Genomic DNA, 72089 nt, shown 5'->3' on the forward strand with positions numbered 1-72089 from the left:
TGTCGGCCCACGGGCCGTCATTTCACCATATTTGGTGACCTAAGCTGGGACCATGGCAGGCTAGGGTTCAGTCCACTTCAATCTTCAGATTGTTTTAGTTAGGCCCAAGCTCAGCCCAACCCAATTTTCAACCTGCGGCCTTTCAACCGAGTACGAGGAAATGGCCTTAAGAAACGACATCTTTTTGAATCTTATACGGACGACGACATGTTTAGTGTAACCAAAACTGTATTTCAGCAAGATCTTGGAGGCTAGGGGATGGTTTCATTGGCCAGGGACACAGTACCCTCTTTCAGATATTTCATCATATTTATTTTTAACTCAACCCTTTTTTTTTAGCAATGATCACAATAATTACTGATGATCAAGCTTATCACTTAATAGACATGTTACTTCTATGCCTAATAATGAAATCAAGTAGTAGAAAAGAATCTAATCATGTGTTATACCTACTTGAATAATATATTCTCAATCAAACTAATTAGATAAAGGCTGATAATTTACGGATTAGCATCAGGGTCCTTAATAATTGGAGAATTGTGTTATTACTCCTTTCCTTTGTTATTGGGCAGGGGTTGTGGGAGGAGACTTCTTACTCGAGCAAGAGAGTCTTTATTCGGACAAATTTTCTATGTTCTTTTATTTTTTATTTTTTGACAATAAATTGTAGAGAATCTAAATTCATAATCTAATAGTTCAGCTTGATTTTGGAAAAACAATGTCCTCATGTTGTCCTCATTTAAAAAAAGAAAAGAAAAAAGCATGAGTTCATGCTTTTTACATCTACAAGCATAACCTAATCATATCAAGAGACTTTGAGAAAATGAATGAGTATTCATCTATTCGGATTCAAATAATAAGTCGTTTCAAACTAGATTAGTGTTGGGCTAAGGGAAAAGAGTTAAAAGTCGCTTTTTGGTAAACCTGCTGGTTAATATAAACAAGTAAGTATTGCCTCAAAAATTAATGGAATTGGATCTAAATAACTCCATATGGTATACTTATATAATAAATAATTCTATTCGTATAAATTTTGTGTATATTTTATTGGGAGCCATTGTGAAATTACATATTTATCCTAAAAAATTTGTGAAAAAGAAAAATGGGCTTTGGCTCGCCGAACCCCCCACCCCAAATTGGCCATTGGTTGGCTTGGGGGAAGTCGACCACCGAGTGCCAATTTTTGTGTGTGTAATTTCATAATAACCCCAACAAAAGAATGATCGATAAAAATTTATACGGAATAAGTTATTTGTCAGCTTTGAGTCATATCCTCAAATTTCATGATCAATTTTATAATTTGTCAGGAAAATAATTTTCAAAGAAAAAAAGGAAAGAAAGAATGAAAGAAATAAAAGGAATCTAATGGCTATCTATTTTCAACGTAGATGCACCTTATTCCAACTAAAATTAAGTAAAAATCAAACATCGACCATATGGAGTTGATATATTGAATACTATTGACTTGAGTGAAAAATGTAAAATTTTGAAAACTGTCGGTTAATGGCTTTGAATAAGGATTGATGTAGAAACTTAACCACACTTCAAACAAAAGAATCATTGTTAAAAAGAACTGCAGTTGAATTTTAACATACATCGATTCCCAAGATTGCCTGCCTAAGAGGCCAACAGTATGTTTCACGCGGCCGCGGCAGACCCGCCGCAACACACAAACACGGATACACGCCTCAGCTTGAATTTATTCAAAGCCCCCAATAACCATTTTTATCAACACGTGGATCCACATTTACACCAATTTGCCATCCTTACACAGAGTCATTGTGGGACTTACGTGCCCAAACAAGTGAGCGGACAACTCAAAATTTGATTAGACAGATAAAGAAAATGTTAAAATTATGAGTTGTCCCAAAAGCTTAAGCTGATAAGAAGATGTAAATTTAATTACTTAGAGCATGTTTGAGATTGTGGTTGAAAAATAGAGTTTTTAAGTCAAGAGAGTGTTTTTTGGCAAAAGTATCATTTTTAAACTTTTGTCAAAAGTGCATTTTGTCAATTTTTAAGCTTTTTGAATCCTTAAAAGCGTTTTCAAGTATTTTTACCAAACAGATACTTTTTTCTTCAAACGAACTTTTTGAGTATTAAACGAACTTTTAGGTCTCTCAAACACATACCCAAACAGACAATTAATCATTACTTTAACACTCTCCCAATCCGCACGGGTGGGCTCAAACTCGATCTATTTTAATAGGTGAGGTCTAACACGTGAAATATTTAATTTAATTAAATAGGCCCAAAATCTTTAGCTCTGATACCATATTAATCATTTAATCATTAACTTAACCGAAAATATAATATTTAGAAGGCTTGTTCCTCTGAAGGGGTTCTATTGAAGGGGCCCCTCCTGCTGAAACACTTTACGGATCAACACCTAGAGGAACTCCACATTAACGTTATCCTTTTAATGGGACCGAGCCAATGTCACTTTCAAGGCGTGACTTTTAGGTCCATGTGGGGTGGTGGGGTGCACAAGCCACAAATAACTCTCTACCGCAAAAGCAAAAACTCGGCGCTAATGGATCAAGAAAGGTGGCTCCAGATATACAGCCCATACTTAAATGTTTTATTATATATACATATGACGCTTTTTAACCAAAATTAAGGGTCCACTTCTTGGATTATAATGTTTTAATGGTTCGATATGATAACCCACTTGTCTAGGAGTACCCTAATATGTAAATTTGGGACTTTCTTTTGGGAGTTGTACGGACAAAGGACGTAATAAGTGTTAATTAATAAGTTTTTTCATACAAAGAAGTAAGTGCCTGATCACAAGTTTGAGGCTCAATAGCATTATATATATATATACACACCCATTTTTATCATGGCTTAGATTGGATGACTGGCAATTTTACATCCAACAACAACTGATCGATCATGGGCAGTTCGATCGACATGAATGTTGCAGAACCCATGAACATCACGTACCCAGACATGCAAGTAAAAAAAAAAAAAAAAAAATCAGATTTCCATGAGAATGGGTCCATTCTGATAGATATAAGAACTTCTATACGGCCCCATGTGTGTTTACATACTAAAAAAGGATTAAAAAAAAATGTCTGTTCTCTCAATCCACGATTTTGCATTTGTTTAATATATATTTTTGCTGTGCAACTTGGTTAGATGTTGGTTGCTTGCAAGTTGGGGAATTTTGCTACCATTCTTGGTCAAGGGTGTGATGATACCAATTAAGTTCATGCACTTAATAAAAGAGCTAAACCTCACAACAATGCTGCCATTAAACGTGTTTGGGAGGTCAGTGGGTAGGTACAGGATGGTGGCTTTTCAAGAAGAATTTTTGTAACATCTGCTCTAATTCCTATTTTTTAGGTTAACTTCATTCTTACTCAGAAGACAAATGCTAAAAATCACATGTCCATTTAATTGGGCTAATTTGATAGTGTTTATTAATCTTTAGTTTTATTATTATTATTATTATTATTATTATTTATTTATTTATTTTTATTTTATTTTTTTAATTTTAACAAGATTAATTTAAAAGTTGATTGACACGGTCATGTCAACCAAGTAGAATGAGGGTGAGCATACGAAGCTACATTATGACCAAGGAAAGCCATGGCCTCCCTTGGTTTTTAATTTTCTTTATATGTGTGTGTGTGAAGCTTTAAAATTAATTAAGTTTGACCCCTCCGAATGAAAATTTATGATTCCATCTTTAGGTGGAATATTGAGGGTGTGGTTTTTAGCATTACTCTACTAAAAATATTTTTGGAGTCTACTGATTGAAGCCGACTCATACGGAATCAAGATTTCTCATTGAGAATCAAATTTGGAAACCAAGGGGACCCCTTGGCCCATTTGTAGTTCCATTCAAAGAAACAAATGTTTTTACTAATTATTTTTAGGTCAAACGTTAATAGATGCAACTGTTCAATGAAAATGTGTTCCAAAAAAATTTGGTTGGATGCATTAAATAAATGAGTTATAACTTTTGACTGGATATGGTGGACCTTCAAACCCTTATTTTTTACTTCATCATGCTATGATTTACAGCATAAAACCCTAAGGGGTTAGTACTTTGAAAGTAAAAGATATAAACATTGTAAAACAAATATTCATATTGATCATGAAATTTGCAGGTGAGATGTGTGTTGGAATGTATTTCACTTCACTTGTGTTGATCATATTCCTCGATATTTTGATGAAGTCAATATGCGTAGCACTAACATGTGATCAAAATGTTATAAATTCAGCTTCAAAGATATGCATGAAATATGCAACAACATATAATTACTTGGGTATGTTACAATTAATTAATGTTTTTGAAAATCAAACATTTGGCCTGGGGTGCCAAGCCTAAGATCGTTTAACTCCATCGTTTGGCAATGGGTTGATCAGGTTGCACTACCTCTGAAGCATTTCTATTGGAATATATATATACTAGCTAGTTCACACAGAAGAAAGAACCAGAGAGTGAGAGAGATGGATGACCTAGAAGAAAGAAATAATGGGAATATGGACTTTTTTTTTTTGGGTTGGCCTAAAGCATTTAGATTCTTGATATGGAATAGCATTTAATCCTGCAAAGTGTTTATTGTCCTGAACAATGGGCAGTATGAGGCCAATTAATATTAAACTGGCTAGAATATTGAAGCAGGTTAATTTGTTGATTTCATAACTTGATGAAAAGTAATTTCATTGAAAGCTCTTGTACAACAAGAGATGTTATAATTATTTAATTAACCTGAATGGCATTATATTGGTGACGATGGCAATCTAATAATAGTGATGTCTCGTCAGTCCGTAACCATAAAACACATAATGGTTTTAGAGAAGCTAAAACCCTACTTTACATAATACAACTGTAGAGGTGATGTCGGGAAATTACGGTTTTTTATAATCGAGTGCATTTCTTTTCGGCCCCCAAAAACCTTACTGTTCTTGACGTTAATTAAGATAGTTTTTTTTGCTGCAAAAACATAGTCCAACCCAGATGTCCAACACAAAGCTGGCTTACACCCGAAACCTCTGCAAGCGCAGTTCAGCAACAACTGGTTTGCACTTTCTTCTCAGAACTCCTTGCTCTTCAACCAGATTTTGCCAAAGATTTCCATCCACCATAAATGGCTTCTCTCAGCCTCCAACGATCCAATCCCAACTTCCCGCCAATCTTCTTCATTACCCTAGTGAAAAACCATGCAGTATTATTCACAGTCCACCACAAAGACAAGTTCTAGCAGTAGCAGCAGTAGCAGCAATGCCTCTGCTACTGCTGCGGCTGCACCTGTTGCCAGGGGCCGACACCCGGTTTATCGTGGAGTGAGGCGTCGGAGCAGTGGCAAATGGGTGTCGGAGATTCGGGAGCCTAGAAAGCCTAATAGAATCTGGCTAGGCACATTCCCTTCACCGGAAATGGCTGCCGTCGCTTACGACGTGGCGGCACTTTCTCTTAAGGGTCAACAAGCTGAGCTTAATTTTCCCAACTCTGCCTCTTCTTTGCCCGTGCCCGCCTCCACTTCCCCACGTGATATCCAAGCGGCTGCAGCCTCTGCTGCCGCCGCTATGGGCGCTGCAAAGGATGCTGAGGGTAGTGGGGCACAAATCACAGAGGAGCCGGAAAGAGCTGTGGCGGCGGCTGATGAATTTGTTGATGAGGATATGATCTTTGACATGCCTAATGTTCTTATGAACATGGCTGAAGGGATGCTTCTTAGCCCTCCTCGCTTGGACATTGCTGGCGAAGATGCTGAATTCTCTGGGGATCAGAACCTTTGGAAGTTTCCTTAATCCGATATATATATCTATATATATCTTAAATAATATTGTCTACCAAAAACAAAACATCATGAGAGACTTAATTAATTAAACTCTATATATAATATATCTATATATATATATATATATGACGGCCGCAGTCTGGCAACGAAAACTCAGAATGCTGGATGACAACATCAAATGCGTCTATGAGTGGCTTGGTTGGTTTGTTTAATAATTTGTACAGGATTTTCTGTATTCCGGATTTCTCTTCTTGCACCTTTCTGTTGTTTTCTTGCTTCAGGAGTTCCACAAATTAAGCAGCTTGATCAGTTGATTTCTTCAGAGAGACCTGAAACTTCAATTCATATCCTCCAATTCTCGCAAGAGGGCAAAAGCCAAAAACTCGCTTTAATTAAATTCTTCTCTTAATACATTAAAGGCCCTCTTGATTTCAGGTTACTATGCTTTGATTGAAACTCAAGTAAAGTATGCAGCAGAAAGCTTTGGCAATAGAATTTGGTGTTCGTGAAGAAAGATTCCATTCCACCCTTAACTGCCACCAACTGAATTCGCAACTACCAACTCCCTAAAGATAAAAAGATTAATCCTCAAGAAATTTAAGGCACGAGATATATAGCTAGAACATCCTTCCAAAAACTGTACAGCGATTTGCATCATGCACCATCTGCAAGATTACTGCATAATATCACTACTCTCCATCTCTATCTCCCTCCAGAACTTTGTTGAGTAGCAAAAATCAATCCAATTAAGCACGCCATGATCATATCAGAATCTGCAATTGCATTGAAAATTAATGAAGGGAAAGATATAAAGAATTATATATTCAGATGCTCCACCTTCAATCCATCATTCAGTTCCAAATTAAGCAAATAGCATGAATGGTTAGGTGAAGAAAAGCAAGCAAGTTGGAAGCGTTAGTCAACCGAACAATCAAGAGTTACTTTAAGGGTATCATAATTATTAAATTAATTTAACTCAAATAGTACTTCATTTTAATATTTCCTTCTAGCATACTTTGTGATGGTTAGAAACGAGGTCCCCAAAAGTTTCCGGCCCACCTTACCATATTTGTTGACGTGTCATTCTCACTAGTCTGGTTCCTCTGACGTGGCATTCAAACAGCGGGCATAGATGCCATGGAATTTCGTGATGGATGGTAACCCTTCACCTAGCTTCGACCTTTCGAAAGGGTCCACAAAAGTCATGCATCGTAGGTGTAGGGGCATCCATGAAATATGGTAGTTTTCAGTTTTTACGAAGTGGGAGAGTGGGATCGAAGTGATGAGAGTGAGAGACTTAGTGGGAGGCATGAAGGGGAATGTGGTTAATTGGATACCCACCTAGCTAAACATAATTAATCTTAGCACTCAGACAATGGAACTCTGCTCAGACGGAAACTTTTTAGTAAAGCGCATAAATCTTCCTACCACCTCCTTTGGTACCAAGATTCTGATCATCTGAAATTTTATGTGAAATTCCAACCAGAAATAAAAGAAGGGTGTGTGGGACGTGGGATGTCCGAGCACGTTTTTGAGGAGCCCGGAATGAGGGGTCTACATGTATATACATATAAGCTTAATGAGTCGAATTGACATGTTCACACAAGAGGGGGAGAGAGGAGATTCGAATCAGTGACCTTCGCTTTATGAGGCGTGGTCCCCAACTGAGTGTACTGCTTTTTAGGGACGAAGAAATGCAGAAGTTGAATAGTAAGCTTATGCAAATTTTCCTTTTTTTTGGATAAATAAAATGAACATAATTGAAGCGCAATTAAAGGAATACAACTACATACGCTGAGGCATACCTCAAACATTGACAACAATTACAATGGGGAAACCCCGAAGCACTTAATAAGCAATCAAACAGCTTAAGAACTAAAAACATCGTAAGACAAACCCCATCCAAAAGAGGGTATCTTCCCAATTTAGGCAAGGGGCCTAAAATGTTAAATTTCTTCCATAAAGTTTGCCATATGCAGGCAAGAAGAAGAAAAGTTTGATCTATAAACTTCTCGACATATCAAAAACCAAAAGTGCCATCCAAAAGCACACTATGGTTTTTTAGAATGTCTACTTGTTATCATCTAGAGGATAATTAAAGACACGGTGAGGAATAACTTTCCTACTTTATTCGGATTTTACATCTTATTAGTCTAATTAATTACCATGAATTTTTGGTTTTATTTTTATAGTTGTCTCATGCTTTTTTTCCTCCCTTTTTTGCTTCAACAGATACTTTAGAATTCAAATTCCCTAAATTCTTTGCCCAAATAAGAGAGGGGGTGTTAAGCTCGAGGTGCCTAATTAGGTGGATTCCAAATTCCGAACTGTTTTAAAACTTGCTCGAACGCCTAACCACCGTACCCGGTCTGAATTTTTTGGAGATTCGGATCTAAATCCAATATTCTAAGCATTATTAAGGGGAAAAAAGAAAACTTTATCTGAAGATTCATATATAAACATTTAACAAGTGAATTTTTTATATCACAGCCGCCATTGCACGTACCAGTTCTCCACTATCATGAGTTATGACTAATTAAAGAAACCTAAAAAAGGGGGTGAAATCAACAAGTCTGACTGCATGTGTGGCCCAGCAACAGTAGGACATGTAACTTGTGAGCAGACCAAGAGCAGTACCATTTTTGTTAATTTATTTGATACTGCATCCAGGGGTTAGAGTGAATTTGGCAAAAGCGCCATTTTTGTCGTTTGGATTGACAGCAGGCAAAACTCCATCAATGGCAGAAGTCAAGAGAAGTTATGATTAGGGATTAAACGATGGCTTAAGCACCACAAAAAGGCTAATTATCACCTTTATTGACTGTGCTAATTAAGATTTTATGCTCCTCCTATTCATGCTTGCTGATCGATGACATTTGAGGCGGCCTTCTTTCTTAATTAGTGCCTATATATTACGGTTTACCCTAATGACGGGCTTCATTAGATCATTGAGACAACCATAACACAACTGTCTTGGACTCTTCATTAAGATTGCACTTGATTATGTATGCACTGTTCCGAAACTGACAAGATGGTTACAGACTCATAACATCGGCTGGTTTTGTAACTTTGAAATATTTTCCATCTTGTCAACAAGTACTTTGGCCCCAATTGGACACAAATTAAATATGAATATTATTCTGATAGGATCAGGATCAGGATCATGATCCCTTTCTCATAAAGCTAATTTATTTTCGCTTAACTAGATTGGTTGACAGGCTATCTGCAAGACAAAAAAACAGCTATCAGAGTGGTATTGAATGTGAGCTTGGAGAGCCTTCGATGATTAACTCAGTAATATACTAATATAAACAAAATAGAATAGAGAGAGTTTAGAAAGAAAATGGCTCTTAGTTTATTTGGGGTTAGTCCTCCTTTTCTATCTTAGACTACCCATTGTCTTACCACCACCACCTGGTTGGCCTATAATTGTCGAGGCTCTTAGGCTTTTTAACGTTTTTAATGAGTAAGACATTGAGTCCAAAGTGTCTATTGAGCCCAAAGTTTTGAGTAGTACTTGGCTTATTTATGGTATTACCACCTTAAAATTAGGTTGTTTGATAAATTTAAACTATGTAAAGAGGGAGGTTGTGAAGACCTTCGGGACAGGTGGGTTCAATACCTTAAGTTAATCTGAATAGATGGACCTTAAGGTATACTGCACGTATTAATATGTGGTATAAAAGTTAGCTAGATATCTATTATTTTTCAATCATATGCTAACAATATGGAATGGGCTTCTTGGGTCTGAAATTGAATTAGAAGCAAGCAACTCAGAAATGGGTACCCGGGAAAGGTACCCAATACTTTTATTTTGGTCGTAGGTACCCAAAACCTTGCGGTCTCGGATGTCCCTGAAAAGACCATGACAATGCCAGCCCATGGTCCATTGAGCGTACATTGCTATCACAATGCCTGGCCCCATTGCCCATCCAATATACATGCCCAATGAGATTAGGTCTTTATTTGTTAAAATAAAAATAAAAATGAAGAGTCAATTAAAATTGTCACATTAATATTGAAGGATAGTTGTAAAATACAAATGTGAATTTTAATATATATATATATATATATATATATATATATATATATAACAGTAACCGATTGATAATTATGTTAACAAAGTGAAATAAAAATATGATTTCTAGTCTTCTTGCTTTTAAAAGAAAAATAGTATAAATAAAAGTGTCGACTAGATACCCACTTGGAATCTATGTGGGAAACCATGTGTGCCGGTACCAGCCGAGGTTTTAAAACCAATTAAAGAAAAGGAAAGGTGAAAATCCACTTTAATTATGCAAATTTTATTGGGATAAACTTATACAGCATTGATCATTGACATAAAATTCCGTATCTTTCAAAGGGTCCAATCAATTTGATATTTCCACTGTAAACTAAACGAATATTCAAAGAAAATGAAGAAACAAGGCATATTCGTTGTCACCAACATCATAACCTGCACCAACACTTTATACCAAGAGATTGACGGGTATCGTACAAAATTATAAGTAAATTGAATCTTACATATTCGCAATCTTTGATTTCTAATCATAATTTCCATACTTTTCTTTCCCCTGGCGTGAAAGCAAGAGTAACGAATTCTTCAACTTTAAATGTCATATTGGAGCTTTAACAGTACCACCTACACAACTTGAGCACTAATTTTCCTGCTTTTTCTTGTTTCCTGAATGTATATAAGTCATACACATGCAATACACAAAAGAAAATAAAAGAAAAGAAATGGGAGATCATCACAATGTGTGTATATATATATATATATATATATACTGTCCAAATTAGATACAGTTTTATATCATATCATTGAATCATGGCGATGGGTGGTGAGTGTTGACCAAATCATGGCTGATGGGTGTTTTTCTTCCAATGGGACCTGCACTTCAGAAACGCTCTCTCTCTCTCTCTCTCTCTCACACACACACACACACACGCACATACTCACACTCTCTATTGAATAATGGATATTTGGATGGAATAGAAAATATTCTGGAAAGGGTGACAATTAACTTTCCAGGCCCATACCAGATAAGCCGTTTAAAACTAATGGGCCTAATCCCGTCAGTCCTGGCCCTAACATTGTAATGAGCTTTCTTAATAATCGGGCCTTATAACGCCTGTTGGGCAGTAGCCAATGAACACAAAGCTGTATCGTACCTCCGCCTCATTTAAAATTAAAAGTAAGAACGAAATTCAAAACATGCTATATATGATGAAGAGGATAACTTCTATAAGGAGGTGGTGTAAACCACCTCCTTTGTGCCCACCAATGAGCATTTGACAACTAAGATTATTACACCAACTAAAATAAGATACAAAACACATGATTAAAAATTATTTCTTCCAAAATCACAAAAACCCTCATTTTTCCCTCTCCCTCCCTCTCTTTCTTTCTCTCTCTCTCTCCAGCGGCAACAGAGGTCTTGCCGTTGAAGACGCTGGAGTCCAGCCTAGATTTTGTCGGAGCCCCGCCCGACGCCGGAGACTAGACGCCAGTGCCTAGATTATTTGACGGTAAAACCAGATCCAAAAAGAACGAATTTATGCACTGAAACTTACAATTTCCTGCATGATCTTAATACTGATTGTTATGGTTCTTTTCTTTTTTTTTGCCTTTTACAAAAACAAAAATTTTGCCTCGACCAAACCAGATTTTTTTTCTTCGCCGGTGAGAAGGAGAGAGAGAGATGGAGCATCGAAGAGATGGAGCACCGGAGAGAGAGAGAACTGGAGAGAGAGAAAGAGAGATTGAGAGAGCACCGGAGAAGTCTGGTCCCCGGCAACTTTGGGCTGGGCTCCGGCGTCTTCTCCGGCAGCTTTGGGCTGCACTCCGGCACCTTCAACGGCAGCTCTGGGCTAGGCTTGGCGGTGGTCGCTGCTGCTGCCAGAGAGAGAGAGAGGGAGAAAGAGAGAGCACGGAGAAGTGAGGAGAGAGAGAGAGAAAGAGAGAGAAAATGATGGGTTTGAGAAGAATTTTTATTTTTATTTTTATTTTTATTTTTTTTTAACGATGGGGGAGAATAGATTTTAATCTAGTGCTTTTCATCTCATTTGAAAGTGTGTGATTTTCCTAGTTGTCAAATGCTCATTGGTAGGTACAAAGGAAATGGTTTACACCACCTCCTTATAGAAGTTATTCTCTATGATGAATTATTTACAACTCATATAAATGGAATAACTTAAAGTGCAAATCAAACAAATATTTTCGGTAGTTAGGCTTAATTAATTTACACGAAAGGCGATAAACTGTAGTCTTGAGAAATGGGTGAGTTGGAAGATATACCATTTCTTAAGTTGTACAAAATTAAGATGTCAATATCTTATTACAGGGCACAAAAAGATGAGTTTATACCACAAATCCATAGAAGTAATTATCTTGCTAAAGACTTGGTCTTACTTTGAGTTTGAAATTACGCGTTAATGGCGTTATGGCAGATGAAAATTAAAGTGGGGTATTCATGCATGTGGACCAATTAGGCCATTAATATTGTATTGAAGTCGTCCTTGTTCGCGCAAGCAGGTGGTTGGATCGATCTCCATTGCATTCATAGATGGATAGATTCCATGTAATAGTTATGGATTAGAGGTCCTACAATTCCTCAACTCGTTGCTGTTTATGGTAAACGAATGGTTCACAAATTGCCATGTTATCACTCTAAATTAAAAAAAATATTATACGTTACACTTTTATCTCATTTGTTAATGTGACATTGCAAATCATCTTGTTAAAAAAAAATGCTTATTTCAGTGTCACATTAATATAATGAGAAAAAAAATATGATTTATTCTTCTTGTTTGATCATTAACATGTTCTACGGTTTTGACGTTATGACCATTTGGTCATTAGATTTTTTTATGGTTATAGAAAACTCACCATTACCAGCATCACGTATAGATTGATATACGTAACTTCTTTGACTCTAATACCGTATGGTGACGTTGTCAAGCAGTCTTCGTTCTACTGTGGTCAGTAGTTCCTCATCCACTTTGATAGAATGATTGCTCATTTTGCCTTTGTATTTAGAAATGTATTTTTAAGGAAGGTAAATGCTATAGTTTAATCTTGAGAGGTTGTGTGTTAAGCGACTCAATCTCGTTGAGTTGAATACTCGACGAAACACGAATTAACTTTTAAGAATAACTCATCTTGTGTGATTCTATAGTATTGTGAGAATTAACTTTTTTTGCTTTATTTTTTGAATTAATATTATTTAGTATCACAAGATATTTTGAACCATCAAAATTATTTCCAACAAGAATTATAGTATTTAATCGATAAATTTATAGTCATAATCATGCTTTTGTGAAAAAAAAAAAAAAAATGACAAATTTGAACATTTAATTGATTTTCTTAATTATTAACAACAACAACAAGATATCGCAAAGTTCTATCTTATTATTTTACCCAAATGCATGCTTTTCACCCATGTCATTTTGGATTTTTTAAATTAATAAAATTAAAAGAAAAATTGAACTCCAAAACAAGTTATTTATATATATATATATATATGAAGGCTTAGCTACATTAATTCATATAAATAGAAGAACCTGAAGTGAAAATTAAACAAATATCATCAGTAGTTGGATCTAAGTGATACACGACATTTTTTTTTCTAAGCATTTACTAGATTTTACAGATTTATTTGGTATTGGTAGTTCCTCTCAAAACTACTGTCCGTACTTTGAAACGTCCAGGCCTTCGAATTAAGGTACCAAACAATCCAGCAGAACCACCACGAGTAGTTGTGGTCGAACTAACATTCAAACGCCTTTGCTTTGAATTTGTGGTCGGAGAATTCAAACCTCTTTGCCTGCCAGCACCACCTTTCACAGACAACCCTGCGATGCCTCGGCTTAGCTCCTCAATCTCTTCTTTTGTCACTGCTATTTTGCGTGGCGTTGGAGTTGCTGGGATATTGCTGCAGAGATCCCGAAGATTTGAAAGTCTATCTCCATGCACGAAAATTTTGGGACTATTATGGTGAGAATGAAGAGTTATTGTGGATCGAGAAAATCGTTTGGGGTTTAGTTTATGAAGTTGAGGTGATGATAGTCTATTCTCTTGAGGCATGGGTGAATTGGAAGACACACCATTTGTGTATGTGGGCAAGGAGGGTTGAGGAATTTGAAGAAGCAAAGAAGAATGATCCATGGTGCACTAGTGTTTTGTTCACGAGCAGATGGAATTTGAAGGAAATGGGCACTGGATTATTAGTTGTGTGTGCGTTGAAGGAAAACTATAGCAGTTGTATGGAGTTGATTTGGTTTATATAAGAAGAAGTGGTTGACTATTATACGTACGGTTAGAAAACAAAAACGCAGATGCTAACCTTGAAGACCTGGTCTTACTTTAAGATTAAACGTACGTTAGGGTGCAAAGTATAACACACACAGATATATCCGTGTGGACCAAGTCCTACTAATTTTGCATTGACGTCGTCGTTGTTCGCGCAAGCAGGTTTGTACTCGTGGATGGATTAAGATTCCTTGTAATACGTGGTTGGTATATGGGAATATGTTTGTCTACCTTATGGCTTATACTACGCAGCAGTTGATAAGGTTCAAGATCAAGCCGTTCAAAAGTCAAACAAATTAAGCGGATAATTCTTTATTTTATTTTTTAATCAAGTTAATACGAAGGCAAAAACAAACAAGCCTTTTATCTTTTCTTGAGAATAATAATCTTTTAATTTTTTTAAGTAATAAAATGAAAAAATAATTATATAAAAATATATCTATCTTGTGAGTTGTGAGTGCTTTTTTTGTGTGGCAACATAAACGTTGGCTTAGTTCAAAGGAAGCTCACGTTAACAAAAAAAAATTGAATCATTAGCTAGCATCTTGAAAATGGTTTTTGACCAAAAAAAAAAATTGAATCAATAGCTAGCATCTTGAAAACGGTTTTTGACCAACTATCATAAACGTTATAAAATTAATGTATAATGACCAAACGGTCAAAACAAATTCAATGGTATAACATCACCAGACGATTAAACAAAATTTATAATTTTGTAAAGAAGAATGTGACAGTTCCTTTTGGTATTCTCATAATCTTACTTAGATATTGTTTTCTAAAAAACAAAGAAAAAAAATTTACCCCACTAGTCTCTCAACTCTCATATTTGGATAGACACTTGTAAGATAACTGATCTTATGGGCCTACTTGCCCATAGAAGTGTTCATACAGCCTAGGACCTACAAGAGTAGCTAAGTAACTAGGCCCTATAAGGAACCCTTTTACAATAATCAGCCCGAAAGTGTGGTAGAGCAACGAAAAATAGTTTATGCAAATGAGAAGCATATAAACTATTTTATGCTTCATAAAAGTTATTTTTCCTAGTTAACTAAAAACATTTTCAGGTTGAACAATGTTTGACACAACGCTGAACACTAAAAAATAGTAATTTTTTTTTTCATTAAATATGTTTCACCAAAACAACTAAGTGTAAGGTTGACCAACTTTTGATGAAATAAATGCAAAAACAATGTTGTTGGTAGACTAATGGTATTTGTATGATATGTTTCCTTCCAATTATCACTACAAAAAAAAGGATTTTTTATTGACATAGGTTTATTGACGTGTCAGGCTGTCTGACACGTCAGTAAACCCTCCTGACGGGGCAATCCTGACGTGTTTCAGTCGTGAAGAATGTGGGTGTCAGGAATTGGCAATTTCTGACGTGCCAAATATGGCACGTCAGAAATTCCTGACGTTCTAGATCCAACACGTCAGAAAATACTGATGTGTTGGATTTAACACGTCAGGAAAATTTTTTAATTAAAAAAAAATCCAAAAAAAATTAAAAAAAGAAAAATTAATTTTTTAATAATTTTAAATTTTTCTGGATTTTTTTTTTTCAATCAAAAATATTTTTTTTAGTTTGAAACAGTACGTTACTTCTTCCCCCCAGCTCTCTCCCTGTTGCCTTCTTCCTTCCTCCATTTGCACTCTCTCTCTCTCTCTCTCTTCTTTCCTCCATTTTCAAAAAATCTTCAAAAAATCAAAAACCCAAATAAAAATATAAACTTTATCCTTCTTCCTTCTTCTATAATCTTCTATCTTCTTCTCTTCAAATAAAAAATAAAAAATCTCTCAAATCAAATCAGAGCTTTTTCAAATCAAAAATCTCTCTTCTTCGATCCTCTTCTCTTCTCCTTTTTTTTTTTTTTTTTTTTTTTTTTTTTTTTTTTTTTCTTTCTGCTGCTTCTCTTCTGCTTCTCTTCTCTTCTCCATTTTTTTTTTCTTCTGCTTCTTCGATCTTCTGATCTTCTCTCTTTCTTTTTTTTTCTTTTTTTTTTTTTCTCTTCTTCGATCTTCTGATCTTCTCTCTTTTTTTTTTTTTCTCTTCTTCGATCTTCTGATCTTCTGATCTTTTTTTTTTTTTTTTTTTCCTTCTGCTTCTCTTCTCTTCTCCTTTTGTTTTTTTTTCTTCTTGATCTGCTGTTCTTCTAGCAGCCGTGCAGAGAGAGTGAGAGAGAAGAGGGAGATTCAGAGAGATTGAGAGAGTAGAGGGGGATTAAGAGAGAGAAAAAAAATTTGGAATTAAATAAGAACAGTAGATCTGAAGAAATAATAAATAATAAAAGAGAGAAAGAAGAGGACAAATTAAATTGAATGTTTCATATTTTTGTTTTTTGACGTGCTAGTTTTAGCACGTCAGAAATTTCTGACGTGTTAGTTTTGACACGTCACGTCAGTAAATACTGACGTGCCAAATCAACACGTCAAAAATTTATAATATATATATATATACCTGATATTTAAAAACAAAGTAAAAATAAAAATACTGACGTGCTAAGTGCTAAATTAGCACGTCAGTAATTTATAATATTATAATATTATATATATATATATATATATATATATATATATATAAACCAGATAAAAAAAAATAAATAAATAAAATAGAAGGCAAATGCGATGGGCCATGCTGCCTGCTGGCCTTCCATGGCAAGGCACGTCAGGAATATATATATATATAAAGAAAAAAAAAAAAAGATAAAAGAATTTCTGACGTGCCATATGTGGCACGTCAGAAATTCTTGACGTGCCAGATTTAGCACGTCAAGAATTCTTGACGTGCCAGATTTGGCACGTCAGGAATTCCTGACGTGCCACCTTTTATCATATATATATATATATATATATATTTTATTTTTTATAAATCATGTTTATTTTATATTATATATGTATAAACATTATATTTACTGACGTGTCATTTTGACACGTCAATAAATATTAAATTATTATGTTATTTAAATAAAAACTTTTAAAATAAAATTGAATTCAAATTTATTGACGTGTCAGATAGTGACACGTCAGTAAATCCTGACGTGTTATATTCAACACGTCAGTAAATGTTGACGTGCCACTTTTGGCACGTCAAAAAAAATTTGTTGACGTGCCAGTTTTGGCACGTCAACATTTACTGACGTGACAAAAAAATGAAACTGTTTGACACGTCACAAAATTGCCTTTTTTTTTGTAGTGTATGCGTAGCATTAGATTTGTATTTGGGTTGTCTTTAAAGTTTAAATCATAATATTACTTGCCTATTCCCAAGTAAATAGGCCTTCGTGTTGTAAATTATATACTGCAATGATGCAATACGCTTGCAAACATTAGCATCATCACAGTTGTTTGTGTTCTTGCACAAAATGGGACCCAGCTCTCGTTTTATATAGTTGCCCTGTTAATTTATTTACTGACTAATTTAATATTCAGTACCACTCCTAATATATATAAGTATAATAAGACTGGCTAGTCCTATATTGTTGGTTAGAAATCTCTAAGCATAAAAAAAAAATTTGATTAGAATACGATTTTATTCATCAACGTAGATGTTGTATTATACCCAAAAAAAAAAAAAAAAACTACATATTTAATAATTTATTTTAGTGTTACAACCAAGCTAAAAATAAGATCAAGTATTTCATTCCAACTTATTTTATTTTCAATAATAATTAATTCTTTTTTTTTTTCCATAAAAGAATATAATTCTGCTTACAAAAATATGTCTATATTTGAGGGACTACAATTCCTCAGATTGTAGTTGTAAATGAATGGTTCACAAATTGCCATGTCAGCACCGTAGATTAAAAGCCAAGCAAAAATATCTCTCTTTTTGGCCCTCCGTTCATCAGGTGCTGGTGGCTCTCCGTTCGTGAGTCATGAGTGGCACTTGAAGTCGTACGTTCTTGTCGTCGGCACTGTTCCTGGTGGTGGAGGTAAGAGAGAGAGAAAGATATTTTTTTGGTGGTGGTGATGGTGGAGCTACGGGCCTCATGGGAGAGGTGTAAATGCTCTTAATCACTTCAGAAATATATAATAAATTTATTTGTATTCCACCTTGGTAGCTCCTCCTCCCAAAACTACAGTCCGTACTTTGAAACGTTCAGGCCTCCGAATTAAGCTACCAAACAATCCAGTAGAACCGCCACGAGTTGTGGTCGAACTAACATTAAAACGCCTTTGCTTTGAATTTCTGGTCGGAGAATTCAAACCTCTTTGCCTGCCAACACGACCTTTCAAATACAACCTTGAGATGCTTCTGCTTAGCTCCTCAATCTCTTCTTCCGTCACTGCTATTTTGTTTGTCGTTGGAGTTGCTGGAAGATTGCTGCAGAGATCCCGAAGAATTGGAAGTCTGTCTCCATGCACGAAAATTTTAGGACTATTATAGTGAGAATGAAGAGTTATTGTGGATCGAGAAAATCGCTTGGGGTTTGGTTTATAAGGTTGAGGTGATAATCTGTACTCTTGAGGCATGGGTGAGTTGGAAGACACACCATTTCTGTATGTGGGCGTGGAGGGTTGAGGGATTTGAAGAAGCAACGAAGATTGATTCATGATTCACTTGCTTTGCTTACGATCAGACTCAGAGGGAATTTTGAGGAATTGGGTACTGGTTAATTAGCTGTGTGCGATGAAGGAAATTGGCAAAAATCAAAAGTATGTCATCCTTATGGGGTGGGCTTTGGTTTATATAGGAAGGGAGGCATGTGAAAAAAGACAAGTAATTGACCATTTCAAGCTACGCGTGGAAAGTCAGAGAGTCATGTGGTCCAAGTCCCTTAATTTGGCATTGACGTCGTCTAGTTCTCCCTTGCAAAGTTGCAATGCAATTGCTTGATTGCGGTCAAATAGACAATAGTGAGGGGTTTTAAGGAGGTGGGCCTCATTGAAGAGCTCTCATAATTACAAGGAATAAGCTGGAATTCGGGCTGATAATTGCAGCCCATCCTAATCCATATAACGATAGCAAAAGTTTCCCGTTGTGGCCTATTATAGACCAAAGCCTGGTTTTAGGCAGCCAGGCTAGCCCATTCCAGTTTAATTTCGAGTTTTAAGTGAGCTAAATGCTATATGGTTTAGGCCCACGACCCTAAATTGGCCATCAGAATAAAGCTTCCTCCAAAACACTTGTTTTTGTAGTCACGGAACAATCAAATGGGAAATGTTACTTCGACCAAATTATTTTTTTAAAAGGTCGGTTCTTAAATGACGTTTCAAAATAATAAATTTAATGGGATGGAGACAAACCACTTAAAAAACACATTTTGAAGAGAAAATTTGGTAAGTGTAATATTTTTCCAATCCAATTAGTCCTCTGGTTTTAAAGATGATATTTTGTCAACCTATTGTTGAATTAATTAGCTATAACAAAGGTCATTTAGTGACAGCATAGTTTAATTCTTCATCCCATTCACTAACCTTTTCAACACTTCTTGCCAACACTTCTTGCTGTACTAGTATTTCAGTGAAAAAGCATTGAAAATTAGTTGGTCTCTGACTCTCTGCTTAATTTCTTCTCCGCTTGCACCAACAAAGACGGCATATCGACTGTAGCGTAACCCCATTGAAAAATGACTTCGTTTGGTAGCATGATAGCATCGTAGGAGCCCCAAATCCTGGCCCCGTCATGCAGGATTGTTGAATAAAAAAAGAAATAAACAAGAATTTATTATGGCCACTTACTACTGTTAGGCTCTACTTTTTAGGATGTACATAAGCATAGATGGTAAAAAAGGTCTGCAAAAACGTAAGCACAAAGAGCACCAAGGCAACCAATGCTGAAATCCACAACCATGGCTTGTTAAAATACTCGCGCCTGAAGCTCGTCCAGTGCCTGTTGAGCCTATTCCGATAATACTCATTAACATTGAAAAACAAGCTCCACAAATTGAAGTAATCAATATCAAAGGTCAAGTCCTTGCCCAAAATGTTGATGAACCCTGCAGCGTCGAGGTTGGTCCCGATGTAATTGTCAATGACACGGCGGTCGCAAAGGTACTCGACATCTCCGACCGTGTTCACAAGGCAGTCCAAGAAAAGGGCGTAGACCGAGAAGTGCTTTGAACTGTTGTTGTAGGACTGCTCGAATGCGACACAGTTCACCAGTAAAGAACACATCAAGTCGTTGAGAATTATATTGGGCATTTCAATCGCACCGTTCAAGAATTCAGCCACCAAAAAGCAATCCTTACGTGGATTGACCTTAATTCCCGCACGGCGGAGCTTCGAGACACTGGGAATAGTATTGAATGGTTTGTACCAGTACTCTAGCGGGAATCCTTCATCGCGATCCTGAAGAATAGCTTCATGATCGGGTGGAATAAAAATGGACCGAACCATGTCCAGTAAATGCAAGAAACTCCCGTTGAACCGAGACTTGTCTCCGGAGTATCGGATTCCCAGTATCGCTGAAAAAACTTTTATGCCAATAAAGGAGAAGGCCCTATCTGTATTCCCCCAAGACCAAGCCATCCTGGAAAGTTGAAATAACTGTAGCAGAACAAAAGAGGGGATTTGATTCTCGAGCAGGAGCAAGTCCTTGTAGATCTTTAGTAATTTTAGCCTACCCATCCGGGCAAGAGGGTGGCTTTGCACTTCCCGTATATCTTCGATTTCCACAGAGTAAAGGAAGCGAAGTAATTCTAAAATAAAACAACCATCAAGAAGCATAATTTCGAGGAACTCACTCTTGGTGAGATTATTGATGGTTTCGGAATAACAGTTTCTAGCTCTCATTTCAAGTGGAAGTAGGTTTGCCATGTAGAGATTTAGATCGTGGGGCCTCTTGAGAAAGTAGGCGAGGCATTGCCACTTGAATTCCTCCATTATTTGGAGGTGAGGCTTGCCACGGTGGTAGGGCCCGATTGACACCATTTGTGGCTCGTAAGACTTACCGATGATGTTCTTGAATCTCTCAGGAAGCCTGAAGATGCAAGGGTTTCCGGCGACGAGGAGTTCTCTAGGTATCATTAATGGGATGGAGGAGATCCTGTTTCGCATCATCGCTAGGTGGCCCTCGTCAACTCCTTCTTGATGAAGGCTTTCAATCTCGGATTCGCTTCCTGGCCCTGAGGTGCTTCTGGGCATAAAGTGGCGGACATTGAGGTTCTCGTCGACCCCTTCTTGATGAAGGCTTTTAATCTCGGATTCGCTTCCTCGCCTTGAGGTGCGTCTGGGCATAAAGTGGTGTACATTGAGGTTCTCGTCGACCCTTTCTTGATGATGGCTTACTATCTCGGCTTCGCTTCCTGGGCTTGAGTTGCATCTGGACAAAGAGTGGTCTATATTGTTGAAGTAGTCCTCTTGGTATTCATCAAAACTCACAACGTGACTGGCTTCTCCTTGAACAAAATTGCTTCCCATAGCTGAGTTTGGTGTTTTAGACTATGGGCGTGAAATGGAAGTCTTACAATATGGGCCGAGTTGGGGGAGAGCTGCATAAATTCGGGGCGTCTATTGGGGAATTTATCGAGGTGTGTGTACTCTTGGACTTGGGGTGTGTCTATTGGAAAGCTGAATAATCTTGTAAATTACTCAGAACCTCAAAGTGAGGTTCTGAGTACTTTATTTACAGGATATTGAAATTACAAGGAGCTTTCACCCTTCCATTCAACTATTAAAGTGAGATTTCGAGTCATTTACGCGGCACTGAAATTACGAGGAGCTTCGCCCTTTGACTTGAACTTGGACAAGTATCCTTGTTTACATGCAGTGGCATTATTGGTTTGACGGTGTGAGATTAAACTTTTTGACTTTTGGTTTCACAAAAATATCCAGAACCAATTAGGCGGGGCCGCCACCGCCGAAGGAAATGCCATGTAGCCCAAAGCTTCTTTGAAGATTTAAGCAACCAGTCTCCTGTACAGCCTGACAGGTAAACATCAACTTTTGATGGGCTTAAATCAATCTGGCGTGGGCTTGCGGCCTTGTATTTGCCATGAATGAGCAAGAAGTTCCCTCCAAAACACCCGCTCCTATCATACCATTTTTAATTAGAGTGATCATACATACTACATCTTTATGGGCCTCACCTTATCTATCATTTTAGTGAATTGATGTAACATTGTTCAATGGTCCTAGATGAAGGTCGAAGCATGAAGCATAAGTTATTTGTGCAGAATCCAATTCTAAGGACGTAATTGCACGTATAAATTAGAAAAATGCATAAATTAAGTCTTTATATTTTATTCCTAGACTTTTTTCTTCATCTTTTTTATTGAACCATCCTATTTGGAAATAAAAAATGGGAGGGATGTGATTCTTTTTTGCTTTGGTAGATGGTAGCCACTAATATTGAGGAGAAAATTAAATTTAGTCCATAGGTTTTGATGCAATTTCAAATTAGTAGTGCTTAAGTTTTTAATTTCGATAATTAGATCCTTAATTTTTGTCTATTTTAAATAGATTCACCTGTCAACCTACCATTTAATTAAGGGATAAATGCATAATTAGTCCATGTGGTTGGCCTAAATTACAAAACTTCATGTTATTTTAAAATGAACTCTGAGGTCCTTGGGGTATGCCAAAAAAAGGATTTAATCTCTATAGTCAAATTACGTTAAAAAATTTAACAGATTTCTACATTAGCACCAACGAAATGGTGACATATGTTGCTCTTAATAATTTTTTTTTTTTTTTTTTAAAAAAAAAGGAAAACTTCAGAAAGCCCCATGAACTTTCAGCCGTTTTGACAAATACCTCCTGAATTTTCAAAACTCTCACTTAGGTCCCTTGAACTTTGGTTTGCTCTCACTTTGGACCCTTTTAACGTTAAAGTCAAATAATTTGACTTTTTATACCCATTTTACCCTCAACCAAAACTACATCGTTTTGGGTTTTAAAACTACATCACCACCAAACCCAAAACGACGTCGTTTTAAGCATAATATTAAAAAAAAAAAAAACGAAATCAGGGTGGCTTTAGCCACCCCCTTGGCCAAAATGGGGTGGCCGGACCACCCCATTTTTGGGCAAGGGGGTGGCTGAACCACCCCCTGGCTGGTCTAGCGGTGGCCGGACAACCCCCTTGGCCATGGGGGTGGCCGGGCCACCCCTAAAAGGCCAAAAAAATAAAAAGGATGGGGATCGGTCCCTTTTTTTTGTTTTTTGGCCAAGGGTTGGCCATGAACCACCCCCAGATCGGCAGCCACCCCTCGAATTTTTTTTTTTAATTATTTTGCTTTTCTTTAAAAAATAAAAAATTAATGCCTAAAACGACGTCGTTTTGGGTTGGGTAGGTGTTGTAGTTTTAGGATATAAAACGAAGTAGTTTTGGGGAGGGTAAAATAGGTATAAAAAATCAAATTGTTTGACTTTAACGTTAAAATGGTCCAAAGTGAGAGCAAATCAAAGTTCAGATAGCCTAAGTGAGAGTTTTGAAAATTCAGGAGGTGCTTGTCAAAACGGTTGAAAGTTCAAGGGGGCTTTCTGAAGTTTTCAAAAAAAAAAATTAAATGTATAAAATTAAAAACAATAATATATATATATATATATATATATATATATATATATATATAAAGGCAAAGGGGTGGCTGCCCAACCGCCTTTCCGCCACCCCTAGATCTGCTGGGTGACCCTAGCCTGATTTTTTCAAAACTCTGCAAGCAACAAAAAATAAAACTTCAGGTGGTGCTGAATCTGCTTTTAGGAAGGAGGAGGATGTGGTTAGCACTATGCTTGCTGAGGGCTTTATCTTAGGCAAAGATGCAGTCAATAAAGCAAAGACTTTAATGAGAAGCACCGGTTGTCTTCGACGGCCACAACTAAAGTTGCTTCCATTGACCAATAAATCGGGTTCAGTGAGAAAATAAGCGTTGGAGCTTCTGTGGTCGGTGATAAAGTAAGATAAGTGGATCAGAAATTTCAGGTTTAAGAGATTGAAAACCAAATCAGCACTTGCAGTTGCAGAGGAAAAAGTTAGTAGTGCAGGATCTACACTAATGAAGAACCGCTAGATCTGTTGGGGTGGCCAGCCTATGTGGGTGGCCGTTGGGGTGGCTCAAAAGTCAAAGGCCACCTTTTTTTTTTTTTTTTGGTTTTATATTAAATAATTTTTTTTTTTTTTTACTTTTATATATTTAATATATTTATATTTTTTTTATTAAGAGCAACATGTCTCACTATTTCATTAGTGTTGATGTGGCAACTAACGAAATCTATCAAATTTTTTAATGAAATTTGACTATAAGAACTAAATTTTTTTTTTTGGCATTATCCAAGAAACTCTGAGTTTATTTTGATATTACAGTAAGCGTTTTGTAATTTAGACCAACTATAAAAATCGATTATACATTTATCCCTTTAATTAATGGTATGCACGTCAAGCGATTCTTGTGTAACATTCATTTTCCAATTGTATGTGACATAAAGGCATAGTTACTTCAAATTATAAAAGTATTTTAAAAAATTACAAAGAAAAAATTAAAAACAGTGAACACATGACCTATCAAATAAAAGGAAAGGGATCCTCTCCGGTGCAAAGGGACCGGAGAATGTCCAGTTTATCTAAAAAATCAAAGGCTTAAAAAGAGGACACGTCAATTCTCCTTTAAAAAAAGAAAAGAAAATGGTATGCTCTGCTGTGCACGTTATCGTTAAGTCTGCACACACGTTAGTACTCCAAAAACAAAGAAATGTTAATGTTGGGAATAGGAAAAGACAAAAAAAAAAAAAAAGGAAACACAGCAGAGCAGAAGAAAAATCGTGCAAAGACAAAGTAAGAGGAAAACAATAACAAAATTTTTTTAAAAAAAAATCTTTGAAGAATAAGCAAGATCGGTTTTGTCATTCTCAACTTAAGGTACTTCTTTACATTTTTTTTTTTTTTTAACTGCTCTTAGACTTTATTTTGAGTCGTTTCATTTGTCTTTGTTTTTTCTAATTGATTCTATTTATACTAGTATAAAGATAACTATTAAGATTGCGAGTATTTTCCTATAGCTGCTAATTTAGATATTGAAAAATTCATATTATTAATATATACAAAAAGTCAAATAGCAAATAAATATATCATTTTCTATTTTTTAGTCATAACCATTGAGATGTTTGTCATATTTGTGTAAGATTTGAAAAAAAAAACAAAAATGCTTGGCTTTTAGTGGGGTTTAGCCGTTCTTGCATAACCATTTATGGGCTAAACTTTGAAACCTTTAGATTGCTTTTGATGTAATATATTATTTGAATAATTATCGTTGACTATTATTAATTTATGAACACTTTGAATTAATGTATTTGTTTGGTAATATAATTTCTTTTAGGGATAACAATATATGGATGTTTCACTTGAATATTTTGTGTCTTCAAATTTGTTTTGATGTGATTATAGTATATTATTAATTTTATTAAATGCATACAATTTTTATAGGGTATAGAAACACATGATTGCAAAACACAGATGAGCAACGAGGATATCACATATAGTCATGTTCTTAGCTTTACCCAAATATCTAGGGTAATATATTCATAAATACTATTTTTAATTTGATATTATTAATTACAAAGTTTCATACTTGACTTATTTAGTTGATTTAGTGATAAGCTTATAATAAATTCAATTATGCCTTATTTTCTTTATGAAGTTTATTTATTTATTCTCTAGATACTTGCATCTTGTAGTTTCGGCAATCAAAACTTTCTACAAGAGGAACCAATTAAATAAGTTCAAAAATGAAGGTATATTACCTTTCTAACTCCTTGTCATTTTTTTTTTAATTAAAGTTTTAAGTGAATAATTATTTGATTTTGATTTTGATTTTTGATTTTTTAATTCATCAGGAAGTGAAGGAAGCAGGATGATGTGAGAACTAAATGTTGTTGGCAAAAAAAATTCAACATGCGCTCGGAGATGGATTTTTTGTAGTTTAAAAATTTAATCATTTTGTGTTACGCTATATTTGGCTCTTAAATGTAAGATGACAGTATTTGTAATTTGTAGTGATTTTTGGATTACAATTTTTGTATAAAATTCATTTAATTTCATGGTATTAGCTTAAGATATGTACTTCGCTTCAGATTTGTAAAAAAAGGGAAAAACTTTGCTTTGGATATTGCTTCACTGTATTTGCTTAAGATATGTACTTTGCTTCATATTTGTCAAAAAAAGAAAAAAAAAGAAAAAAAACTTTGCTTTAGGTATTAATTCCCGGTATTTGCTTAAGATATTCTTGCTTTTTGAATGAACAAGTATTTTGAATTGGTTTGTAATTCCTCACCACCAATCTGTTTGGGTTTCTATTACCATAGCCACAAAAATGGCCATCGTCTGTTTGGGTTTCTATTTTTTTTTATTTTTTTTATTTTTGAGAAAAATAGACCAACTTTCATTGAGACAAAACACGGCAGAGCAAAAGAGCTCTGTGGGAAAACATCAAAACAGAGCATAGCCTCCCCTCTCTCTATAAAAGACTCCAGGAAAGGAAAGCTACAATAAAAATAGAATGATTGAATCTATTGCAAACAACTACCAAACAAAGGAACATGGCAGACAGCACAATTCTCCAATCTAAGAGAGGATTGGATCCCACACCAAATAGAGGAGAAAATAAACCAAAATCAAAACAATAATTTTGAAATGAAGAAAATTAAAACTCATGAAACTATGAAAAAAGAAAAAAACCAGAAAATTAGAATGACCCATGAATTCCAAAATTCCAAAAATGAATAACCCAGAAAAAAAATTGTGGCCACTATCTTCCTCATCTTCGTCGTCATCATCATCCTCATCGTCTACTTCACCGTCTTCAAGCCCCACGACCCCAAGATCTCCGTCAACGCCGTCCAGCTCCCGTCATTCTTCATCACTAACGGCACCACCACCTTCACCTTCTCCCAGTACGCCGCCATCCGAAACCCCAACCGCTCTGTCTTTTCCCACTACGACAGCACTCTCCAGCTCCTCTACTCCGGCTCCCAAGTCGTCTTCATGTTCATCCCCGCCGGCAAGATTGACCCTGGCCAGACCCAGTACATGGCCGCCACCTTCTCCGTCCAGTCCTTCCCCTTGTCGGCACCCCAAACCGTCGGAACCATGGTACCCCAACAGTCCTTCCCCTCGATGGCCCCCGAAACTATCGGACCCATGGGCCCCAGCTCGCCGGCGACGAGTTCCGAGTCGGCTCAACGAATGAGAAGTCACTTTCTCTCTGCAGATGTAGGGACCGAGGATTTGAAGGGAGTTTGTCTTACGGACGTACATGGGTTGTTTCCGTTTTGTTTGTTGTTTTTATTATTTTTATTTAATAGAATGACGTGTCATATTTCTACCTCGGATTTCTGTAGAAAAATTTATGCCCTTAAGTAGATATTCTTCGACCCATAATAGATAGGAGAGAATTCAAATCCCAAATAACAGCAGCATGATATTAATTAATAAGTTTGATCATTCGTGCGATTTCACCAACTGAATTCGAAGTTTGTGCATTCTCTGTAATACCAATTCTTTTGTTGAATAATTATCATTCTAAAAAACCAAAACGCCCCTTTATTTTTTCTGGCAAGCCAGCATAAAAGGCATGCTTAATTTGAAATTGCTTTAGAAAAACCATCTTAACTAATTGTGTTTGTCAACTTGAGGCATTTTAGTCCTTTGTACACTCATTAGCAAAATAATCTTAAATTGATATGATTTGGTGCTGTCGTGGAATAAGCCCCATCATGCAGGATCATTGCAGGTTTGGTACTCTGTTTTTTTTTTTTTTTTTTTAAAAAAGGAGACTATTATTGAGGAATTAAAAGTTCAAATATGCATCCATACAGCATCATACATAAAAGGTTTGCCTTGCAAGCGCAGAGCTTAGTCGTGGCAAAATCGCTTCACTACAAGAGCTCAAAAGTAACACAACAAACTAAAAGAGCTTCACACAGTACTTAGAAAGCAACGATCCTCTTAAAACTATTATCAAACACTGTTTATCCTGGGGAGGATGGAGGCGGAGGGGAGAGTTTAGTTTTTAGGATGCACATGATATGCATAGATGGTGTAGAAGGTCTGCAGAAATGTTAGCGCTAAGAGCACAAACGCAACAAATGCCGAAATCAACATCCATGGCCTACCAAAATACTCGCGCTTGAAGCTCGTCCACTGCCATTTGCCCCAATGCATCCTTTTCCGATAATAGTACCGGTTTACATCTCGGGAGAACTCAAACAAATAGGAGGTATTGTTATCATAATCGTTATATATAGTCAAGTCCTTGCCCAAGTTGTTGATGAAAACCGCAGCGTCGGCGTCGGTGCCAAAGGAATTCGCAATGATGCGACGGTCACAAAGGTACTCGATGTCCTTGTCGGTATTCACAAGGCCATCCAAGAAGGTGGCGTAAATCGAGAAGTGCGTGGAACATCCGTGGCACTGCTCGAATGCCACGCAGTTCACTAACAATGAGCACGTCGAGAGCTATAAAGGGCATTTCAATCACACCTGATTTGAATTTCACCTCCAAGAAGCTGTCCCACATAGTCCAGTGATTCCACTTGATCTTAATCCCCGCACGGCGTAGCTTCGTGACACAGGGAATTGGACTGAATATTGCGAACATCCACCGGTCTAGCCTTTCATTATGATCGTGTGGGATAAATAGCGACCGAACTAGGTCCAGCAAATGCAACCACTTGGGCGGGGGGATGTTTATATTGAATTGATCAATTACCTGCATTGATCTAATGAAAACTTTTATGGCGATATTGGACAAGGGCTCATCACGGGGCTTTCTGCAATTTTTATATAACGTCTCAAGAACAATAGAGGGGATCTGATTCTCAAGCAGGAGCAAGTCCCCGTAGATCTTCGATACTATTATCCTCTCATGGCTCTTCAGCTGAAAGATAGGCCGGGTGGTCAGATGTTTCCGCTTTCTCATGGTTGAAAAGCATTTCTTTCTTGCGAAGTTCATTCTCAAAGTTGAGAAACAAGTCTAATATAAAACAACCATCAATCACCATCATTTGAAGGAACTCATCGTTGAGGATCGTTTCTGAAGAAGAATAACACTCTCCGAGGTTGATGGTTTCTGAAGAAAAATAACAGTGTTTGAGTTGCTCTTCAAGTGGACGTACTTGTTCCACGCACATCCGCAAGTAGTTTTTCTCATTATTCCCGAGAAAGTAGCCGACGCACTGCCGCTTGACCTCCTCCATCCTCTGGAACTTAGGGTTGAAGTGGTGGTAGGGCCCGATGGCGACTACCTGGGGCTCGAGATACTTACCGTTTAACTTCTTGAACTCCTCAGGACACCTGTAGATGCAACGATGACCATTTTGACTGGTGTCGTTTTTGCGAGGTGAAGATGAGTTACTCAACTTACTCTTGTTGATCTCGCCTTCGATCTGGGCTATGAGGCGCTCGTCGTTGTCTCCCGGATTAATTCCGATGGCGATCTGGTCTATGCGGCGCTCGTCGTTGTCTCCACTAACTTCTCCTTCCCCAGTGTCCATCGTGGAGTACTCAGTGGGTTTCTTGATGGATTGTTTCAGACTCTCGCAATCGAACTCGTGACTAGCTTCTCCTTCCCCAATGCCCATCGTGGAGTATTCAGTGGGTTTCTTGATGGCGCGTTTCAGACTCCCGGCGATGTGACAAAATTATCCTTCCGCAATAGCGTTTTCTTCGTGGATTTTGGTGTTTTAGAATAGAGAAATGGTCTTGGGTGTGAAGTTGATGCTGTGTGTGGCGCTGTGTTAAATGGAGGTTTTATCTGGATTTGCAATTGCGGGAGACAAGATTGGGCAGAAACTGGCGATATAAATAAAAGAAAATTCCGGATCCCATAAACTAATTTTACAAAAACGACCATGTAGAGTTTCAACTCTCACCCCTTTCATATTTACAATTCTAAATTTTAAAAAGTAATATGAGCGCCTTTCATCTTATCGCAGTATCAAATTAGATACTTTTACATTTTTCTTCTCAAAATATCATTATATGTTGTAAAAATAATCATTTGAAAAAAAATTATATTATTAAAAAAAAAAAAAAAAAAAAACCTAAAAATGCTAAAAAGGTGTGGCCCTTTTCATATTAGCCCCCCCTTTTTTTTTTCAAATATTTTTAATTTTATTTATTAATAACTTCAAGGGTATTTTGGAGAGAAAAATGCAAAAGTGTTTAATTTGACACACAATGGTAGTATGTGGCGGAGAGAAGCTCTGGAAAAAAACCTAATTTTTTTTTCTTCAGTCGTCTCCTTTAGTGAGACTATTTCCACCACCTTGTGTGGTTTTTTCGAAGAGGAGGGAAAGGTTTTCCTTTCCCTTCCTCCCCACCCTAGCCTTTTTCTAGATGTTTTTTTTTTGCTGTTTTTACTGTTGTTCTTTTGTCCTCTCGTCCTACTTAGTATTGCCATCCTCCTCCCTCGCCTTCCATCATCCACGACCACTCCAGTACTACTGCACTGCCTTGCCTCTGTCATCCAGCACTCGCCGCCCTGCCTCTGCCATCCACCACACGTCTGGGATATAGATCGGGTTTCTTCAAAACTCAAACTACTCTCCCCTGTCGATCCTGTCACCATATGCTCCAGTCCAACTCCTCCTCTACCTCCCCAACTCTTTGTCCCGTCACCCACGTGCTAGCACGTGGTGTACACTCGTCGGCATGTGCATATCACTTGCCGATGAGTGCATCTAACGTGCCCCCTAGAGACCTCCAACCGCCCCTCCTCCGCCAGTGCTGCTGTCCTAAGTGGTTTTTTTTTGCTTGAAGTTTTTTTTTTTTTTTTTTCTTGATCTAATATGGTTTGATCTTGTGGAGAAAACTTTGTTGGCTGGTGTTCGTCCTTAACGGCTTTCAACTGGTTTACTGCAGTACCGTTCCTGCAACAACCGCTTAACTGTGGTTGTTGCCTTCATCGCATGAGACTCTTTACAAAGTCCTTTTGCCACTTGTTACCGCCTTGTGTGGCCCTTGGAAAGACCCGGCTTGTTTATTATTCTTTTGAGATCATGAATGACACCATTGCCTACTGTCTTCTGATATTGTTACTGTTTCTGTACTGCATTTTTTATTTGGGCTTTGTTGTTAGGTTGGCCACCTTTTTGTTGTTGTACGATCTCTTGTAACCCATTTCCATTATTTGAATATAAATAAAAAAAATGGTAGCATGTGGGGCCTTGATGTCACTTTTTAAAGTTTGGAGGGATAATTGCAAAATGAGAGATAGTTTGGAAGGCTAAAATATATTTTTTTGAAAAAATAATAAAGTTTTGGAGAAACTTCACTTACCCCTGAATTGTCACCAATTTTGCAATATCCCCCAAAAGTTCAAAACCTCTCAATTTAGTGTATAGAACTTTGAATTTTTTTTCAATGTCCCCCTCACGTTAGAATTTTCCTTTAAATCCCAATAAAATTTTCAAAATACCCCATTATATATATATATATATATTGAGGCATGGGTATTTTTGAAAATACCGTTAAATTTGGACCAATGCCTTAATCTTTGCATTTTTTTTTTCTTAAAACAAATGGTGGTATTTTGAGAATTTTGTTGGGATTTTAACGGAAAATTGAGAGAAACTTACTTTAGAGGAAAATTTCAAAAGTAATGACAATTCGAGAGGGTTAAGTGAAGTTTCTGATAAAGTACTTTTTCTCTAATTTCGTTAGAGAAATTTATTTCAACTCTGTTCATAAAATTGTCATATATTTTTTAGCCATGTGGGAAATACATTGCATTTTTAATATCATTAACATATTAAAGAAATTCTTTAAAAAAATCATCTGATTCTCACATGTTAATATAGACACATAATAATTTTATAAACAATATTAAAGAAAAGTCCTTCAACTACCCTTATGTCGCCAACCAAAAAAAGACCAATGGTGTTATTTCTTTCTAAACTAGGCTAAAGAAATTTATAAAATTATCATATATTTTTTGAGCATGTGAGAAGTACTTGCCCGTTTTAATAATATTAACAAATTTAAAAGAAATTGTGTTTTTTTTAAAAAAAAAAATGTATTTTTTACATGAGAATTTGGCACAAACGAAGACATTTGTGCCCTTCAGTGAGAACTTGACAAATCACCGTGAAACACCTTAAGCAAAATAAACAAAAACACAAGATTTTTATATTCATATTCATCATATGGGTTAAAAGTAAAAAGACATATTTTCCACTTTTCCTATTCATCTACCCAAACTTGCCGCTACCTCTACTGGACACGACTTTGGCCATGCCGCCGCCCACAACACTCCTCCAAGCCGGTAATCTCTCTCTCATCAATAGCAGAGCATATTGCAAAGAAAACAAAAAATTCTGCCTTTTGTGTTTATCTTTTGGTTTGTTTTCTATGTTACTCAATTTATTACTTTCCTCTCCTCAACATAGAGGTGCATGCTATTTTGTTGAAAATTTCAAGCTTGTGCTAAAGGTCACCATCTTTGTTGCAGCAAAAGATTTTTGTTGCTGGGCTCCCAAAAGACTTTTGTTTTTATTTTTGGCAATACGCTCTGCTCTCGGTGAGAAGAGATTACTGGCGTGGAGGAGCGTCGTGACTATCCGGCGCCATTTGGGTTGACTGGCGTTGTGTCTGCCGAAGGTGGCTTCGACTGGCGGCTGGTTTGGGTAGAAGAATGTGTATACTTTTAGCCCATGTGAGGAATATGAATATAAAAATGTAGTACTAGTGTTTTTATTCATTTTAGTTCAAATGTTTCACATTAATTTGTCAAACCCTTATTAAGTGCCACAGATTTTAATTTGTGTCAAGACTTTATAGAAATTATTATTTTTACATATTAACCTTCACATGACAATTATTTAGACAATCATATAACTTTAATTGTATCATTGTGTGACTTTATAATGTCTGACGAGTCGATGAAGAAGAAAATAAAGGGGCTGTATATGTGTTGTACGTTCACTTAATTTTCAGAATACAGTGGAATTAAGTGGGACATGCAATTCTCGTAAGGTTTGCATGTGAAAAAAGTAGCGGCAGAGAAGGGATGATATAAAAATCTGTCAAATATTCAATTTTTGTTTTTTTCCTATTAAAATATGGGGAAGCGGGTTACAATGGGTGGAGCAACTACAACGGAGTAGACATTCCAACAACAAAGTTCAAACGAAAAAAGGAGTACAAAGACTGTAACAATCACTAATAATAAGTAATGATTTTATTCATGATTTCAAAAGAATCATAAATAAGTTGAGCTTTTGTAAGAACCACATAAGGCGGTGAAAAAGGGTAAAAGGACTCAATAAAGAGTCCTAAGCGGTGAAGACAACAACTCCCATTAAGAGATTGTTGCAAGTAAGGTATTGCAAAAAATGGGATGGGAGCCATTGAAACACCCACAACAAAAATTTCCTCCATAGAATCGAACCAAATCATATCATGAAAACAATAACCCACCCAAAAATACAACAAAACACAACAGGAAATACCCAAGCCGACGCTTTGGTGATCCTTATTTTTCCCACGTCATCTCTTATCATAATCTGACGCTTGCAAGAATTATGTCACTTGAACTATGATGAAAGGTGGATATTATCACGTTTTTGCTTAAGGTGATTATCGTAATTAATAATCATTTAAGTGCGGCATAAGAACGTGCCATGTGTACAAAATCTGTGATACTTTTCACCCTTCCCTACCAAATGTATATCTGTTTTTATGACAGCAGAAAAACATGTGAGGTAATCACAAACCAAATATTTATTTGATTTCGTACCAACAGAAACTGGTTGTATCAATGATATTCCTGTGAGGTAATTACAAAGCATGATTTTGTTCCCCCTTTCTTCCCTCAAAAAGCATAACGGTTGGTAATAAAAAAACAATGAATTCTGTTTTCTTTTTCTTTTTTTACGCACAACCTTTAAGATCATAATGTCTAACTTGAGTAATATATTAACAGAGAGCAACGAAATAAGGAAGAGAACAAAGAAACAGAGAAGAAATTCAGCCCCACCGTCAAATAATTTTTGTGAAACGTACGTAGGGTCATCACTCCATGCCAGTAGGGAGAAGAAATTCAGTCCACCGGACCACCATCAAATCAAATAATGGAGTGCAAAGCAACTTTTGCTCAGTACTTACAAAAAGAAAAAATCAAAATCAAAATCACCATTAAACAGAACAAGGCCTACCGGAGTGATGTTGAAAGGTTGGTCTTACATATATCGTCGATACTGTAGTGTGCTACAAAAGAATAAGTGGGGTTTTTATCTATTTGAATTCCTCAGAGTCATATGCTGCACTTAAAATTATCTTAGGTTGAATTTATAATAAATTGATTTTAAAAGTTATATAATTTTTAGGAATAAAAGAAAAATAAGAGTATTACTTAACTCATTTCATATTTATGTTACATCATCATTTTTATTTTATTTTTTGAGAAATTAATGCTATATTTTCTATTTTTTTTATTCTAAAAATTAGTTCTTAAATGATATGTTACCAATCACCCTCTCATGAGTTGGTGACACATTTTTCAAAATAATAAAATTTATACGATTGTAACACATCGCTTGAGAATCAACTTTTAGAAAAACAATTAGGAAAGTGTATCACTTCTCGTTTGTTCTTAGTGTATTATTTTGGAGAAGTGATATATTTCACATTTTTTTTCTTTCAAAAATTGGTTTTTTCACCATCCCATGAGTCATTTCATGAGATTTATTTTTGGAAAATGTGTCACTAATTCATGGGATAGTGATCCATCATTTGAGATTTAACTTTTAAAGAAATTTTTTGAAAGTGTAGCATTTGTCATTATTTTAATGACTTGTAGGCCTGGGTATCGGTCAAAACGGTCCGGTTAAGGACCTTATCGGTTATTAACCGATAATTTTCGGTTAAACGGTTTATTAACCGATACTGAACCAATAAGAATTTTAACCGATAATTTCGGTTAAAACGGTACACGGTTAAACGGTCCGGTTAAACCGGTTAACCGATTTAACCGATAGCTTTATATTGATTTATTTTGTTGGGCCAAAAACAAAAAATGAGTTTTTTTGACTTTTGAGAGCCCAAATACTTTTTGTTGGGCTAAAATAATTTATTAAAAATGAGTTATTTTAGGGACCAAATACTTTTTGTTGGGACCCAAATATTTGTTTTTTGGGCTAAAAATTGAAGTTTTTTTATATTGATCCACTTCAATTTTTTTTTATATTATAAAATACATTTTTCCAAAGCAAATGGACTAATTAACACAATGAATGCTAATTAGACTAGCAAAACTAGTTAATGAAAAATGCTTTTACCAAAGACAAAGAAATCTCATCAAATGCCATCACTTAAAAAAAAAACATCAAACCTACCCAAACCCAAATTAAAATAAAATTCATTAATGAATAATAAACAAAGTATTAACTAATTAAAGTCACTTAGCAAAAGGAAAATAAGTCATGGGCAACACCATTAAAAAAAAAAAAAAAAAAAAAAAAAAAAAAAAAAAAAATTCCGGTTTCTTATCGGTTAACCGGTTAACCGATAAGAACCGCTTAACCGGACCGGACCGGACCGGACCGAATTCCGGTATACTTTTTTTAACCGATAAGGATATCGGCATATCGGCTACGGTTTATATCGGTTCGGTCGAAGCCGGTAGACGGCCGGTTAAACGGTAACGGTTAATTTGCCCACCCCTAATGACTTGTTGTTTATCTTGCTGGCCATCAAATAATTTTGTACTTATTTATTTTTAAGTTATTGAGAAATGCTACACACAATTTCATATTTATATTTTCAAGTATATACTATCTGACATACCAGTGAAAATTATCATTAGATTTTGAATGTAGTATTCTTGATTTTTACATCTAATGGTAAAGTTTATTACCATGTAAGTAATTGTGTACTTCAAAGAATGGTTGTATGAGTGCGTGTAGTATTTCTCAAAGTCATGAAATTACTTTCTCATCTTCTTGTTTGATTTATCTTTTTATTTTCTTTAGGTGGTGGTACCCCCCATGAATGACTTAAATACCCCCAACAAATTACTTAAAAGAGTAATGTTATTAGTATGACTTTTATTTCCCTTTTATCTTTTTAAAGGTGCTGTAACTTTAAAATTATCATTAAGTTTAGATCAAAATTTAATAGTAATTTTAAAAGATACCCTATTTAAAGATAAAAAAGAGATAAAAGTTCCACTTCTAAAATGACCGATATAACATATTTTTACTTGGTGTCGAGAAGATGAAAACGTAGAAATAATGATCAGGGAAGATGAAAAAGTAGAAACAATATTCTATTTTATTTTTTATATTCAGTATAGGAGAAACAATAATTGTGTAGTTGAATAAGAGCATTCACAATAGCTCTTCAATTTTTATTTTTTTTTCCAAATTTAATTCTAAAAATTTATTTTAGTTGATTTAGCTAGCAATTTTTCAAAATTTTTAAACATTAAACTCTCTAAATATTTCTTTATTTTAACTAAATATTCTATTTTATTATGAAACCAACTTTTTGGTTGATATGCATTAAAAATATATTGTACAGTTGAGAGGAAAGATGAAAAAATATGAAAGAGAAAGAACGTTACTTTTGAATTCTTTACCTTTAAGAGAGCATTACTTAAGAGATAAAATTTTAACAAAATTCACAAAATAGATTATAATGTTAAATAATGCTCTTTACTGTAATTATAATGTTAAATTAAGGAGATTATTGTAATTATAATCACTAAAGTACTCCACAGCACGGGTACCCACCTTTTCTATAATCCTACACATCTTCAGTGGTTCTTGGATTTTACATTGTAGACAAAACATGATCTGTTAGGTGAATATCTGATCAATTATATTTGGACTTTGCTTTAGCAAAGAAAAAGTAATGGTGGAGACAAGCACGGCATACGGGCATAAGAACGTGCCACATGTACAAATATCGGTGATATTTTTCACCCTTTTATAAATTCAATAAAATAAAATAAACGTGCGACATGTGAATTGCCTATTCAAACAACCTTGTGCAACGTTAAAAAGGGATTGTATTAAATGAATGATGCGCTCTTCTGTATTATTGACACAAATATCAAGAAAAAATTGCAATTAAAGGCGATTAAACAGTGTGCAGGATGCGGAGGGTTGGCCGTTTGGCTACCTCCCTCATCCTCGCTTCGATGCTAATTATTTACCTAATGTCTTAGTCTCAGTGCCTCCTCTCTTTTCCTTACTTGCTGCTCATTTTCTCCGTTTTTGCCCCTTCATTGTCGCTTTCCTTTTTTTTTTTTCCTGTTTTGGTGGTTCCTTTTTTTTTTTTTTTTTTTTTTTGTGTGGTTGTTTTCAAGTCCTGCTTTGCCTGTCTTCTCTGCGCCTGTTCGCCGCCCACCGTTGGGCCTTTCGGTTTTCGGTTCCGGTGTGTTCGTGATTGGAGTGTGTTGTTTCTTTTCTTGTTTTATTTCCCTATTCTATTGCTTCTTTAAGATGTATTTGTGTTTCGGCATGTGTTTTTCCCTATATTGTCTAATTTTTCTGTTTTGTTAGGCTTGTAATAAGGTTCTTTCCTCTCTCACTCGATCTATGTCGACTTCGGGTTAATTAGTTTTGGTCCAGACCTTTGAGTTATGGATGTAATCATTATCCTGGCCTTTGGGTCGATGAGGAAGAATTTCGGCATGAGAGTCTTTCCGCTCTTAGGGTCGAGGAATAATTGCTATCCATGCATTTGGTTGAGTCTGTCTGTCATAGATCTAGTACTAAATCTAATTTTAGTCATGGGTTAGCGGATTGGTCTCGAATCTTGTACTAAACCTGGTAATCTTGTAGCTTTATGCTTTGGTTACTTCAGAACTTTGCTCTGTGATGTAAGAGCGTTATGCTTTGTGGTATTATTGAATGAAATGTTATGTTTTTTTCAAAAAAAAAAAAAAAAACAGTGTGCAGGATGCAGTATGATCGAAAATGATACTCTTTAACTTTATCCGAACTCCCAAATCAAAGGACTTAGATAGGAGTACGACCTTTAAGATACTCTTCAACCTTACCCGAACGATGTTTGGGTACCAATTACAATAGTAATGTAGAAATAGAGGGGAAAACAGAAAATTAAAAACAACAAAGTTATAGTGGAAATAAAAAGTAGTAAGAAAACAGCAAAAAAACTCACAAAACTACAACACCGGCGGAGAAAGGCCTGTATGTGTTAGGCTTTTAGTTGCGGGTGAGGCTTACATGCGGTCCATCCAAACTACCGATAGTTTGGATGGAAGGCTTAGATCTTTTAAGGGCAATAAAAAATTAATTTTTTAAAAGAAATAATATAAAATTCATTTACTATTAAAATATATATATATATATATATATATATATATATATTAAAAAACTAAAACTATTTGAAAATAAAATAAAAAATGAAAGCAGACCACCCCATTTTGGCCCCCGGGGGGGGTGCTGGAGCCACCCCCATAGCCGTTCTGGGGGTGGATTGTCCACTCCCATAGCCAAGAGGTGGTTCGGTCACCCCCAAAAGGCCAAAAAAAAAAAAAAAAAAAAAAAAACTTAAAAAAAGTTTGGGTTTTGGGGGTGCCCGGACCACTCCCAAGGGCCTGGGGTGGTTTCAGCCACCCCCATACCATTGATATGGAGGTGGCCGAGCCACCCCCATGGCCAAGGGGGTGGTTCCGCCACCCTCAAAAGGCCAAAAAAAAAAAAAAAAAAAGGGTTTTGGGGGTGGCCGGACCACCCACAAGGGCCTGGCGGTTGTTTTGGCCACCCCTTACGGCTGGTATGGGGGTGGCCGAAACCACCCCCAAAACCCAAACTTTTTTTTTTCTTTTTTTTCTTTTGGCCTTTTGGCCTTTTAGGGGTAGTCGGACCGCCCCAACGGGTGGTCTGGCCACCCCCAAAAGGCCAAAATGGGGGTGGCTAGAGCCACTCATTTCATTTTTTATGTTCCTTTTCTATTATTTTTTAATAGTTTTAGTTTTTTAATATTTTTAATATTTTTAATTTTTTAATTATTGATTTTTTTAATAATTAATTAATTTTATATTATTTCTTGAAAAAAAATTAATTTTTTATTGCCCTTGGAAGATCTCAGCCTTCCATCCAAACTACCGTAGAGATTGCGGTAGCTTGGATGGACCGCATGTAAGCCTCGCCCGCTAGCTGCTTGTCGGCGCATGAAGACTACTTATTGCCAATGGCGACCGGGAGGCAAGAGACCAGCAACTAGTATCGGCTCAATGCTTATGAAAATTAGGCAATTGACTAAGGCCAAAATAACTATATTATAAAATAATTAGAGCCTCAACTTTTTTTTTTTTTTTAGAGCCTCAATTATGATAAAAAGAAATTTGTCAATTGTCTTTAATTAAGGCCACAATTAGGGTAACAAATAATATTATGACAAACAAGTTAGTAAGCACTCTTTATTTAAGGCCCTAATTACGGTAAACATAAATACAAATAATTAAATTCCAAGATATTAAGATTTCAAAGGAAAGGAAAGAGAAAAATGGAAAGTCACATAGTTTCATTTGAACTTAAAACCAATGTATTAGCCAAGTTCGTTCATTAAATAATTTTGAAAATAAAGTAAATTTTGCTTTTGCAAATTAAATTTTCCGTAACAAAAAATATATTATATGTAGCTCAACATAAAATATGATACCCGTTGAAGTTAAATGCTTCATAACAAAAAGAATTTTTCAAGTCAGTTGGGAAAAAAAATAATTAAGGGCTAAAGTAAGAAGAATGATTTAAAATTAAAATTATTTAAATAAATCAATAAATAAAGCCCTGCTTTAGTTTATCTCTCTAGGCCTCAAAATCCATAATCTATTAAGCCGACTCTGTAGCAACGGAGGGGAGGAACTGAGGCGTCAATCAATGTGGTCCGACCAGTCGATGAAAAGAAAATAAAGAGGCTTTATATGTGCTGTTTCCCTTTTCCGAATACTGACAGTGGAAGTGGGACATGCAGACAGATGCAGTTGCGGTAAGGTTTGCTCCACCAGTGGCATAACCCACAGGGCGAGGCTTACATGCGGTCTGCAATAGTTTCGATGGAAGGCTGAGATCTTTCAAAGGAAATAAAAATTAATTTTTTTAAAGCAATAATATAAAATTTATTAATTATCAAAAAATTAATAATTAAAAAAATAAAAAAAAAAAGAAAATAAAAAAAATGAAAGAGGTGGCTCTTGGCCAAAATGAGGTGGCCGGACCACCCCATTTTGGCCGTCTGGGGGTGGACGAACCAACCCCATGGCCATGGCTCGGCCACCTCCATATCGGCAGTATGGGAGTGGCCGAAACCACGTACCCCCAGGCCCTTTGGGGTAGCCCGGCCACCCTAAAGCCTTAACTTTTTTTATTATTATTTTTTAAAATTTTTTTTTTTGGCCTTTTGGGGTGGCCGGACTACCCCTTGGCCATGGGAGAGGTTCGTACACCTCCAGACCGACCATGGAAGCCACCCCCTTGGCCAAAATGGGGTGGTCCGGCCACCCCATTTTAGCCCCCTTTCATTTTTTATTTTTTATTTATTTATTTTTTTTTAAGTTTTAGTTTTTTAATATTTTTATTTTTTTAATTATAAATGAATTTATATTATTTATTTAAAAAAATTAATTTTTTATTGCCCTTTGAAGATCTCAGCCTTCCAAATATAATAATATAACCTACAATCATGATGCAAAAAAGATTGATATTCCAAATATAATAATATAATTCTTGCCATATTCCTTAATTTGGTGAAAAATCACCGACAAAAAGTTAAATAATTTTTTATTATTTAAATTTTAGTGGAACCGTGGCTTATTATAGGCCGTAGTACAATTGAAAAATCTTCAATTATCCTACTAATAGGAAGAGATTAAGATCCATCTGGGTTTACGATGACCTTTCGGCCATGGCACATGTGTATCCTCCATCAACACTTCTTTTTTCATGTGACAGTATCTTTTTTCAGAGGACTGAATGCTTTATAGTACAATAATTGTAAATTGTCCACATTTTTGTTTGCTACCTATATCTAATTAATTAATTATCTAAACTACTTGAACTTTTGTGACGTAGAAACGTTTCTCTTAGTGAATTATGATGTAATTTCATGTGAAAAAAGCCGGGGTAGAGAGGGATGATATAAAAATCTCTCAAATATTCAATTGTTCACACTTTGATCATCCTTATTTTTTCCACGTCATCTCTTATAACCTGACGCTTGCAAGAATTATGTCACTTAAACCATTAAGAAAGGTGGATATTGTCACGTTTTTGCTTAAGATGACTATGGTATTATAATCATTTAAGTCCACAGCAGTCAGCAGGGGTGGCCAAGCACCACATCTTCAGACGTTCTTGGATTTTAGATTGTAGACAAAAGATGAACTGACAAGTGATGAATCATCTGTGGAATTTGGATTTTTCACCCTAAGAAAAAGTAACTGTGAAATTTAATTATGTTTTCACAAGCACCGCATAAGAACGTGCCACATGTTTATCTGTTTTAACCAGACCAAATGTTTATCTGTTTTTATGAGAACAGATAAACATGTGAGGAAATCACAAACCAAATGTTTATTGGATTTCATACGAAGTCATTGGTACAAAACAGAAACTTGTTGTATCAATTATATTCCCTCAAAAAGCGTTAACGGTTGGTAATAAAAAAACAACGATTTTTTTTTACACACAACCTTTAAGATCACTAATGTCTAATTTGAGTGATATATACAAATGTGATCAGTAGGTTTTTTTTTTTTTTTTTTTTTTTTTTTTTAACTATTCTTCAAGAACGTCATAAATGATTCCGCTCTTGGGCGGTAGTCAAGTTGTGATATGAGTAAATTAGTGATAAAATAGTAGTAGTTCCAACTTGCCATGGCTATAACTGCCGTCAAACCACAATTACTCCAAATCACGATGCGTACGACATAACAATAGATCCAATAAATATTACCATCCATAGATCCAACTTTTCAGTTTTAAAAATTTTAAAAATCAGAGTGTGTTTTAATTTTAAAGGTGAAAACTGAAAAGCCTTTTATTTTGAGCCCTTATGATATAATGGATGGTCAAGATTCAAAATTTGAAATTCTTAAATTTTGAAAGAATTTTAGGGGATCCTGATGCATGATCTACAAGGCAAGCCTTGAGAAGCAAAAAAATCTTCTCTAACAGCTTCAACTCTGTTTTGGCTTTTTGGATATTTACCAGCTCAAGGAGAAAACGTAACTGGTTCTCAAACTCTGTAGCAGTCTTCGGCCTAATTGCTTTAGAAGTTAATCTCACGTCTCTATCCAAAGAATTTCTATGTTATTGCCTGGTCGGAAAGCAGCGCAGGCCATACTCCAGTGTCAAGTCCTTCCAGCATGGCCAGTAGCAGTTGATATTAATCTTGTGACCTTCTTGCCGGTCAGAGATCGGGTACATTCACAATTAGCCTGGTGTTAGCATTAATTTTAATTTTAATTTTTTAATTTTTTATTTTTTGAAGTGGTGTTTCATTCCAAAAAATCATCCGAATTGTTTGTTCCTTACAATCTCTTCCAAGCTAGCTGGAAAATTTCTGCTCCAACTATGGGGGCTTGAAAATCTCTCTCCACTCGTCCACCGTTTTTCACCACCTCTACCACACAGCTACCACATGGTTCTCTTCTCCGGCAACCATACCAGGTACTTTTCACCACCTCTACTTTAGGGTTTAGGGTTTTTAGCATTAACTGCGAGTTTTATGAAAAGCAGTATTTTGGTATTTTCTTTAGGGTTAAATACCTTTTTTTTTTTTTTCTTTTTTTCTTTTTTTCTGGGACATGTGGCTTGCACCAAAATTAAATAGCCACTTGAATTTTTAAAAATATCACAAATAGTACATCTGGTAAGCAAATAAGCCCACTTGGTACCTCTGTCAAAATTTTGTTAGGTTTTTTAACGAAATGTCACATCACCCTTACACGTAGTATGGTACCTGTGGTTTCAAGGCGCCAATTTAAAACTTGGGTGCCACGTCATATTTAAAACCGAAAAACCAAAAAAAAAAAAAAAAAAAAAAAAGGAGAGTTGCCCCATTGGGGGTGGCTTTGGCCTGGGGGTGGTTTGGCCACTCCCAGACCTCTAGGGGTGGTTCGGGCCAAACCCCAATTTTATTTATTTATTTTTATTTTTTATTTTTGGATTTGGTCCTTGGCCACCCTATAGGCCAAAATAATATCTTATTTTTAATTGTAACTCATTTTACTTATCAAAAAAGAAATGAGACAAAATAAGTTATAAAGATATCGTCATTGCGATCGAGTCTTGAAGTCCAAATTTCTATTGTGGAGGCATTGCCATCAATTAAAGTGATAAACTAATACTTTGTTCATCTTGATCGCTTTGATGGAAAAAAACTTCACTCATTGAGGATTGTTAAATTTATTTAAAATAAGGGTATTTATAATAATTATGAAGTATACTTTATATCTAAATTTTAATGTTCATTTTAGTGAAAGAGTCACATCTTTCAAATTTTAAATGAGACTACTATGCCATTTAAGGTGTCTATTAAGATTGGATTTGGTGGTTCCAATTCGTAATGATTGAATCAAATGATTTTGGACTATTGGATGTGTTCAAACCACTATAAATATGACCTTTGGTCATATCTGTCATATGCAAAAACACACGCATATAGCTTCTTTTTTTTTTTTATTTGTTTCCTACAATTTTTTGTGTGTGCAATTCTCATTGTAAATGTGTTTCAGTTCATTCTAGAGACTGCTAATTCTAGAGTGACTATAAGACTTCATTTTATTCTATTAACGTTTTTTCAAAAACCTTATAACACTTTAAAAATGGGACAAAATAAATTTTCGAGATGCGACAGAGAGAGGGCTAGCTAATGACCAGTTGGGACCGAAGGTCAGTCTTGTAACATGGGCCTTTATAAACCTTATAGTCCATTAAGACTTCCGGCCATGTCTCAATCAAATTCGAAGAAGGTAGAATTTAAAGGCCATTAGTGGTGGTTGGGATTAGATCTTGATGCAGCAGCCGGTATTTCGCCGCTGTACTCTAGAGCTCGTAGCCCAATACTTCTAGAAGTGGCACTAATATGGTCTGGGCCAACCACAAAAGGAGATAATTACATGTTTAAAGTTGAATTATATAGTCTCATATTTATGTCTCGATACAATCTTACTTTATGTCTCTTACTTTAAATACGAATTGTCACTCTTACTTTATACACCGTTTGATGGCATAGCCATCATTCAGTACTTTCCAAAAAAACAACGCTCTTTGCTCATATAAATATGAGTTTCAGTTTCACCTGAAGAGTTTCAAGCATAGAAATTAAATAATTTTAGGTGTCATCAACATTAGTTGGTAAAATTTGTCTGTCGTCGCATAAAAGGTTTTAGATGGAATTCCACCTACATCTATGCACCTCGCAACTTGTTATTCCAACTAAAGTTGTAATATTTATACTTGAGTACAAAATAGGCCCGTAACATCCTTAATTTCTTTTTAACAATGAGCATTGCAATCAATAATCCTATAATTAATTATACATTTTGATATTGCCAAAACAAATTCTCTACCAATATATATATGTTCCGCTACAACAACAATTAAAAAAATGTCGAAAGCTTTTTTTCGTAACCAGAATCTATAAAAGAATGCCGAAACTTCCACGCTGATTTTATTAGTACTCTATTTCGCGTGTCGAGGTTGTCCTTGGTGAAACACTATTTCTTCTGCTGCTCCTCCACAATCCCAGCCAATTTGTATAGTTCGTACTTTGAAGCTAGCGTTGCTTGAGAGCCTCCCCTTTACCTGAATTAACCTTCAAACCATTTATCCATAACGTAATGTTTGGCTCTCATACCAAATTATACAAAGTTTTGAGTAAAATTTATATCTCTTAATCTTTTTTTATTTTTTTATTTAGCTATTTTTTTTATTTTTCTATTTCATTATTAATTTCGTTGGAAGATTAATGGGGATGGAAAGTATTTCTGATGGTTGATCAGATTGCGGTATTGCTGTTTGCTGCAATCGGCTGGTTATTTATAATTTTTTTTTAATTCAAAACTCAAAACCCATAACATTTCTCAAAATTTTACCAAATGGAGCGTCAGTTTTCCTTCTCAATGGGCAAGATCACATAACAAGCTTTCGGTACGTATAAATCTCTGAAATTCTTGAATGAAGAGTAAAATCCTAATAAAATTAATATCCTTTCCGCCTGATCAACTCTAGGAATTTTTGACACACACACAAAAAAAAAAAAAAAAAATGTTCAAAACGTTTGAAATATGTATCGAAAATTTTTCTTGATTTCTAAGGATAGATGGATCTGTTAGAAATTAAAAAGATAGATGCAGGGATAGATGGACAAACAATAGTCTTCTCTTTACAACTGGTAGGTTGAAAGAAGTAAAACAAAGGGAATAAAAATAGAAAGTAAATATCACCTGTGAAATCAGAGATATTGTGGATAAAATTGATCTCAATAATTCATTGAGTAAAACATTTAGGAGTAACTTCACTTTAGACCCTTTAATTACCACGTGATTTGACAAGCCCTCTAAAACTTTAAAACCTCTCAATTTGAACCCTTGAACATTCAATTGCAGTCAATTTGAACCTATCCGTCAGATTTTAAACGTTAAAAGTGAGACAATGACGTTTATACCCCAAACTTTTTTTTTATAAAATTTCAAATTTACCCTTAATTCCAATTTTTATTATTATTATTATTATTATTATTTTTTTTTTTTTTAAAAAAAAAAAAGAAAAAATCAGGGATATTTTGATTTTTTGAGATATTGCCGTTAGAAGTTAACGGCTAAATCTATCGGGTAATTCATGGGTCTAAAGTGAAGTTACTCCAAACATTTATATAGAATACAACGGAAACACTCACTCCTAAAAATAAGGACCCACTTAATGGTCAATGTTGAGTAATACTACAAGTCATTTCTTGTGTCCATCTTAAGTCTCTTTAAGAATGATGTAGTTATTAAAATTACAATTGGGCTTGTGATTGATTATTATTGGATTTTGATCAAATTGTGATTTTAATAGTCACATCATTCTTGGAGAGACTTAAGAAGAATTCAAAAGGAACTTCTATAATTACTCAACATTGACCATTAAGTAACTAAAACTCCTAAAATAAATGACTCAACTAGCAACATGATAAACTAACAAACAGATAAATATTTAGTAAGAAATAGGGACACTAACACGCTACTCACATAATACGCTAAAAAAGAAGAACACATTTTGCATTATTTCTAACAAGATCTGATATTAATATCAGCTGTGGAATACATGGTAGATGGCACAGAATATGGAATATGCCCGTTCCTATTATGAAAGGAGTTAATGTTTTATGTACACAATTATTGTACTACAAAACATTAACTCCTTTCATATATATATATATATATATATATATATATGTTAGAACTGTACATAGTACAATTATTTTACTGAAAAAACACTTAACTCCTTTCACGTGGCTTCCCATCTACCAAAGCAAATAATGTACGTATAGCTACCATCAGCTATATTAATTACCCAAAAAAAAAAAAAAAAAAAAAAAAAAAAGAAGAAAAAAGAGCCGTAGCCCTTCCATTTTTCCAAATACGATGGGTCAGATAAAAAATGAAGAAAAGAAAACCATTTAGGAATGAAATCGTAAAGACTAATATATAAGCGAACTCAGGTCCTAAGAGTTGGATTGTGATCTCAGACACTTACTACGAATAAAGCTTCAACCTCAGACACTACCACGAATTGCATGTTCAAAACAAACTGTGATCTTCATCTATATTTCCACAAAGAAAATTTTCAGTTGTAAATGCCAATTGGGACGTGTATGAATAATTTTGAAGCATTAATTCTTAGTTCTGTGTTTTTTGATGTATAATTCATGAAGCTGCCTCAAATTTCTTTTTACTTAATTTATAAAATTATCATATATCTTTGAGCAGGTGAGAATTTGCAGATAGCTGCTCTTAGAACTTGTGCATCAAGGGCAAGGATCCTAAGATCTAGAGCTCATGACATTTAATTTAGTGGATGCAGCTGGCCGGGTTTAAGCTTTAAGGGGCACGTAAATGTTTGAATGTTATTTGTACTGGGCTGACTGGCCAGCTCATGGCATTTATGATATCTTCCCTTCTCTACCGCATGTGCGGAGAGTTTTAAATGCCATAACTTCCCTTTGAGGTCCTCATAAATGTGCGTGGAGGTCAGAGGGAGGTCCACATGAAGACGACACAAATCTCAGCCCCAATTGTCTCATTTATGAGCTTCACATCCGTCCCATCCATCCGTCCATCCGTCGATCGGAGTAAATGCGAGGTAGTTGGAGCATTGGGAATTGGATGCGGAGAGTTTTAAATGCCACAACTTCCCTTTGAGGTCCTCATAAATGAATGATTCTGACAATTCTAACTTTGAGAACAACACTCTCCCACTTCACAATTACCTTTTCTTTTGTGGGATAAATATTATACATAAATATTTTTGGAATTACTTTAACCCATTTACAAATTCTACCATCTCATGGTTTAAAAAGAGATTTTCTATTTAGCAATTTATTTTTTTTTAGCATTTTCAGCTGAAAAATTGTTAGGCTTCTAATTTTTTTTTTTTTTTTTTTAAATATGATTAAATTTTTTAAAATATAAATTTATCTCGTTTTCAATTATAATAGGACAATAAAATTATTTTGTAAAATATTTTATAATCCTATCATTTCTCTTCCAGCTTAATTTAATTCACCCTTAATTTAATCCTTGGTATATTTGCCGATAGTTAAGAGTAGTAATTACTAACGTTCCTGCTCTGCTAGTTAACGCGCTTTGGACGAATTTTTTTGTTGTTTAGCCCACAAGATCTCCATCAACAATTAAATAATTGATGCAGTGCAACTTGACTTTGATATCAATTAATGCAGCGTGTAGTGATTAGTTTGCCAAGACAAACAAGATAAGAATCACAACTCTTCTTAAAACTAATACTCAATCAAGGATTTAATGTGGATAGAAAAGAAAATCACTTTTAAAAGTGTTTTTCATTGATCACTGGTCAAAATAACATAATAAATTAAGGCTATAGATAGCCATTACATAGATCTATACTACCTAGACTCCTGAACCTAAGAAAACGCTCAAATAAAAGTTTGTTTATTGGAGCTTGTCTGAACGTGTAAGAGGCTCTTTCGAACCTAACTATGATTTCCTCGTATTCTTACATGAATTGTCAATTCACACAGCAGCTCGTTCTAACCCAACTTTAAACGAGTGCATCTATGAATAACTCATTCGATCCCAACTTCATATGAGTTATTGAACGAGCTATTTTGTCAACTTGTTTTAAAGCTTGATCAAACATAAACAACATACGAGCAATTTTGTACGGCTTTTCAATTTTCTTTTTACGGTCTATTTTAACTCAGTAAACATTTGAATTAGGAAAACTTAATGAAATATGACTTTGTAACCCTCTAAATGAGCTTTCCAACGCCATTAATTATGTCTCTATATGATGTCAGAATCGCTATATATGTCCCTTTTGTTAAAGCAAATATGATTGAAAATTGTCCTCTATCAACAACCTTCATTATTCGACCTATGGCCCACGAAGGAATGTGGGTCAAACACGGTAGAGGATTTTCTTCTATCCATTTTGGATTAGAGAATATCCAATTAATAATTAGGATCTCTCTAAGGTCATAAATGAAACATATGTCCCATTGTTAGAAATAATAATAAAATATTACATATATTTTAAATTTAAATAAAAAAATAATAACAAGAAGTTTTAAAAAATAATAAAATATTAAGGGGTGGTCGGACCACCCCAGTTGGGCTTGGGGTGGCCCAGCCACCACCTGGGGGGTGTTTCGGCTACCCTAAATTTATTTATTTATTTATTTTATTTATTTTTTCAATCTTTATTTATAATTTTTATTAATTGGGTTGAAAATTGTTGAGTTAAGTTGAAATTTTTTGAGTTGAGTTGAATTGAGTTTAAAAAATTGCCAAACTTGAATTTAGAAAAAATTTGAGATTGAGTTGGAAAATCTTGCTTCCCAAACAAGGCCTTAATGTTTGGCTCTCATACCAAAGTATATAAAGTTTGGGTAGAATTTATATTTGAAAGTCAACTTGCAAGGAAATCGAGAGTACCCAAAAACTTATATACACATGTTAAAATTAGACTTAACGTATGTGAAACACAAAAATCATAACATATTGCTGTTTCAAATTAAGTCCAGCCAATGAAATAATTAAATGTACAACCAACAACAAGACTCTATATACAAAACAACTTACAATTTAACTCAAACACACCTAGCCTAACAATGGCTTTAATTTATTCAACAATAACACCTTTTATTGAAATGAACTACTTGAGAGATGGACTTCTTGCAAAGATAGACTTCTTCTACTAAAACATCCGTAACAATTTCCCTTGGCAAAATCAATCCATTACAAGCATTCAAAAAAGTGACACAAAAAAGAAAAATTTTACACACACAAACCCATGATCGGAGTAGAAGATTAATGCCCATTATTTAGGATGCACATAAGAGATGACGGCGAAGAAGGTCTGCGCAATCGTAAGCAGTAAGAGCACAAAGGCCGCCAACGCTGAGATGAACGTCCAGGGCGTGTTAAAATAGGTATGCTTGAAGCTTGCCCACCGCAGATGCCACCTATTCTCATAGTACTTGTCCACATCTTTGAACAACTTGGACAAATAAGAGTCACGAATATCAAACGACACTTCCTTGCCATATTTTTTAAAGGCGGCATTAATATCAAACGACACGTCCTTGCCCAATTTGTTGAGGTCATGAATATCAAACGACACTTCCTTTCCCAATTTGTTGATGACGACCGCAATCTCGGAGCCGTTGTCGAGGTAATTGTTAATGACGTCGCGCTCGCGTAGGTACTCGACGTCTTCGGAGGTGTTCACAAGGCAGCCCAAGAAAGTAGCATAAACCGTGACGTGCTTGGAGCTGCTCTTGTGGAGCTGCTCGAATGCCACACAATTCCGCAAGAGTAATTTCATGAAGCCGCTGATGGTTATGGTTGGCATCTCTATCACACCATGCTCGAATTTTATTGCCAAGAAGGTGTCCGCCCTGCCCGGACGGACTTTAATCCCCGCACGGCGGAGCTTCGAGATGCAGGGAATGAATTGGATCTGTGTGTCGTCGTCTTTCTGACTAAGCCTCGAGAAGCAGAGAATAAATGGGATGTGTTTCTGGCAAAGCCTCGAGACGCAGGGACTAAATTCGTCTTTCTGTGGTGGCGTTGGATCGTTTGGAATTAAACTAGATCGAACCAAGTCCAACAAATGCAATGGCCGATTTTCGGGATTATCGTACCTCTTTTTGAGTTCCTTGGCGTATCTCTCTATGGCTTCGTTGGGTCTTCTCAAAACTTTGTTAAAGAATCGCAAAGCAAGCAAGGGCAAGGACGGACCCTGCTCCTCGTCAGGCATCTTGGAAATCTCAAATAACGTTTCAAGGACGAAAAATGGGATCTGACACTCGAGCAGGAGCAAATCCCCGTACAAATTCGGTATTTTCATTGGGGGTGCATCGGGGTTGAGCAATCTCGGATTGTTAGACGTGCGAAACAATTCTAGGATAAAACAACCATCGACAACCATCGTTTCCGAGAACGGAATGCTGGGATGGATCATCTCTCCAGAATAACAGTCTCTGGCCCTCATTTCAAGAGGGTATATGCTTTTGAAGCAGTCTTCTAAGGTTATACCTTTGGCTCGGGTCCTAGACAGCATGGAGTCGAGGCATTGCCACTTGATTTTGTTTTTGTTGTTTTGCCAAGGGCTCCAGTAGGTGGGCCCGATGGGGATCCCAGGACTGTACTCCTCGCTGGTGATCAGCCGGAACCTATCGGGGACTTTGTAGATGCAACAAGTACTACTGGGGGCTTCACTCCGCAGATCGGACATCTTCTTTTCCATTATCTTGGAGAGTTTGTCCCAAATATTGACGACGTAGTTACTGGATTGTCCTTCCACAGAATTGCTTGCCATCTGACTATGGGTGTGAAGTTGAAGGTGGTGGTGCCCTGTGTTTGAGGGAGGTTAATGGAACCAAAAATGCTCCCCTAAATCTAAGGTAACACTTTTGTTTCCCTTAGTGCTCCCTTGGTTTAGGAAACACCAAGTGATTTTTTAAGAGTTTTTTTCTACATTTAAAAAAGGAATGAGAGTTAAGGAAACTACTACTACTGCTCTTTCCTGTACATTACTGGCGGGGTAGATGGCTTTAGGCAGGGGTAGAACTAGATATTTGTGTTTGGGGAAGGGGGACAAAATTCTAAAACATATAATAATTTGAGGGGTCAAAAATTAAATTTTATAGAAATTTTATAATTAATTAATTTTTTTTTTTTGGGACCACTCCCAATGCCCAATATGGTTCTGCCCTGGTTAAAGGCGATTTACCTGTGGGTCAAAGAGGAGTGAGAAATTACTGGCAGGTATGTGCGAGAACCTTAATAGTATTAACAAATTTAAGTACATGAGAAACAAGAATTAGGGGTGTTAATGCGGTTACGGTTAGCGGTTATTGCCAACCGTAACCGCCTTAGCGGTTAGTAGATTTCACTAATCGCAACTGCTAACCGCCGGTTAGCGGTTAGTGAAATAGATAACCGCCCGCTAACTGCTTTTTCAAAATTTAGCTTTTTTTTTTTTTTTTTTTTGGCTTTTTTGGGCTTTTTTTTATGGCTTTTTGGGCTTTTTTTTTTTTTTTTTTTTGGGCTTCTCATATGATTATATATTATATATGTATTATTTATTATTATATAATCATATGATTTAATAATCAATTTATCATGTGATATAATCATATCAATTATAGTAGTGATAATATGTAACTTACTAAAATTATAATGATAATACATTAATACTTAAATTGTGTTTATAAGTAACACATTGTTTAATCCAATGTCAATTATTTAATTTAAAATTATACGAATCACATCATCAATGTACATTAATAATATGATTAACTTGAAGTCTTGAATAAAGTATTTGAATTGTCATTGAATCATATGATTAAGTATTGATATTATACATTTATATTATTCATATGCATATGTAGATTTATATAGACTTATAAGTTTATAACATACATTGGAAATAAGTCTCTAGATATTTAATTGTTATATTAGTATGAATTGGTATACTAATGAGTTATGTCATATTATATATGTATAATTTGTTATTATAAGTAACAAATTATAATATGATAACATATTATAAGTAACACATTATGTTTAAAAGTAACACATTGTTTAATTCAATGTCAATTACTTAATTTGATATTATACGAATCACATCATCATTGTACATTAATAATATGATTTATTTGAAGTCTTGAATAAAGTATTTGAATTGTCATTGAATCATATGATTAAGTATTTATATTATACATTTATATTATTCATATGCATATGTAGACTTATATAGACTTATAACATATATAGTCTTATAAGTTTATAACGTACATTGGAAATAAGTCTCTAGATACTTAATTGTTGTATTAGTATGAATTGCTATACTAATGAGTTATGTCATATTATATATGTATAATTTGTTATTATATAATCAAATGATTTAATGATCAATTGATCATGTGCTATAATCATATAAATTATAGTGATAATATATTAATATTCAAATTGTGATTTATGATCAAGTGATTATATGATATAATCATATAAATTATACTGATAATATATTAATACTCAAATTGTGATTTAATTATTATTTTTTTTAAAATGTGATTTAATGATCAAGTGATTATGTTATATGTATAATATTTTTATAATTATAATTATAAAAATATATTATTTAAAAAGGCAGTTAGCGGTTATGGTTAGTAAACCCAATAACTGCTAACCGCTAACTGCTAGGCGATTATAGCGGTTAGGCGGTTAGCGGTTAATACGGTTAAGCAATTAAGCGGTTAGCGGTTATAGCAGTTAGTGGTTAGAAACTGCCCGCATTCACATCCCTAACAAGAACTCTTTTTAATAATATAGTCATTTATAAATAAGCAAAGTAAAAAACCATGTTTTTGTGTCGTTTAAATGAAACTATGAAAATTACAACGACGCAAAATGGTATCTTTTTTTTTTTTTTTTCGTAGTGTTATGATTGGTATGCAGAAATAGACTTAGGAATGAAATGAAAAAGTTACTCAGGTATTTGGTTGCGCCGCCATTATGGGAATTTCCCTAAAATGAGAATAGTTATTTACCATAAAAAGGTATGGAATAGCTATCCTTCAAGAATAGAATAGCTCTAAAAATGATTTTTCATAAAAAAAAAACAAAAAAAAAATTGACAAAAAAAAAAACAAAAAAACTCTTCCCTGGATGTCCAACAACTTCCATGAATGGAATATTTTTAGGTCGCCTAGCGAAAAGAGAGAGACTTACGTCCAATGTAGATAGATTGCATATCTTCTCTTTATGTACATCGGTAACAAGAGAAAATTAATGATAAAAATATATTTTTTTAGAAGACCACTACTTTATGGCTTGCGGACCAGCCTCAAGGTGGCTCCGCCCTTGATTGTTGTGACTTCATGGAAGAGCTCTATACCATTTATGATCAACTTTCTATCAAGTCATGTGCATTCACTATCACTACTACAAAAAAATAATTTTTTTTTTACTGAAGTTTTTTGACATGGCGCTTCTGACGCGAGTTGATTGTCAGAAACATAAGTGTTAAAGAAAAAATTTTTCCTGACGCACCAGTGGGTAGAACGCCAAAAAATTCTGACATTCCACTGTCTCACACGTCAGAAAATTGTGTGACGTGATAATTCTACCACATCAGAAAATTGAAAAATTAAATAAAAAATTAATTTTTCTTTTTTAAAATTTTTTCTGGAATTTCTTTTTTTTTTTTTAATTAAAAAATTTATTAATTAAAATTAATTTTCAATTAAATTAATTTTTTTTTTTTGGGAATTCCTCTGCACGGCAGTGCAGATCTGCCCTGGCCACTCCCTCTCTTCTTTTCTCAATTTTCTCTCTCTTTCTCTCTAGCTCTCTTCTTTTCTCCATAAGCTCTCCGTTTTCTCCATTTTCTCACTATCTCCCTCTTCTTTTCGATCTCCATGGTACAGATATGCACCACCATGGTTTGAGTTTTTGAAAATATTTTCAAAAACTCAAACCGAAAAAATCTTCAAAAAATTAAAACCAACCATCAAGAAATCAAAAAATCAATCTGACAAACTCAAAAAATCTTCTTATCGATCTTCTCCTCCTCTTCTTCTTCTTCTCTTCTCCTTTTTTTTTTTTTTTTTTTTTTTTTTTTTTTTTTCTTCTTCTTCTTCTCTTCTCCTTTTCTTTTTATTTATTTTTTCTTCTTTCTTCTCTTCTCCTTTTCTTTTTCTTCTTCTTTTGCTTCGATCTGCTGCATGCTTCTCAATTTTTTCCCTTCTCACCTTCTGTTTTTCTTCTTCCTCTAGAGGTGCCGTGCAGTCGGTGCACACTGCAGAGAAGCAAGGAGATTGAGACAGGAGAGAGAATGTGTGGGGAAAATAAATGAAGAGCGAAAAAGTTAAGGGGGAAAATAAAAGGAGAGAAAAAAAGTTTAAAATCCCACCTATTTTTTGAGTTTTGTTGGGATACTCGAGGTAATTTCCTGACGTGCCAGGTGTTGCATTGTGGCACGTCAGGAATCTACTCAGAAAAAAATAATAATAATAATGATCTATATATATATATATATAATTTTTTGATGTGGCAAACTACCACGTTAGAAAATTCTGACGTGGTTAATGTAGCCACGTTAGAAAATATATAATTTTTTAAAATTGTTAAATCTGTAATAATTTTCTGACGTGAAAATAGTATCACGTCAGAATTTTCTGACATGTTAACACAAACACATCGTGGTACTATTCACACGTCAGAAAATAATTTTCTGATGTGGTAAAATTCTCACGTCAAAAAATTAATGACGTGGCAACAAAATATGTACTATAGCCACGTCAAAAAACTCCAATTTTTTTTGTAGTGTTTGAAGACTTCTTAATTTCTTTCATGCTATATATCTTCTCTTTTTTTTTAAATTTTTTATTTTTTATTTTACTTTTTAAAATTATTATTGAAACCGAATGACCCAAATGTGAGATTCAAATGAGCACTTACATAAATTTAATAATAATTTTTAAAAATAGAAAAATGAGGGGAGTGAAGGATTATGAAAGAAAATGAATTTTTTGTCATTGCTCATGTGAAAGGAGTTAATGCTTTCTAGCTAGTACAATAATTGTCCACATTTTTTTATGGCAACCTATATCTAATTATCTATAGGATCCTTGAACTCTAGTGATTTAGAAACTTTTCTTTTAAAGAATTTATGGTGTAATTTAATGTGAAAAAACTAGCGGTAGAGAAGGGATGATATTATAAATGCCATGAGCTGGCCGGTCAGCCCAGTACAAATAACATTCAAACATTTATGTGCCTTAAGGCTTAAACCCGGCCAGCTGCATCCACTAAATTAAATGCCATGAGCTCCTAAGGTCCTTGTCCTTGATGCACAAGTTCTTTCCTTTTTTTTTTTCTTTTTTTTTTCTTTTTTTTTTAAAAAAATAACATTTCATTTAATAATATCACGGGCATAAAGCTCTTACATCACAGAACAAAGCTTTGAAGCAACCATAACATAAAGCTACAAGATTACCAGATTTACAAGGTCTAAGAGCAGCTATCTGCAAATTCTCACCTGCTCAAATGAAATATAATAATTTTATAAATTAAGTCAAAAGAAATTGGGATATTTTCTTTTGCATTCTACGAGCCAACTCCTCACCATCTCTTCTCTCTTAACCCTTTCTTTCTTTTTTTTTTTTTTTTTTTTGAGATCACAGTTTGTTTTGGACAATTCGTGGTACTGTTTGAGGTTGAAGCTTGAATCTCGCGTAAGTGTCTTAGATCACAATCCAACTCTTAGGACCTGAGTTCGCTTATATATTAAGTCTATATAATTTCATTTCTAAATGGTTTTCTTTTCTTCAATGTTTTATCTGAACCATCGTATTTGGAAAAATGGAAGGGCTCGGCTCTTTTTTCTTCTGTTTTTTTTATTTTTATTTTTTATTCTTTGGGTAATTAATATAGCTGATGGTAGCTATACATTATTTGCTTGCTAGATGGGAAGCCACGTGAAAACGAGTTAATGTTTTTTTAGTAAAATAATTGTACTATGTACAGTTCTAACATATATATATGGTTCATAAGGAGTTAATGTTTTGTAGTACAATAATTGTGTAGTTGAATAATTGTCAACATTTTTGTTGGCTACCTAGGTCTTGTCCACACCCATTTCACATTAAATTTTGTTGGCTTCCGTTGAATTTTTTGTGGTTTATTAACTTTTCTTTTAATGAAATTAGGTGTAATTTAATGTGGGAAAAAGTTGTGGTAGAGAAGGGATGATCGTCCTCATTTTTCTCACGTCATTTTTTATTTTATTTTGACGACGTTTGCAAGAATTATGTCATATGAATCATGACGGAAAGTGGATGTTGTCATGTTTCTGCAAGAAAGAATTATCCTTAAAATTTTAGCCCCGGTAGCCATTATCCTCAATCTTTTATCACCCAATTTTTCTATAATCCTAGACATCTTAGGAAGTTCTTGGATTTTATATTCTAGGAAAAAAAAAAATGGATGAATTTGCTAACTAGCAACTATGAGAGAGACAATAATATATAAATTTCAAATTTCAAATAAATTTTAAGATGTCCAAACTACTCATTTTATTAAGCGAGTCTTTTATCAATTTTTTATAATTGCAGTCTAACAATTTGAATTTTGGACTATTCGACTACTTGTTATTGTAAGTGAATCTTATATGAATTCTTTGACAATTGCTGCCTAACAATTTAAGTAACAACGTATTGACAATCCCAATCATTTTTTTCACCCTTATAAATTATAAGAAGAAGAAAAAAAATGCAACAAGTTAACTAACCCGACCAAACCCATCTAGCTAGTTTACTTAGAAGTTTCTTTAAAGTTTATTCAGGAAAAAATCTACGTACTCTTTTTAAATTACCATTCAATTAATAATATTTTCTCCAACTTTTAATTATGACAATTTCCTTAAAATTTATCAAAAAATTGACAATGTACTCCCAAAAAAGAGAGAAAAAGGGGGTGGGTTTAGGGGGCATTTTTGGGAACAAAATGCCAACAGTAATCACGTGTGAGTCACGTGATCACTGTTCCGTTAGTCAAAACAGTTTTGATTGACGGGTTGGTCGAATTGCAAAAATTTGGAAGTTTAGAGGGTGCATTGCCAAAAATTGAAATATTGAAGATCGAATTAAAAATCGCCGCAAACTTTGGGGGGTAAAGTGTAATTTTTCCTATAGAATTCCTATAAATTTTAATTTTTACCCAAAATTATTATTTTTTTTAGAATTTTGCCCCCCAAACACAAATCTCTAGTTTCTCCCCTACCTCTAGCCATCTACCCCGCCAGTAATGTACAACAAAGTAGTTTCCTTAACTCTCATTCCTTTTTTTTTTTAATGTAGAAAAAACTCTTAAAAAATCACTTGGTGTTTCCTAAACCAAGGGAGCATTAAGGGAAACAAAGGTGTTACCTTAGATTTAGGGTAGCATTTTTTGTTCCATTAACATTATTTTAATATAAAAAAAAATATCTTTCCTCTATCATTTAATTTAAAGAATATTTAAATGATCAGGGAAAAATATTAAAAAAGCTATTGTAGAGTTTATTTAAATAGAAAAGCAAAAATGAGTAATGTTACATTTATAGATTTACTCCCACTTTATTAGATTTTAATTAAATTGTGGTTTTAAAAGCTACCTATGAGTGTAAAAAAATAAGTGTAAAAAAATGAGAGTAAGTGTAGCATTACTAGAAAATAGTTTGGTTCTTACATTTAAAGAAAACATAAAAGAAGCTCTCTAATTTCTTGCTCATATTGTTGGGTAGCAAAGGTAAAAGAATTTATATATGACCCACTTTTACATGTGGTACGTTCTTATGCCACGGATGATTGATGACATGTCAATTCATTTTTTGTCTAGAATATAAAATCCAAGAACTTCTTAACATGTGTGGGATTATAGAAAAGGAGGGTGGTGATAAAAGATTGGGGAATGGCTACCCCTGTTGTAGACTTAATTTGGTGCGAAAATTTCAAGGATGGGCCCCGGATATTTAAGCAGAAACATGACAAATTGACAACATCCACCTTTCGTTATGGTTCATGCAACATAATTCTTGCAAGCGTCAGTGACAAGAGATAACGTGGGAAAAATGGGGCGATCATCCACCACTTTTTTCCACATTAAATTGAAATTACACTATAATTTCATTAAAAGAAAAGTTTCTAAACCACAAGTTCAACGGAAGCCAACAAAATTTAATGTGAAATGGATGTGGACAATTATTCAGCTACACAATTATTTGAAGAGCAGAAATAAGATAAAAGCATAAATAAAATAAAATAGGCAAAGAAACTTTATATGGTTTGGTTTATTACCTAAGTTTACAGAATAACATCCGAAAAAGCGCTACATTTGCTCTTATTCACTTTATGATTGTACAATACAAATATATAATTCCTATTTATAAGGATGAAGAGAGAATACAAAAAGATATAATTGATAAAATCAAATAAGAAACACTGATTTGATTTTATCAATTAGAATCAATACAAATATATTCTCATAATATCAAATCTCACACAATATATTATAGCATTATTGTACTAGAGTGCAGTAACTCCTTCCATACGAACAATAGATGTCTGAATTTTTCCAATTTTACCATAATTTTACCAATAATGTCTGAATTGTAGTAGAATTTTACCATCAAAATCAATACGGAAAATATAGGCTTCTTTTTTTTTTTCAAAAAAATTAATTAGTTTTTTTTTTTTTTTTTTTTTAAAAAAAAAGAAAACGGTGTACAACTAATAGACTCTACATTAAATAGAAAAGAGCAACCAACTACTCTTCATGAAAGTACATGAAATTTATGAATTGATAGCAATCGAAAAGATCATCCAACTACTCTTCATAAAAGGCATCAATGGAATTTGTGAATCTAATCCTTTTACCCTTTTCTTATTCTAGCCTCCTCTCCTACTGCTATTGCAATCTCAATTTCTGATTGTTTTACAGGTGAAACTTGTGAGTGACGGCCCATTGAGAATGTTCTCCCAACCAAAACTATGCGTGTGAAATGAGTCCTTATTTACATTAAAACTTCTCTCTTTTTGTTTATCAGGGTGATTAATTTTAGAATAAATTAATGTGCTTCTCAAAATCAAGGCGAACTTTTCTTTAAACTGAATGCATAGTTTTATAAAATTGTTGCGATAACACAACCTTTGCGGAATCTTCCGTATGCGTCTATTTATTTTAAGGGATAACTTCAGAAAACCCCCCTGAAGTTCCAGCCGATTTGAAAAGACCCCCCTGAATTTCCAAAGCTCTCACTTAGACCCCATGAACTTTGGTTTTCTCTCACTTTGGACCCCTTTAACATTAAACTACGTCGTTTTGGATGTTTTATACCCATTTTACCCTTCCTCAAAACTATGTCGTTTTGTGTTCTAAAATCACAACACATATCCAGCCCAAAACGACGTCGTTTTAAGCATAATTTTTTTTTTTTAATTAAAAAAAGTAAAATATATATATAATAAAAAATAAAATTAAAAAAAAAAAAAAAAGGGGGTGGCTTCAGCCACCCCCTTGGCCAAAATGGGGTGGCCGGACCACCCCATTTTTGGCCAAGGGGGTGGCTACAGCCACCCCCTGGCCGATCTGGGGGTGGTCGAGCCACCCCCATGGCCAAGGGGGTGGTCCGGCCACCCCCTTGGCCCCAAAAAAAAAAAAAAAAAAAGGGATGGGGTGTTTTTGGGGGTGGCCGGACCACCCCCAAGGGGCTGGGGTGGTTTCGGCCACCCCATACCGGCCGTATGGGGTGGCCGAAACCACCCCCAGCCCCTTGGAGGTGGTCCGGCCACCCCATATGCACCCCCCCGCCCCCCCGTTTTTTTTTTTTTTTTTTTTTTAACCCTTTTGGGGGTGGCCGGACCACCCCCATGGCCAAGGGGGTGGTCCGGCCACCCCCAGACCGTCCAGGGGGTGGCTCTGCCACCCCCTTGGCCAAAAATGGGGTGGTTCGGCCACCCCATTTTGGCCAAGGGGGTGGCTGAAGCCACCCCAGTTTTTTTCTTTTTTTTTTTTTTTTTTTTTTTAAAATTTTTTTTTTTTAAATTTTTAATTTTTTCTTTTTTTAAAAAAATAAAAATTAATGCCTAAAACGACGTCGTTTTAGGCTGGGTAATTTTAGGACACAAAACGACGTAGTTTTGGGGAAGGGTAAAATGGGTATAAAACATTCAAAACGACGTAGTTTAATGTTAAAGGGGTCCAAAGTGAGAGAAAATGGAAGTTCAGAGGGCTTAAATGAGAGTTTTGGAAATTCAGGGGGGTCTTTTCAAATCGGCTGGAACTTCAGGGGGGTTTTCTGAAGTTATCCCTTATTTTAATCTAAAAAATAAAAATAAAGAGAGACTTTTCTTTCACCAGCTAAAAGTAATATTGCTGGATGTAAAATTCATGTCTCATTTGTATTTTTGGCTTTTAAAATTATCATTAAATTTGTGATAAATTACTATTAAATTTTGATTCATTAATTAATTGTTCACATTTTTGTTGGCTACCATTTATATTATTTTATTTTTGAAATGTCAGCACAAAAGGGAGAATGAGATTCGAACTAATAACCTCCGCTTCATGAGGAGTGGTCTCCAGCTGATTGAGCTAACCTTGGGAACTATATCTAATTATATATCTATAGGATCCTTGAACTTTTGTGATTTAGAAACTTTTCTTTTAAAGAATTTATGGTGTAATTTAATGTGAAAAAACTAGCGGTAGATAAGGGATGATATTCAGATCTGTCGAATATGATGGTATAAGCTGGGTCAGCCCAATACAAATAACATTCAAACATTTACGTGGCTTAAGGCTTAAACTCAGCTGCATCTACTAAATTAAATGCCATGATCGAGCTCTTAGGAACCTTGTCCTTGATGCACAAGTTCTAAGAGCAGCTCTGTGCAAATTCTCGTATAGCTCAAATGATATATGATAATTTTATAAATTAAGTCGAAAGAAATTTGAGGTAGCTTCATGAATTATGCATCAAAAAATACAGAACTAAGAATGCTTCAACATTATTCATACACCTTTTGACGCATAATTAGGTACAAATTTTTAACTTTAGTATATCTGTATCCTTACGAGAAAACATTATCCACATCTCAATTGGCATTTACAACTGAAAATTTTCTTCGTGGAAATACAAATGAAGATCACAGTTTGTTTTGGACAATTCGTGGTAGTGTCTGAGGTTGAAGCTTGAATCGTAAGTGTCTCAGATCACAATCCAACTCTTAGGACCTGAGTTCGCTTACATATTAAGTCTTTATAATTTCACTCCTACATGGTTTTCTTTTCTTCATTTTTTATCTGAACCATCGTATTTGGAAAAATGGAAGGGCTGCGGCTCTTTTTTTTTTTTTTTTTTTTGGGTAATTAATATAGCTGATGGTAGCTATACATTATTTGCTTTGGTAGAAGGGAAGCCACATGGCCCACATTAGTTATACATTATTTTCATTATGAAAGGAGTTAATGGTTTTTAGTACAATAATTGTACTATGTGTACAGTACTAACATATATATATATATATATATATATATATATATATATATATATATATGGTTCATATGAAATGAGTTACTGTTTTGTAGTACAATAATTGTGTATAGTTGAATAATTGTCAACATTTTTGTTGGTTACCTAGGTCTTGTCCACACCCATTTCACATTAAATTTTGTTGGCTTCCGTTGATTTTGTGGTTTATTAAGTTTTCTTTAATTTAATGAAATTAAGGTGTAGTTTAATGTGGGAAAAACCAGTGGTAGAGAATGGATGATCATCCTCATTTTTTCAAAGTCATCTCTTATCTTATTCTGACGACGCTTGCAAGAATTATGTCACATGAATCATGACGAAAGGTGGATGTTATCATGTTTCTGCAAGAAAGAATTATCTTTGAAATTTTAGCCCCAAATTATGTACCACAGCAGGTGTAGTCATTATCCCCAATCTTTTATCACCCACTTTTTATATAATCCTTCGCATCTTAAGAAGTTCTTGGATTTTATATTCTAGACAAAAGATGAATTGATATGTCATCAATCATCCATGGCATCAGAACGTGCCACATGTATAAATATCTGTGATGTTTTTCGGATTGAAAATTTTCAACAATTTGATAGCAAATGATTAGTAATTTAGATAACTAACAATTTTAAGAGAACCTATATAAACTCACTTATTTAAATAAATTTTAAACTGTTTAATTATTTATTTTCACAATTGGGTCATATAAATAAATTCTTTTACCTTTGCTACCTAACAATTTGAGCAACAACTTGAGAGCTTCTCCTTAAATGTAAGAAATTAAATTATTATTATTATTTTTTTTATTCAAATAAACTCTACAAAGTTTTCTTTAATATTTTATATTATTTAAATATTTGTGAAAAAAGAGAAGAAAGAAAAAATATTTAAATATTATTTTTTTCTCTTAAAAAAATAAATAAATAAATGTTAGAAAAAAAGATAAAGTTTTTTATAATAAAATATTTACTCTCTCATGCTGTCATCTCTCCCTCCTTCGCAACTTGCAGTAAAAATTGATTGTGAGCTCGATATTTGAGATATGATGGCGGTGGAAACTGGAGAGTCACTAATTAAAGGTGGGTGCCTGGCAGTTGCCAAAGAGGACAGGCAATGAGCCAAACGAGGCCAGTGGTGGCAGCCGTTGTCACTTGTCAGGACAAAATTGGCCGAAAATTGGACCAACATAGGCCAAACAAGGTTAGCTATGGGCCAGGAAAATGGGTATACTTGTGCTGAAAATTAAAATGACAACAATGGACAAAAACATAACCCAACAACTCGTGGGAGCTTGACGTTACGTATCAAGTCATGCATGATGCACCTGGAAGCTGTTGTTGCATTTGCATAGTTTCGCTTACTCATCAATTTAATAAGATGGATGATTTCACTTTCAGAAATTTCAGAGGGCAAGTGGATATGCTGTTAAAAGAAAAAAAAAAGTGGATATGGGCTAAAGCATTTATCCTGTAGAATAGAATTGGTCATAGACCAATGGTACACGGTAGAATAGGATTCTCTATATTTTGTTTGAAATTGAGAGAATCTTAATAATGATCCACCATAGAGAATATGGACCATTTTTGTGACTTCAGGAAGAGCTCCATACCATAACTTATTATCATTTACGATCAACTTTTTGCCAGAAAAGAATCATTTCTATTTCCTTTGAAATTTAGAGGAGCCAATCATCTATTTTACAAGGGTATAATGGTTCAAAATAAAATGAAATGACCATTATACCCTTGTGAAATAAGGGACCGGCTTGAAATAGAGAGTATCTGAATCTGCTTTCTTTCCTGTGCATCTTCTATTGACACTTTTTTTTTTTTTTTTTTTTTTTTTTTTTTTTTTTTTTTTTTTTTTCGTGTGATAGTATCTTTGAAAAATGCTTTCTAGTACAATAATTGTGTAGTTGAATAATTGTCCACATTTTTTGTTGGCAGCTTAGATTTAAGAGCATCTCGCTCTTCAAATAAAAGATAAATTTAAAAATAAAAACACAAATTAGTTGTAGAATACATGGGAGATGGCTTAGAATATGGAATATGTGAGTTCCTATTATTAGCATGCATGCTGCATGTAAAACACAAATTCATCATAATTAATAAGCAGCGAAAAATAATCTTGACATAGATCCAGTCATGTTTATTGAAGCTTGCTCTTAATTTGAAGGTGCAGAAAGTTACAGCAACAAAGCAGAAGAAAACTTTGAAAGAAAGGTTTCTTCTAACCTTTTGATCAGAAATCCATGCTCCTCTTAAAATAATCCTCATTGCGTAGAGTGGGGAAATAGAGTAGAAGGCCCATTAAAGCGACGATGGTGTAGAAGGTCTAATTGTTGGGACGCACATAGCTTTTTTTTTTAATCATTGGGACGCACATAGCTGATGATGGAGAAGAAGGTCTGCACAATCGTAAGCAGTAAGAGCAGTAAGGCAGCAAACGCCGGGATGAACCACCACGGCGTGTTAAAATATGTTCGTCTGAAGCTCGCGAAATATACATGGCGGCTATTCCGATAATACTTGTCCACATCATTGAACAACTTCGACAAATAACAGTGGCGGGTATCAAAGGTCACGTCCTTGCCCAGACTGTTGATGAAGAGTGCAACTTCGCGGTCGTCCGCTAGGTAATTGTCAATAACGATGTGCTCGCGAAGGTATTTGACGTCAGCGGAGGTGTTCACAAGGCAGTCTAAGAGAGTGGCGTAAGCCGTGACATGGTTGGGGCAGCTCTTGTGGCACTGCTCGAACGCCACACAGTTGAGCAACAGATATCTCATGAAGTCGTTGATGATTATGCTGGGCATCTCAATCAAACCGCTCTTGAATTTTACCGCCAAGAAGCTGTCCACCTCGGCCTTTGGCGGTCGGACCCTTATCCCTGAACTCCGGAGATTCGAGATGCAGGGAATAGATTGGATCTGTGTGTTGTCTTGTAGTGGCATTTGATCGATCACACGGAGCCTAATCTCGAAATGGCAAAATTGAATCTGCGTATCTTCGTTTTCTGATGCCGTTGGATCGTTTGGGATTAAACTAGATCGAACCAAGTCCAGCAAATGCAAGGGCGGATTTTCGGGATTAGCGTACCTCTCAATGACTTTGTTGGGTCTTCTCAAAACATTGTTAAAGAATCGCAAAGCGAGCAAGGGCAAGGTGGCCATGGATGGATCGTTGGGCATCTTAGAAATATCAAATAACTCTTGCAGAACAAAAAAAGGGATCTGATTCTGAAGGAGGAGCAAGTCCACGTAGAAATACGGTAATCTCCACCTAAGGAGGAGGGCGAGAGGTTCGTGAGTCTCGAGCATCACCGGATCCTGAAACTTGTAAAACAACTCTAATATAAAAGAAGCATCAAGAAGCATCATTTCGAGGAACTCTTCGGAGCTGAGATCGATTGCAATCTCTGCAGAATAACACTGTCTGGTTTTTGTTTCAAGTGGGTGTAGCTTTTTCATGCAGTCTGCTAAAGATACACCTTTGGCTCGGGACAGAAAGGAGCCGAGGCACTGATACTTGTAGTCACTGTAAAGTTCTCTGCTATAGTAGTAGTAGGGTCCGATGGAGACAATGCGGGGCCTGTACCAGTGGCCAATATTGTTGTCCTTATACTTGGAGGGCACTTTGTAGATGCAACAAGTGCTCCTGGCGGCATTGCTTCGTAACCCCTTGGTGCATCTCTCGATTTCGTCTTTGATTCCGTCGAGCTGCTCCATGTTGACTGCCCAAATACTTGCCATGGTGGATTTTGGCGTTTTAGAGTACTATGGGTGTGAAGTTATACAATAAATGGACGCTTTATAATAGGGTTTGATGGGAACATGGTGGGATTGTCTACGCTAGCTAGCTCTTGGTAAGTTTGCGCGATACAGCGACTAATCTGGATTTATACTTTAAATGGGGTATGCAAGATAGAAGTTTATGTTCCTGAGATGTTCTGGTTTGGTTCTCGGGTTTGCAGCTTTATAGATGCAGTTGTTTGGTTGTAAATTTGGTTTTTACGGTTGATGGTATGGTCATAGTTGGGTTTTCATTTTTTCTTTTTTCTTTTTTTCTTCGAGTAGAAAAGTGGTACACTTTCTAATTTTTTCCTTTTTTTTTTTAAATTTTATTTTTTAAATATGGTTCTCAAATAAATTAAATTTTATAATTTATTTTTTTAAACAATGTGTTATCATCTTAAAGAATTGTGACACACAATTTGAAGATTATATTTTAGAGAAATAATTGGGAAAGTATAACATTTATCTCCTTAGTATCAAATCTGTTATCATGTGCTTGTACTGTTTTGGGAAAAAGCAGTGGTAGAGAAGGTATGATCATCCTCATTTTTCCCCACGTCATCTCTTATCTTATTCTGACGACGACGCTTGCAAGAATTATGTCACATGAACCATGAGGAAAGGTGGATGTTGTCATGTTTCTGCAAGAAATAATTATTCTTAAAATTTTAGCCCCAAATTATGTACCACAGCAGGGGTAGCCATTATCCCCAATCTTTTATCACCCACTTTTTATATAATCCTACACATCTAGAGAAGTTCTTGGATTTTATATTCTAGACAAAAGATGAATTGATATGTCATCGATCATCCGTGACATCAGAACGTGCCACATGTATAAATATCTGTGATGTTTTTCGGATTGAAAATTTTCAACAATTTTGATAGCAAATGATTAGTAATTTAGATAACTAACAATTTTAAGACAACCTATATCAACTCACTTATATATTCAAATAAATTTTAAACTGTTTAATTATTTATTTTCACAAGTGGGTCATATATAAATTTTTTTACCCTTGCTACCTAACAATTTGAGCAACAACTTGAGAGCTTCTTTTATGTTATCCTTAAATGTAAGAAATTAAATTACCTTTTTTTTAAAATTTATTTTTTATATATTCAAATAAACTCCACAATAGCTTTTCTTAATATTTTCTTATACTATTTAAATATTTTTTAAATTAAATATTTATGAAAAAAGAGAAGAAAGAAAACATATTTAAATATTATTTTTTTCTCTAAAAAAAAATAATAAATGTTAGGGAAAAGATAAAGTTTTTTATAATAAAATATTTACTCTCTCATGCTCTCATGCTCTCATCTCTCCTTCCTTCGCAACTTGCAGTAAAAATTGATTGTGAGCTCGATATGGGAGATGATGGCGGTGGAAACTGGAAAGTCACTAAAGGTGGCCGGTCCCGGGCAGTTGCCAAAGAGGACAGCCAAATGAGGCCAGTGGTGGCAGCCGTTGTCAGTGCAAAATTGGCCGAAAATTGGACCAACTTATATAGGCCGAATAAGGTTAACTATGGGCCAGGAAAATGGGTCTACTTGTGCTGAAAATTAAAGTGCGAACAATGGTCAAAAACATAACCCAACAACTTATGGGGTAGAAACAGGGCCAACATTTAAATACACGTGCAAGAACTTTTTCCAGTGCTTTGGTGGGCTCAAGTGAGAAACATGATTCTCTCCGGTTCATTTTAAATTGAAGAATATTCAGTTAATAGTCAGAATCTTTTAGAGGGATCGTAAAGCCATAAATGGAATATTTGTCCCATTAATAAAAAAAATAATAAAATAATATATATTTTAAAAAAATTATAAAAAAATTTAAAAATTTTTAAAAAAACTAAAGGGTGGTCCGGCCACCTCCAAGGGCCAAATCAAAAAAATAAAAAATTGATTTGGCCCTTGGGTGACCGGACTGCCCCCAAAGGCCATGGCCGGACTACATTTTTTGCTGACCGCTTAGATTTAAGAGCATCTCGCTCTTCAAATAGATAAATTTAAAGATAAAAACACAAATTCAGCTGTGGAATACATAATAGATGGCTTAGAATATGGAATATGCATGCCAGTTCTTATTATTAGCATGCATGCTGCATGTAAAACACAAATTCATCATAATTAATAAGCAGCGAAAAAATAATCTTGACATAGATCCAGCCATGTTTATTGAAGCTTGCTCTTAATTTGAAGCCGCAGAAAGTTACAGCAACAAAAGTTGAAGAAAACTTCGAAAGAAAAGGTTTCTTCTAACCTTTTGATCAGAAATCCATGCTCCTCTTAAAATAATCCCCATTGTGTAGAGTGGGGAAATGGATTAGAAGGCCCAGTAAAGCGGCGATGGTGTAGGTCTAATTGTGGGGACGCACATAGCTGATGATGGAGAAGAAGGTCTGCACAACCGTAAGAAGTAAGAGCACAAAGGCAGCCGACGCCGAGATGAACGACCACGGAGTGCTAAAATATGTTCGTCTGAAGCTCGCGAAATATACATGGCTGTTATTCCGATAATAGTTGTCCACATCATTGAACAACTTCGACAAATAACAGTGGCGGGTATGAAAGGTCACGTCCTTGCCCAGACTGTTGATGAAGAGTGCAACTCAATTCGCGGTCGTCCGCTAGGTAATTGTCAATAACGATGTGCTCGCGAAGGTATTTGACGTCAGTGGAGGTGTTCACAAGGCAGTCTAAGAGAGTGGCGTAAGCCGTGACATGGTTGGGGCAGCTCTTGTGGCACTGCTCGAACGCCACACAGTTGAGCAACAGATATGAAGAAAATGAAGAATAGAAAATGAAGAAAATAGCTGGTCTTTTGCCTTCGTAGACGGTGACACATGATGTCAGTCAAACGATGCTACTATGTAAATTTCGTCGCCTAGGGAACAAAAAAAGAAAAAAAAAAATCCCCTAATGTGAATTCCCATACTTTCTCCTCAAGTCCACGTGACTTAAATCAGTAACAAAATTAATAAATAAATTTTTTATTTTTTACATTTTATAGGAGAAAAATAAGTTTTCTTCTAGTTCCCCCTTCCTTTCCTGACGCCCAACCGTATACGGCCGCACAACAAACAGCACATCAATGGCTTGCTAAGAGGGCCTTGCAGTTACATGATCAGTAACATGAGGATCATATTCATACATGGGGAGACCTTCTTCCACCGTGTTAACGTTTCAGAGACATTGTATTAGCAGAACAACTTGTTTGATTTTTGTTATGATAATGAGTCCCAATTTAAAAAACAAAAATAAAAGATCGAGCACACCAATGGCTCAAAACAATTTTGATAAGTTGCATAACAATTTCAATGAATATAATTAAAACCTATATATATAAACCAAAAACCTGTTTAGATCGTCAATATTTAAAAAAAAAAAAAAAAAAAAGAATGCAAGGGAAGGAATACGAAAAAAAAAAAAAAAAAAAAACTAAACTGAACTACAAGAGCACCTAACCCGAGGTCCAGTGGGTAAAACAAATACGAAAAAAAATAATAATAATAGGGAAGGAATATAATAAAAGTATAAATACAAAATAATGGTTAGTACGTAACATAGTTCAGAGTTTTTAATGTTGATCAAAGTCAGTCCGTAGAAAAATTAACTTAAAGTAAAGCAGCCTATCCCCTGTGTGGGTCTTACACGGTGGTTGAAATAAAAACAAATGTATATAGCTGTGAATTCAAACAGATCTAGTAGTTGTGAATTGAATCAAAGGCAAATGAGGAATATATCTTAAGGTTGACTAACGTCTAATCAATGCCCATAATTTATATATACATTCGATTATAAATTTTACAAGTTGGTTCAGCCTAGTCCAAATTAACATTCAAGCATTTGATTTGATGTGCCTAAAACTCATCTGTAGACTCTGTACATCTAATTTTGGAAAATATTATGGTTACAATTATTTTATAGGGTGAAGTAAAATCGCACGAGCACGCCAGCAAATTTTTTTTTTTTTTTTTGGCATTAAAATATTCAAAAATTTTTTTTTTTGCACGGCGTGCTAAGCACGCCGTGTGCTCTCAATCACGACTCTATTTTATAACATTTTTTATACTTTTTGACACATGTAAATATGTGATTCGAAGATGTTTAATCTTTGTTTTCTTAGTAATTAGGGTGACTCTTACTATGATTACATACTATCTTATTACATACTAACACGTGTTAAAATTGTAAAATAATTGTACGTGTGGCATTAGCACGTTCATAGAACTTTTATATATAATATAAATTTTATAATTATTTAAAATATTCAAAACAAATTATTTTATTTATTTATATTAATTAAATAAATCTAACACCTTTTCAAGAGAGAAAGTATGAAAAACGGTGGCTTTTAGGTTTCTTTGAGGAACCCAAGGCCACCTTTAGTTTGCTTGCTAACTTGGCAAAAAAACATATGATATGATGATTTTTATTAAACGATAGTAGGGTTTTTAACTTTCTATAAACGACCCTAACATAAATCTTAATACCATACCGACTGCATATATAGTAGTGCATATCCTAAGTAAAACAAATGTCTACAACCTTATTAGATTAGGATTGCAAAAGGTTTAGGATTGCCCAAGAGCCATGGGGTGGCTTCGGCCACCTCAGACCGGCGGTCTAGGGTGGCCGAAGCCACCCCAGCCCCTAACTGGGGTGGTTCGGCCACTCCCAATGAGGTAGTCAATCACCCGTTAATATTTTATAATTTTATTTTTTATTTTTATTTAAATTTAAAATAATATTTTATTATTATTTTTAGTCCGTAGACATGTATTCTATTTGTGGCTTTGAGATTTCTTCTTATAAATCCTAACCATAAACTGGATATTTTCCTATCCATTTTAGAGAAGAGACCTGTTGGAACCCAGCCAGAGTTGCCAGAGATTACGCTAGAGCTCAAGCCAGACCTCTCTAGTGCTCCCTCTCTCTCTCACACACGCAGAGAAAAAAAGCTGCCCAGTGATCTCTCTCTCTCACACACACAAGCAGCAGCAGAGAAAAAAATTTCTCTGTTGCGTAGTGCTCTCTCTTTCTCTCTCTCTCTCTCTCACACACTAGAAATGGCAATGTGCTGTGCCTGCAGAAGATCACATGGGTCTTGAATTGCCCCAGTATACTTGATAAAGAGACTACCTATTTATTTTTTTTCATTTTCCTGGTTTTTGGGGAGGGGAAAAGTGGCCAGGAAATGTGTAGAGAGAGAGAGAGCATTTGATCTGGGTTTTACTACTAGAGATTGAAACACAAAATTTGACACAATTTTTTAAAACTAGATTTCAATTATCTTATCTGGCTTTTCAGTGACTCAGAGATTTTTTTGGTTCTCTGTTGCTGCCGGTGAGAATGAGAGAGAGAGAAGGAGCACCAGAAATCAAGAGGCAAACCGGCATACCAAATGTCGCCGGAGAAAGAGAGAGAGCACCGGAGAGCAAGAGGGGACTGGCAGGCTGGTCCGGCCCGAGACCCGCTTGGGTCTGCTGACCCACGACAGGTCTCAGGCTGGAAGTCTCTCACTTCTCTATCTCCGTTGAAGCTCAAAGTCTAGTGTTTTTGTTGTAGACAATTTTTGTGCAATTTTTATACTTTAGCTGAAGTGTCTTTCTTCTATTGGAGGGCAGAAAACATGAGTTTTCTAAAAAGATATTCCCAAATATTATATGGAGAAATGCTTGAGTGCAATAAAAAGACCATTTTTGGCCCATAAAAGTCTTAAGTGGCAAGAGGCTATAGGCTCTACCCTTAATTGCTGTGGTTCCACCCACTGATGAACTTATGGCCTCTTGTCACCTAAAACTTTTATGGGCAAAAAATGGGCTTTTTATTACACTATAGCATATCTCTATTATATATACGTACAATTAGGTTACAATTTTTTTTTTAAAAAAAATTTGACAGATGTAAATATATATATATTGTTGGAGGATTCGTAGGAGAAAAAAGAGAAGTTATGAGACTGTGTGTATTTTCCTATGAAATATTTATAGTGATTTTGAAAAGATCTAACGGTTCAAGATCATTTGATCAAATGATCACAAATTGTAGCAACCAAATTCACTTTAATAGACACTATAAATCGCATATTAATTAAACCCTTCCAGGAGCCGCTGAGTGTGCCTAAGTAAATGGAAAATAATACGGTAATTCGAGGAACTCTAATACCCCTCAAATCAATTCATGAGCTGAATTATGTTAATTTTTTTTTGCAGTAATTGAAGCAAAAGAAACATTGAAAAGGGATACAGACTTCAAAAAGTCAATCAACAAACAATTGAACATGCTTTAATAACAAACAAAAACAATATTTACCAACAAAAAAGAAAAAAAACAAACAAGCAAAAACTACGGGAACAAAATTGCTTTAATGCAAGTCCCACCCAATTCAAAATAGGAGGCAAAATAGAAACCCCATCTTCTAATTTTCCAAGAACAAGATATAAAAAGGAGTGCTTTAAATAATAGGGCCACGCCACATCAGCCGGGAGGG

At 35.1% G+C, this 72089-nt stretch overlaps 4 protein-coding genes and 1 pseudogene across 4 annotated transcripts; 1 reads left to right on the plus strand and 4 right to left on the minus strand.

Annotated features, from left to right (window-relative positions):
- The first annotated feature begins 5175 nt into the window (after window positions 1-5175).
- HRD (Integrase-type DNA-binding superfamily protein) lies at window positions 5176-5766 on the plus strand. The gene has a single exon (XM_059572762.1). The coding sequence runs from the start codon at window positions 5176-5178 to the stop codon at window positions 5764-5766; it is 591 nt and encodes a 196-aa protein (XP_059428745.1).
- A 13995-nt stretch (window positions 5767-19761) lies between these two features.
- Window positions 19762-21429, minus strand: LOC132191653 (UPF0481 protein At3g47200-like). The gene is made up of 2 exons (XM_088511024.1): window positions 21219-21429; window positions 19762-21128 (listed from the first exon to the last, which is right to left on the minus strand). Exons 1-2 carry the CDS (start codon window positions 21427-21429, stop codon window positions 19762-19764), a joined length of 1578 nt encoding a protein of 525 aa, XP_088367150.1.
- A 6421-nt stretch (window positions 21430-27850) lies between these two features.
- On the minus strand, window positions 27851-29583 carry LOC132191666 (UPF0481 protein At3g47200-like; annotated as a pseudogene).
- Window positions 29584-49542: 19959 nt separating this feature from the next.
- On the minus strand, window positions 49543-51045 carry LOC148583222 (UPF0481 protein At3g47200-like). Its single transcript, XM_088511026.1, has 3 exons — window positions 50263-51045; window positions 49846-50202; window positions 49543-49761 (listed from the first exon to the last, which is right to left on the minus strand). The coding sequence occupies exons 1-3, from the start codon at window positions 51043-51045 to the stop codon at window positions 49543-49545; spliced, it is 1359 nt and encodes a 452-aa protein (XP_088367152.1).
- Window positions 51046-63895: 12850 nt separating this feature from the next.
- On the minus strand, window positions 63896-65730 carry LOC132191660 (UPF0481 protein At3g47200-like). Its single transcript, XM_059606751.2, has one exon. It carries the CDS (start codon window positions 65546-65548, stop codon window positions 64163-64165), a length of 1386 nt encoding a protein of 461 aa, XP_059462734.2. The 5' UTR covers window positions 65549-65730; the 3' UTR covers window positions 63896-64162.
- Window positions 65731-72089: the final 6359 nt, after the last annotated feature.

Source organism: Corylus avellana, chromosome 10, assembly GCF_965113065.1.
Source record: "Corylus avellana chromosome 10, dhCorAvel1.hap1.2, whole genome shotgun sequence".
In the NCBI taxonomy this organism is placed as follows: domain Eukaryota; kingdom Viridiplantae; phylum Streptophyta; class Magnoliopsida; order Fagales; family Betulaceae; genus Corylus; species Corylus avellana.

Bases quoted from the DNA above. Each gene is read 5' to 3' on its own strand.
- HRD (XM_059572762.1), top strand. From the start codon at position 5,176: ATGCAGTATTATTCACAGTCCACCACAAAGACAAGTTCTAGCAGTAGC.
- LOC132191653 (XM_088511024.1), bottom strand. From the start codon at position 21,429: ATGGGAAGCAATTTTGTTCAAGGAGAAGCCAGTCACGTTGTGAGTTTT. The intron at 21,129-21,218 runs GCGAATCCGAGA...CCTCAGGGCCAG, and splicing joins ACGCACCTCAAGGCGAGGAA to GAAGCGAATCCGAGATTGAA.
- LOC148583222 (XM_088511026.1), bottom strand. From the start codon at position 51,045: ATGGCAAGCAATTCTGTGGAAGGACAATCCAGTAACTACGTCGTCAAT. The intron at 50,203-50,262 runs GTCTCGAGGCTT...AGGCTTAGTCAG, and splicing joins AAGACGAATTTAGTCCCTGC to AAAGACGACGACACACAGAT. The intron at 49,762-49,845 runs GTGTCGTTTGAT...AAATATGGCAAG, and splicing joins TCAACAAATTGGGAAAGGAA to GAAGTGTCGTTTGATATTCG.
- LOC132191660 (XM_059606751.2), bottom strand. From the start codon at position 65,548: ATGGCAAGTATTTGGGCAGTCAACATGGAGCAGCTCGACGGAATCAAA.